The following is a 54,647-nucleotide window of genomic DNA, read 5'->3' as shown; positions in this document are numbered from 1 at the left end:
AGAATGACGATTTATTTTTCAAAGTTGTTGTTGAGGTCAGGAGACCCCCTAAAGAACATAATATCGTTTTATTTTTAAAGTTGTTGAGGTCAGGAGCCCCCCCTGAAGAACAGAATGGCGATTTATTTTTCGAAGTTGTTGAAATATCGCCCCCCTGAAGAACAGAATGACGATTTATTTTTTAAAGTTGTTGTTGAGGTCAGGAGCCCCCTTGAAGAACAGAATGGCGTTTTATTTTTAAAGTTGTTGTTAAGGTCAGGAGCCCCCCCTGAAGAACAGAATGACGCTTTATTTTCAAAGTTGTTGGTTGAAGTTGGGAGCCCGCCCATATAACAGAGGAATACATTTCAGTCTTTAAATTTCAAGTTTTGAAGTTGGGAGCCCGCCCATATAATAGAGGAATACATTTCAGTCTTTAAATTTCAAGTTTTGAAGTTGGGAGCCCGCCCATATAACTGAAGAATACATTTCAATCTTTAAATTTTAAGTTTTAAAGTTGGGAGCCTGCCCATATAATAGAGGAATACATTTCAGTTGTTAAATTTCAAGTTTTGAAGTTGGGAGCCCGCCCATATAACAGAGGAATACAGCCGAAATCCCCAGCAGGAAACAACAAGAATCCCAGCAGAGGAAGGAAGTCCAAGACTCGATGGAAAAATAATGCGAAGCTCCCGAGAAGGACATAAGCAGTTCGAGATCGACAGTCAAGGGAGAATACAAGACAAGTTAGACGTAAAGAAATGCCAGAGGAGTCACCGAGACATCAAAGCAACACGAGACACAAGAGCATGGCTGAAGATCTAGATAAGATTTTGTAATTCATAGACTATAGTTTAGTCTACCTTCTTGTTTTCTTTCAGCATGGTGTAATAAGGTGGTCGGCAAGCAGTAATAACAGCATGCAACAACAGTAACCTTGCAGTCTCATGGTAGTCCCAGCTACCAAAACTTCCCGAACTACATTAACCTGATTCCCTTCTAGCCAGGGATATGTAGGAAACCTTTGAAGCAAAGGTTCGGTTAAATCTTTTTCAAAAAATGCTTCACACGGAGTACTCGGATGGGCAAAAATCGCTCACTTTATCTTTGCATGAAAACTCTTCGTGTTTTCAGACAAAGAGGGGAAGCTTAAAGCACGTGATGTTTGCCCTATGTGAGAATTACTCCCAAAATTCAAAATAAAATAATTTTCTTTTGTGTGCAATTTTGAGAATTTTCGTGGCATTTTTGGATAATTATTTGTATTTGCCCATGCATGTTTATTTATTAAATTAATAAAAAATACAAAAATATGTCGCATTTGCATTTAGGATTTAATTCTACAATTAGGAGCAATTAAGTTTGTTTTACAAGAACAAAAAGTCATAAAAATAATGTACGTTGCATTTTTAGCATTTAATGTCCCAATTGTGTGATTTTATCATAATTGCTATTTAATTGTGTGTTAATTGTTATTAAGAGTTAATTAGCACTTTTATAAATCAATTTAGTTCTATAGGATAATTTAGGATTTTTAGAGTTTAGTTTTTAGTTTAAGAAAAAATAAAAGAAGAAAAAAGAAGCAAGAAAAGAAGAAGAAACTCGGATTGGGCCTTTTCTTCAATTTTAAACCCTAGGCCCAAACCAAATAACCCCTTAACCAAACCCCTACCGGGTCAACCCGACCCGGTCCACCCCATAACCCAAACAAACACTCCCTTCTTTCATTTTTATTTTTTCATTTCCCAACCCCCAAACCCTAAAAAAAGAGTTGCCTGCCCCCTCTCCTCTCCTTCTCCAAACGACCCTTCCACCTTAAACTCCCATGGTTGCTTCCTTCATCTTCGTCGGAACAACCAAGCGACGAACGCCACGGCCGCTGCTTCTTCTTCTTTGTCAGCGTCATCAGCTGCCTGTCGACCACTTTTTAGTCGAGCAGCTGCCCCCTCCTTCTTTTACGTCGAGCAGCAACATCTCCAGCTCCCATGCCCATGGCTGCCCTCCTCCTCATCACTTTGCCTGCGATTTTCTTCTGCTGCGCTGTGAGGGACCTATCGGAGCTTAATTTCCCTTTCTCAAAGTCTTTTAGTCATTGTGGTCATTGGCCACGTTGACTCTGGAAAGTCGACCACCACTGGTCACTTGATCTACAAGCTTGGTGGTATTGACAAATGTGTTATTGAGAGGTGAGAGAAAGAAGCTGCTGAGATGAACAAGAGGTCATTCAAGTATGCCTGGGTGCTTGACAAGCTTAAGGCTGAACGTGAGCGTGGTATCACCATTGATATTGCCTTGTGGAAGTTTGAGACCACCAAATACTACTGCACCGTGATTGATGCCCCCGGACACAGGGACTTTATCAAGAACATGATCACTGGTACTTTCCAGGCTGATCGTGCTGTTCTTATTATTGACTCCACCACTGGTGGTTTTGAAGCTGGTATTTCCAAGGATGGTCAGACCCGTGAGCACGCATTGCTTGCTTTCACTCTTGGTGTCAAGCGACCCATCGACAGAACGTGAGTGTGCTTCCACTATGCTGCCTCACCCATCGTCCTAAACGACCCCTCCATCTCCCAGCCACAGCTGCTCACCCCAACTCCATCCCCAGTCAGTCGCAACACCAACCAGTCCACCAGAAACCACTTGCACACACACAAAAAACAATTTTAAGCTGAGGTTGGTTCGAGGTCATGCTCAGTCATACGTCAAGGCAGTACGTCGAGGTTCCGTTCAAGTCCGGGTTTGTTAGTCAAGCGTCGAAACAGTGTTGTGAACGAAGTTGTGTTTCATCGGAAGTTCAACATTGTTCGACGTCGGATCGTTAGCATAAAGGTCAACTATAGTTCGTTCACGGATTTTTGCTGCTTTTTCTTATGTTTCGTTTTAATATGTGGTTTCATTTTTGAACATTTTCGCATGTTTTCCTACTTCATATTCGTTGAAATTGTGTGTGTGTGCATTTTGGACAACTTGCCTACTGTTTTGAGTTCGATTGATGCTCCAGTTAGTGATTAAAGTCTACTTGTTTGTTTCGTTAAGTTTGTTCGGATATGAATCTGATGTTGTTGTTAATTCATGAACGTTGTCGATTAGGAGTTTGTTTGGCAAGTTTATTATGCAGAATTTGATTGTTAGTTGGAAATTGATTAGATGAATTGGGTATAGCTGATGGGGTAGAATGGTAATTTCAGTATTTTCAGGGGCATTTTCGGGATTTTTAAGTTTTAAAAAAATGATTAATTTGAGTGCTCGGTCCACTAAGTGCTAATATATTAAAATAATACATTGTTTAATACATGGTGGGGGACAAGACATGTGGTAATGGAAAATAATGCATTGTTTTATATAGTGGGGGACAAGACATGTGGTACTGCGAAATAATACACTTGTTTAATATAGTGGTAAATAAGGCATGCAAGTGTGGAGAACAAAACATAATGGTATGAAAAGATGATAAAGTGATTGATTAAAATATGTTGCCCATACCTGTGTTGGGTTATAAATAGAGTCACTTAGAAAAAAGAGATGAGGATTCTGGAAATCTAGAGAGGGGTTGAACATTTTTCTGAAAATCTTAAGAGAGTTCTGGAGAGTTTAAAAAGAGAAAACAAAAACAAAGTAGTCTACGAGTTTAGCTTTGGGGTTTAATACACACGTGGTTGGGTCTGTTTGAGGTGATGTTGTTTGTTGCGGTTTAGTCTTTTATAAGCTTTTAGAGTTTGCTCTATCGAGCTGGTTTGGTTTTCTTCAAATTTCCCGGGCCTCGAATCTGGTTTGAATTGCTGTTGTTGGGTTGCTGTTGTCTTGCCGTGTTATTACTATTGCTGACTGCTCTATCATCTTCTTGTATTGCCATTTCCAGGTACACAGCTGTAACCTTGGTCATTTGTAAGCCGAAAACATAAGCATGAATATACATGAAGATTTGAAGCTTTAAGTTGGATCTAGCTTTTCTACTGATTTGTATATTAGGATATCTCATTCATTAATATCATGCAAATGCCTGCGGAATGCGTAAACTGGACTGTTGAATCTATTTATACAAACATGTGAATAATGTTAGTAAACTAATATTCTCGAATGTTAGTGATTGATGTTAGTCTAATGTCGGGTTTTTAAGCATTGACGCATTTCTTCGAGAAGTCGTAAAAAAAGTAAAAAAAAATGGCTTTGTATTACACATAGTCAATTCCAATAGTTCAAGTCATCTAATAATGTTGGTTTAAATTAATCAAAGAGTGGTTGATTTGTTTTGATATTACCGGGTGTCAATCTCGTGTTTTATTCATAATCTCAACTTTAGTGTTATTAACTAATAGAATAAGGAACGAAATAATCTCCCTTTGTACAAACTCGATTACAATTTCCCATTTGCATTTGTCTTAGACTAATAACTAATAAGTCACATCCCCTTTTTTAAGCATGTAATTAATTTGGAGATTTTCTTTTAGAGATAAACTTAATAAAAAAATGTAGTCACTTTAGGACTGTCCCTTTTAAAATAAAATGAGATGAGCCTCGCCTAGCAAAACGCACAGATTGCGGGGCCCTCACAAATGTACGGATTAATTACTTAGAACTCGGGATCGGCCGCTTAGCGAACTTCGCGGCCTTTTCCCCAAAACAACCGTGCGTTAGTCTCTTTAGGCGCATGCTTTAATAATGTTATTTTCCTAAACTCGGGTGCATATTTATGTGACCCAAATCCAAATCTCAACGGAGTCGAAATGTTTTGCTAATCATTGGTACATTGATTGTGACGTGATTCGAGATGCATGTCTATGACGTTGCAAATTCCTTTAAAAAATAATGAATGAGACGAGCCTCGATAAACAAGAATACACAAATTGCGGGGCCCTCAACGGATAGTTATTTCAAATGCTTAGATTTCGAGACAGGCCGCATAGCGAACTTTACGGCTTTTCTCAAAATAACAACGCGTTAGTCTTTAGGCGCGTGTTTAATAATGTTATTTTCCTAAACTCGGGTGCACATTTATGTGACCCAAATCCAAATCTCAACGAAGTTGGAACGTATCAAAAATTGTGGGTACATTTATGTGGCGCAATTCGAGATGCATTCTCACGACGTTGCAATTCCTTGAACAAGTAATAACAAAGCGGTAGACAGTTCAAATTTGCACGTAGGTTCATAATTGTCACACCTCCTTTTTCCGCACCCGAGAGGGTGCAAGGGAGTTTTTTCCAATTAAAGGACAATCGAAACGGGATTGGTTTATTTATTTCAGAGTCGCCACTTGGGAGATTTAGGGTGTCCCAAGTCACCAATTTTAATCCCAAATCGAGGAAAAGAATGACTCCATATTACAGTCTGCGTACCAGAAATCCGGATAAGGAATTCTGTTAACCCGGGAGAAGGTGTTAGGCATTCCCGAGTTCCGTGGTTCTAGCACGGTCGCTCAACTGTTATATTCGGCTTGATTATCTGATTTTATACAAGTGTGAACTTATGTGCAAAATTTAACTTTTAACCGCTTTTATCATTTACTGTTTTTATCAAGAATTGCAACGTTGTGAAAATGTATCTCGAACCGCGTTACAATCAATGTACCCGTGGTCGTCGACACACTTTGACTCCGTTGAGATTTGGATTTGGGTCACATCAATGTGCACCCGAGTTTAAGGAAATTAAATTATTAAAGGCGCGCCTAAAGCGACTAGCGTATTTATTTTGGGTAGGACCGTGGAATTTTACTAAACGGTCCATCCCGAAGCCTAAACAATTTTTAAAGCAATATTTATTGAGGGCCCCGCAATTTGTATTTTTATTTGGCGAGGCTCACCTCGTTCTTTATTTCTAATGAATTTGCAACGTCATGGACATGCATCTCGAACCACGTCACAGTCAATGTACCCGTGATTAGAGAGGCATTTCGAATCCGTCGAGATTTGGATTTGGGTCACATAAATGTGCACCCGAGTTTAAGAAGGTAAAGTTTATTAAAGCGTATCCTAAAGAGACTAACGTGTTGTCATTTTAGGAAGGTTGTGAGATTTGCTAAACAACCCGTCCGGGAAACTAAATGCTTCAATGATTTACATTTAACAAGGGCCCCGCATCTGCGTGTTTTGTTTATTTTCATCGAGGCTCATCTCGTTCTTATTTTAAAAGGATATCCTATAGCAACTACGTTTCTTGTCGTGTTCGTCTCTATCAATTGAAAACGGTAGACAGTCCTAATTAATTACATTGGATTTGGGTCACATAAATGTGCACCCGAGTTTAAGGAAATTAAATTATTAAAGGCGCGCCTAAAGCGACTAGCGTATTGTTATTTTAGGAAGAGGCCGTGAAGGTTCATTAAATGGCCAAATCCAAGGTTTAATCAATGGTTATGTATTTTATTGAGGGCCCCGGCGGTTTGTGATTTATTTGGCGAGGCTCGTCTCATTTTATTTTAAAAGGATAAACCTATAGCGACTACATTTTCTATTAAGTTCGTCTCTAAAATAAAAGAAAAATCTCCTAATTATTTACATGCTGAAAAAACGCAACTTTATTAGTTATTAAGTTACAGCTATTGTGAACAGAAAATTGCGATCACGTTTGTACAAGGAAAAACTGCTTTCATTCCACATTTTATTATTTGCTAGATCATGAGATAAATACACAATAATATCAAAACAGATTAACTATTCTTCGATTAATGTAAACTAACATTATTAGATGAAGAAGTTATACATATGCGACATCATTGCTCATTAATTAATCGACTACATTTTTATACAAAGAGAGGAAAATTAATATTCAAACACAGATCCAAACAAGAGATTTCAACAAGGAACAGGAGCCTGATTAATATTTCATTTTTCGCTTCAAGCCAAGAGTGTACAAATGTGTACCTGGAAACAGCAGTACAAGAACAAAAGAAGTAGGAGTCAGCAACAGTAATAACGCGGCAACAGCAGGTTCAGCAACACCGCAAAACCAGTAACAACCAGTAGAATAACCCAGTAACAGATTGAAAACTCAGCAGTGCCAAAGTGCAATCACAATCAAAGCAGAGAAGAGAAAAGATACGAGATGCAGTAGCTTCGGATTTTGAATAACACTCGAAGAAAAACAAACAGAATTGTTCGAGTGAAAGTTCAAATTGTCTTTCTCTTTTACTATCACAAACTCTCTCAAGTATCAAAGTATGTCAACTCTCCGAGTCTCTCTTAATAATATTCAAGTTCTAAAAAACTCTCTTCTTTTTTCTCCTCTAAAAATCCTCTCAAGGTTCAAGTTCTAGTCCCTTTTAATGTCAAGAATAGTCCTCTATATATAGCAAGACAAGTCTTCCATTCCCAACCCCAAAATTATTCCCCCAATGGCATGCTTTGGCCCACTATTAAATGTCTTCTTTATTTTAAATTTTGTCCCCCATGCCTACATTAAATAAATACCACATTCCCAACCCATTACAATATGTCCCCCATGCCTACATTAAACAAGTACAAGATTCCTCCCCATTATGTTTTGTCTTGTCCCCCATTATATTAAACAAGTACATCAAAAACCCCACCCCATTATATTTGTCCCCCATGCTTAACATAAAGAATCAAAATAATGTTCAATTACCAAACTACCCCTCCGACCTTATTGCAATTACAAATCTACCCCCGAATGCAATGCAATTTACCAAATTACCCCTCTGCTCTAAACAATCAATTAATCATAACTCAACCAAAATATAGTCAAGATGACCAATTTCTCAACAATCTTCAACAATAATTTACATGAACATGATGAACAACACAAACTCCGAATTAATGGAAATAAATCAACCATATCGGGAACCAATCCTGGTTAATTTAGACCATTAATGGATGAACAAAGAGACAATAATGCAAACAACAATATGCGTGATTCAAATTAAATTAACAAATCACAAACAAACATAAACTCACATTAAATCACTGAATTTACACATGAACTTCAAACCAAGACGAACATGAATTAAATCTATCTTTAAGCAACAAAACATGACAGATTCAATGATTCAAACAACATTACTAATTTCCGGAAAATACATAACAACATGAGACAAATTGAAGAGATAATTAATTAAATTCCAATTTGAATCTAACAAACATTAAACTAACAAATATTCACTTAAACAACAATACAAACATGAAATAAACATGAAAAATAACTAATTAACTTCCATTTGAAATCTGAAAATTAATTCAACAAAAACACATGAACATGAACAAAACAAAAAATCAAATATCTAAACATAGACATGAACAAAACAAACATTTGTCGATTTTAGATTCGAAAAATATCAAAACAAAATATGGACAAAATAAAACTCAAAATCTACTAACCGGAGATGAGCAACATACGTACGGACTGTTTCGTCAAACCTCGAATGGGAATAAATCTGTCCGGATTCAACGACGAACTCAACGACGAATCAAACGACTTTAAGAACTTGACTGAAGCAACGCCGCAATAGTAGCAATGGGGGTTCGACGCAGCATCACTGGAGGAAAAGGAGAAGCAGCAGCGACAAAGTCGACGGGGAGGTCGACGGACAGCTGCTCGATATTGAGGTGATGCAATGGTAGCCATGTCCACGCCGAAGCTGGAGCAAACATCATCCGTTTGGAGCAGTCATGGCTGCTCGTCGCAGCTGGACGCTCATAGTAGCTCGTCGCAGCTCGTCGCAGTCATGGCTGCTCGCCGAATCGTGAAGGTGCAGCAACGGGAGGGGGGGGGAAACTGGACGAGGTCGATGAGGCAGAAGGCAGCGCAGTAGCAGCTGCGTGAGCAACTATGGTCGACGCAACAATGGCGGAGAAGATGACGAAGGTGAGGTCGAGGAAGAAGAAAGAGCAGCATCACCAACTGAAGAAGCCATGGTCGTCGAGTTTGAAGGGAAGTGACGAGGGCATCCATGGATGGGGTCTTTGGGATTTTGGAGAAGAAAGAGCAAAAATGGGTGTGGGGGGCGGATGAGTTTTGGTCTCTTTTAGGGTTTTCCTTTTATTTTTTTGTTTTGTTTTGTGTCTTTGAAATGCAAGATAGGGGTATTGGGTTATGGATTGGGTTAATGGGGCGGACAGGGTCGACCCGTGTGAAGTGGACTGGGTCGTGGACAATTGTTTGGGCCTGGGGTTGAAAATTGAAGAAGTGGCCCAATCCGATTTTTATTTGTATTTTTGTTCTCTTTTCTTCTTTTATTTTTTAAAACTAAATTATAAAAGTACTTAAATTATTATTAAGAACTAAACTAAGTTATAAAAGCGCAAATTAACTCCAATAACAATTAACGCACAATTAAGTAATAATTAAGCATAAAATTGTTCATTTGGACATTAAATGCTAAAAATGCAAAAGATGCCTATTTTTGTAATTTTTAATTTTTTGTAAAAACTAATTTAATTACTAACAATTATAGAATTAAATCCTACATGCAAATGCGACATATTTTTGTATTTTTTATTAATTTAACAAATAAGCAAACACAGACAAATACAAATAATTATCCAAAAATATCACAAAAATACTCAAAATTGCACACCAAGGAAAATCATTTTATTTTGCATTTTTTGGGAGTATTTCTCATATAGGGCAAAAATCACGTGCTTACAATAATTATATAAAATCAGATAATCAAGCCGAATATGACAGTTGAGCGACCGCGCTAGAACCACGAAACTCGGGAATGCCTAACACCTTCTCCCGGGTTAACAGAATTTCTTATCCGGATTTTTGGTACGCAGACTGTTAAACAGAGTCATTATTTTCCTCGATTCGGGATTTAAAACCGGTGACTTAGGACACCATAAATCTCCCGAGTGGCGACTCTGAAATAAATAAATAAATCCTGTTTTGATTGTCCTTTAATTGAAAAAAACTCCCTTCCGCGCCCCTTCTTGCGGGGCGCCGGCGAAAAAGGAGGTGTGACAACACTGTAAAGGGTATAAATACAAGGGAGTTTTTCCAATTAAAGGACAATCGAAACGGGATTTGTTTATTTAAAGATTTAGAGTCGCCACTTGGGATAATTTAGGGTGTCCCAAGTCACCGGTTTAAATCTCGAATCGAGGAGAAGATTGACCTTGTACTACAGTCCGCGAACTAGAAATCCGAGTAAGGAATTCTGTTAACCTGGGAGAAGGTGTTAGGCATTCCCGAGTTCCGTGGTTCTAACACGGTCGCTTTGATCATACTTGGCCTATTACAATTGTTTAATTACAGAGTTCAGATCCTATGTACTTTTATCTTTTAACCGCTTTTAAATCACTTGATTATTCGTAGTTAAAGAATTGAGTTACGCGTACGTATACTCTTTTCCTTTGGCGCGTCAAAAATCATGTCACGCGAACGTGTCCATAATTAATAACGCTTTGTTTATTAAGAATATTTTACCTCTACGAATATTTATTATTTTACCTCTACATTATGAAATTAACACAAGAGCCATTTGTTACTAAGTGTCTAACTATGGATTGCCTCAAATTTCCATTTCAAGACCCTAATTATATAACACTAAAGTACTTGAGAAATACCTTCCAATCAACAAGGCTTCATTGAGCCATTTTATTGACGGAAGGGCCCAAATTAAACAGGCCCAGACTTCTGGGAAAACAAACCCGTCTCAACGTGAGGAAACTCTTCTGACTGAAGTTCCAATAATATTCAGGCCCAAAGGCCCAAATAGTTTGGCAACACTGGCTGCATGCAAGGGCTTCAGGATCGAATCCCTGAAGCCAACATCTAACAATGACCTTACTCATAACCTTTTGACCATTGAGAGGGGGGAGCAATACAAATATGAAGGCCCTTTCCTAGTAAGTTGTCCCATGCTGTCCAACCGGCCCAATTCCTTTAAATAATTCCATAAGGATAGTCATACATGAACGAATACACGTCCAAACTACTGGCTCAAATTTGCGTCTATTTACAAGCCAATACAAACCCACGTTTACCATTTGTTACATGCTAAGTCTGCATCCACAATTTTTAATGCAGAATTCAACTTCTAGTAATGTTGTGCATTGCTATACCCATTTCTGCCACAAAATGCAGCAACTATATTGGACCAAATGGCATAGTGAAAATTTAAGTCCCAAACTATAAATTCTACCACAGTTTACCAGATTTGGTACTCTTCAAACTGTAAACTCATAGTCTGAATCACAGTTCTTCGAGAGCAAACAACTTGCTCGAGTTCTAAAATTGTACCAGAAACTGCGATACAAAACTCAGGCAAGTTAAATGTAAATACCAAATTTCAATCAGATCTAATAGTCCGTGAAATAAACAATCTTGAGTCAACAGTATCTAAACCAGTCCAACTCAAGACAACTGAATAGTAAAATGACTGCATATAAAGAACTTATACTAAGGTAAACATTTAGACTAGGCTACCATGTCTTATGACATTCGGAGATTAAAGGTTGATCCCATCGTTCACAGTTGAGAGGCAGCAAGGGAAATTTCTAGCAAAACAAAGTAGACAAGCATGTTTATTCTTATTTTAAACTTAAATTGAATACAACTCAAAGCTCCATATTCCATTTTTGATTTCCCATATCAAGCTTTACATTCGAATAGAGTGCATAGATGTGTACCTGGGAATGAACAAAGACAAAATAAAAAATCAACAGGAGCAACAACAAGAATCAGCACTGAAGCAACCAGTAGAACCAGTCCCAACCCCAGAAATGATGTACAACAACTCAATACAAAAAAACTCAAACACTCGGCAGCCCAACAAAACTTTAGACCCAACTTTGGTGACCCAGTTCAATCTCTTTCACACTCGGATAAGTAAAAGCAGTTTTAGAAGTTGAAAAGGAATCCACACTCACTGAAATTCAATGAAACAGTAAAATTTCTGGCATTTTTTTTTTGTATTTTTTTTCCTGAGTTTTTCTTCTTTTCAGCTCTTCAGTCTTGCCATGAAAGGCAAGAAAAGCTGCATTTATAGGCAAGCTCTTAGGGCAGACTTAGTTTTGCACTTTGCCCCCTTTTTCATTTTTATTATAGCTTAGATACCCTTATAAAAGAAACAGAAAATCAGAACCAACCCCTTCCCTAGCTTCCTAGAAGCTTCCTAGTCTGTTATAGCAAGATTCCCTTAGGCCAATTCCCTAGTCTACCCTTAAAAGATTCTAAAACTACCCCAGAACCACCCGGGTCAACTGGTCAAGCTAATTGGGTCAAGCTGACCCAATTCGATGGGTCTACTGAAAACCTAGCTCAACTCTCATTGGGCTTTTTAATCTTGTGAACCCAATCAATACTTAAGAAAAATCCCAAAACCCAAACGTTCAAATTGAGATCCTGAAGACTCGAAGTTAGGCCCAAAAGGACAATGCAACTTCAGACTATCCGCACTTGAACACAAGACCCAACTCACAATCACACACATCCTAAATCTAACATGCAGGTACGAAAGATAAAGAAGAATAATAAATATAAAGAAACAGAATAAAAATCAGAAAATGAGAAAGAGTAGAAGAAGGTGAGGATGAGGAAACAAGAATACCAAAGGGAAAAGAAGAATACCTAAGGATCTAGGACAAACAAGAAATAACATTTACATTTCGATATCTCCAATTTCCGGCCCAAACCGAGATTAATCGTATGTTCTTTGTCAAAAACATGCGATTAAAGTCGAACTGAGCCTTAAAATCTTCGACGAAACCTTGATTTGAGACCTGGGGTTCTATGGTTCATCTTCTGATCTAAGATTCGAGGAGCTGAGGCAACATTCGAGGGAAACGGAGTGGGGATTCGGAACAAGGGGTCAAGGTGGTTCGGTGGTGTGATTTTGGTGGCGTTTGGAGGTGGAGCCGCCACCGGAGGCCGGGGATTTGGGGGCGGCTCAGCTAGGGTTTCGGGTGTTTCTTGTGGGGTGTTGAGCAGAAGGGGTTTTGAGGGGGGGAACATGTTTCGGACATTTAAATACTCCCAGGGCTTCAGTTCTGAGTCGTTCGATCAAGGGGAGATCAATGGCTCAGATCAATACTTATTGAAACGACGTCGTTTCATTTGGGGGGTATCCGGACCGGGTCAGGCGTGGGTTGGGCTGGGTATTGGGTAATTTTCATTTGGACTGGAGAATTTTGGCCCAGATTTAGGTCTTCTCATTTCTTTCTTTTTCCTTTTTCCTTTTTCAATTTCATAATTCTTTTCTTTTTTCAAAATTAAAATAAATCCTAAATTAATTAATAATTATTTTAAAACTAAATTAAGCTACCCAATTAGATTAATCACTCATCATGGTATTTACAATAATTAATTAAATCCTAAATTTAAAGAAAAATTATACAATTCAAAATTAAAAAGTAAAAATGCAAAATGAATTATTTTTTGTGATTTACATTTTTTATAAAACAAACTCATTTGCTAATTAATCTAAAAATATAAAATATAAAATTAAATCCTAAGTGCAGATGCAACATATTTTTTGTATTTTTCATGAATTAAATAAATGTGTACAGACAAATGCAAATAATTAACAGAAAATGCCACGAAATCCAACAAAATTGCAAACACTGAAAGAAATTACTTTGTTTTGAATTTATTGGAGTAATTCATATAGGGCAAAAATCATGTGTTCACACTAGGTGTTCCACCGCCCGCTCAGCCAGCTAGAGGAAGGGGTCAGTCAGCTAAAGGTAGAGGTCGAGGTGTTAGAGGTGGAGGTCAGGCCGCTAGAGGTGAAGGTCATCTAGTAGGATGTCGTCCTAAGGATGTAGTTCAGAGTGGTGGGGCCTAGCCCCGATGTTATGCTTTCCTAGCCAGGCCTGAGTTTGAGTCTTCCGACGCAGTTATCATAGGTACGGTTTCAGTTTGCAGTAGAGATGCTTCAGTTCTATTTGATCCAGGGTCTACATACTCCTATGTGTCATCTTATTTTGCTGCGTATTTGGTTGTGCCTCGTGATTATTTGACCGCTCTTGTATATCTGTCCATGCCAGTAGGTGATTCTATTATTGTAGATCGTGTTTATCGTTCGTATATGATTGTTATTGGGGGTTTTAAGACTAGTGTAGATCTCCTACTTCTTGATATAGTGGATTTCGATGTCATTTTATGGATGGATTGGTTGTCACCTTATCATGCCATATTGGATTATCACGCTAAGACCGTGATCTTAGCATTGCTAGGGTTTCCTCAATTGGAGTAGAGAGGGACTCTAGGTTATTCTACCAGCAGGGTTATCTCTTATATGAAGGCTCGGCATATGGTCGATAAGGGGTGTTTGGCTTATTTGGCGTATGTTCGTGATTCTAGTGCTGAGGTTTCTTCTATGGATTCTATACCAGTTGTTCGTGAGTTTCCAGAGGTATTTCCTGCAGACCTACCGGGGATGCCACCCGATAGGGATATTGACTTTTGCATTGATTTGGCTCTGAGCACTCAGCCGATTTCTATTCCGTTGTATCGTATGGCCCCGCCAGGGTTGAAGGAATTGAAAGAACAGTTGCAAGACTTGCTTGATAAGGGATTTATTAGACCTAGTGTCTCACCTTGGGGTGCACCGATGTTATTTATTAAGAAGAAGGATGGATCGATGAGGATGTGTATAGATTATCGGCAGCTGAACAAGGTCACCATCAAGAACAAGTATCCATTGCCGATGATTGATGATTTATTTGATCAGCTTCATGGTTCCAGGGTGTTTTCGAAGATTGATTTGAGGTCTGGATACTATCAGTTGAGGATTAGGGCATCTGATGTCCCTAAGACAGTTTTTCGCACTCGGTATGAGCATTATAGTTTCTAGTGATATCATTTGGGTTGACAAATGCCCCAGCATCATTTATGGATTTTATGAACTGGGTGTTCAAGCCCTATCTAGATTCCTTTGTGATTGTTTTCATTGATGATATCTTGATCTACTCCCACAGCCGGGAGGAGCATGAGCAGCACCTTCGAGTCGTTCTTCAGACTCTGAGAGACAACCAGTTGTATGCTAAATTTTCGAAATGTGAGTTTTAGTTAAGTTTAGTAGCATTCCTGGGTCACGTCGTATCAGCAGAGGGTATTCAGGTAGATCCTAAGAAGATTGAGGCAGTCAAGGACTGGCCTAGACCCACATCAGCTGTAGAGATCTGAAGTTTCTTGGGTTTGGCGGGTTATTACTGTCGGTTTGTGGAGAGGTTTTCATCTATAACAGCTCCGATGACCAGGTTGAACCAGAAGGGCTCCCAGTTCAGGTGGTCGGACGAGTGTGAGGCGAGCTTTCAGAAGCTCAAGACAGCTTTGACTACGGCGCCGGTATTGGTATTGCCTATAGGTTTAGGGCAATATACGGTATATTGTGATGCATCTCATATTGGACTTGGTGCGATGTTGATACAGAATGACAAGGTTATTGCATATGCTTCGCAATAGTTGAAGATCCACAAGAAGAATTATCCAGTTCATGATTTGGAGCTTACAACCATTGTTCATGCGCTGAAGATTTGGAGGCACTATTTATATGGCATGTCATGTGAGGTGTTCACGGACCACAAGAGTTTGCAATACTTGTTCAAGCAAAAGGAGCTAAATTTGAGGCAAAAGAGGTGGTTGGAGCTATTGAAAGACTATGATATCACCATCTTGTATCATCCTGGGAAGGCCAATGTAGTGGTCGATGCTTTGAGTAGGAAGTCAGCCAGTATGGACAACCTTGCGTATATTCCAGTCGGTGAGAGACCACTTGCTTTGGATGTTCAGGCTTTAGCCAACCAGTTCGTGAGGTTGGATATTTCTGAGCCCGGCTATGTTTTAGCTTGCACAGTCGCTCGTTCTTCATTATTTAAGCGTATCAGAGATCGGCGGTATGATGATCCTCATTTGCTTGTCCTTAGAGACATAGAGCGACATGGAGGTGCCAAGCAGGTCACAGTTGGAGATGATGGAGTTTTGAGGATGCAGAGTCGAGTTTGTGTGCCTAATAGATGGACATCGTAAGTTGATTCTAGAGGAGGCCCATAGTTCCCAGTATTCTATTCATCCGGGCGCCGCTAAGATGTATCAATACTTGTGGGAGTATTATTGGTGGAGGAGGATGAAGAAGGATATTGTTGCGTATGTAGCTCAGTGTTTGTATTGTCAGCAGGTAAAGTACGAGCATCAGAGACCGGGTGGTTTGCTTCAGAAGATTGAGATTCCTGAGTGGAAGTGGGAACGTATCACTATGGACTTCGTTTTTGGACTCCCACAAACTCAGAGGAAGTTTGACGCAGTATGGGTTATTGTGGATAGGCTGACTAAGTCAGTGTATTTTATTCATGTGGCTGTTTCCTATTCTTCTGAGCGGTTGGCAGAGATAAATATCTGTGAGATCATTCGTCTCATGGTGTGCCCGTGTCTATCATTTCTGACCGAGGTACGTAATTTACCTCGCATTTCTGGAGGGCAGTATAGCGTGAGTTGGGTACGCGGGTCGCGTTGAGCACAACATTTCATCCTCAGACGGACGGACAGTCCTAGCGCACTATTCAGATTTTGGAGGATATGCTCCAAGCGTATGCTATTGACTTTGGAGGCTCTTGGGATCAATTCTTGCCATTAGCAGAGTTTCCCTATAACAACAATTATCAATCGAGCATCTAGATGGCTCCCTATGAGGCATTATATGGTAGGCGGTGTCGGTCGCTGGTTGGGTGGTTTGAGCTGGGAAAGGCTTGGTTGTTGGGTACAGATTTAGTTCAGGATGCTTTGGAAAAGGTTAAGATTATTCAGGATAGGCTTCGTACAGCTCAGTCCAGGCAGAAGAGTTATGCCGATCGTAAGGTTCGTGATGTGGCATTCATGGTTGGGGAGCGATTATTGCTTCGGGTGTCGCCCATGAAGGGCGTGATGAGATTTGGAAAGAAGGGCAAACTAAGCCCTAAGTTCATCGGGCCTTTTGAGATCCTTGATCAAGTGGGAGAGGTGGCTTACAGACTTGCGTTACCGCTGGGTTTATCAACTGTGCATCCAATGGTTCATGTGGCCATGCTTTGGAAGTATCACAACGATCCATCCCACATGTTAGACTTCAGCACCATTCAGTTGCACGAGGATTTGACCTACGAGGAGGAGCCGGTATCTATTCTAAACCGGCAAGTTTGACAGTTGAGATCGAAGAGTTTTCCGTCAGTTCGCGTGTAGTGGAGAGGTTACCCTGTTGAGGCAGCTACCTGGGAGTCCGAGTCTGATACGCGGAGCCGATATCCCCATCTTTTCACAGACTCAAGTACTTTTTTATGTCTGTTCGAGGATGAACGGTTGTTTTAGAAGTCAAATTTGTGTTTTGAGGCTTAAAAACCTTATTTTCATTCTCCTTAATTTGTGTGCACAGTCCGATCGTATACCCGGAAAGCCCTTATGTGAATTTTTTTAAGAAATAATGAATTTTGGCTTAAAAGATGATTTTTGTTGACTTCGGTCAACATTTGGGTAAATGAACCCGGACCTATGTTCCGACCATTCCGAAGGATCTGTAGTAAAATATGGGACTTGTACGTATGCTCGAAATCGAATTCCGATATCCCTAACCCGAGAAATGAATTTTTGAAGAAAATTGTTTGCTGGAAAATATAAGGAGTTTTAGAAATTGAATAATGTTTGAACTTGATGGTATCGGGCTCGTATTTTAGTTCTGGAGTCTGGTACAGGTCCATTATAATATTTAAACCTTATCTGTAAAATTTGGTGAGAAACGGAAGTAATTTGACGTGATTTGGACCTTTGGTTGAGAAAATATGAAGTTTGAACTATTTTAAATTTTTTATGAGTTTTGGTGTTAAATTCGTTGTTTAAGATGTTATTTTGCCGATTTGATCGCATAAACAAGTTTGTATCATATTTTTAGACTTATGTGCATGTTTGGTTTGGAGCCCCGAGGGCTCAGGTGAGTTTTGGATAGGCCATAGAGTGTTTTGAACCTTAAGGAAAATTGCCGGTATTGCAGGTCTGTAGACTTCGCATTTGCAAAGTCTGGATCGCAAATGTGAGCACCGCAATTGCGAAGGGCCATCGCATTTGAGATGACTGGGGTGGGCAGGGGACCTTCGCATTTGCGAAGTTCATAGTCGCAAATGCGACAAGAACAAAGGCTGCAATTGCGAACATTTGTTCGCATTTACGAAGGCAGCAGGTCAGGCCAAGCTTCGCATTTGCGAAGCATTGGTCGCATTTGCGAGTTCGCAATTGTGAACCTGTGATCACAAATACGATACCTGCAACTGTTCAAAAATAGGTTTTGACGGGATTTTCACTTCACTTCTCAAATTTTCAAACCCTAAGCTCTCATAGGCGATTTTCTAAAGGAGATTTCTTCCCCAAATCATATGTAAACAACTTATAACTCATTTCCTTCAATCTAATTCATCTTTTTACAAGATTTCTTCACAAAATCTAGGGATTTTCATGGTGGAGTTGGGTGTTTTTGGGTAGAATTTAGGAATTTCAAAATTTGGGGATTTAGACCTCAAATTGAGGTCGGATTTCAAAACCAATTGTATATCCGGGCTTGGGGGTGAATGGATAATGGAATTTTGGTTCGAACTTCGAGTTTTGACCAAGCGGGCCCGGGTCGGGTTTTGACTTTTTGGAAAAAATATTGGGAAACCTATAATTAAGTATTGGAGTTGAATTCTTTAGTATTTATTGATGTTGCAAGGTTAATAATGACTAGATACAAGCGGATTGGAGGTGGAATCTAGAGGGAAATCGGTAGTTGAGGCTTGATTTTGGTCGTGGAATCGAGGTAAGTATTTGGTCTAACCTTAGCTTGAGGGAATAAGTGTTGTTGTCTTACTTGCTACGTGTTTAATTGTTGAGTATGACATATAGGTGTAGTGATGAGTATCTATATGTTGTTGTTGGGTCATAGCATGCAACTGAGCCTTATACTTGTAACCGTTGAGTCTCTTATCATGTATTGTTCGTGCTCAAGATGGTTACTCTTCATGTTGAACAAGTTTGGTTATATTTTCTTGTTATTGGGTAATTGTTGAGTGTTGACTCAAGTTGAGACTTACATTGTGAATCTAACTGTTAAAATGAGATTAGTTATCGCTAATTCCCTTGCCGGGATATTATTATTTCTATTGTTTGGGTGAGGAAAGAGTGGTAAAGCACGAAGGGTGATGCCGTGCACATTCATACTTATGCATATGGTGATAAAGAGTGATAAAGCACGAAGGGTGATGCCGTGCACATTTACATTTATATTAATGCATATGGTGAGGAAGAGAGATAAAACACGAAAGGTGATGCCGTGAACATTTCTATTATTCATATGGTGGGGAAGAGTGATAAAGCACGAAGGGTGATGTCGTGCACGTTCCCATAATTGATTGCATGGTGAGGATTGAGAGTAAAAGCACGAAGGGTGATGTCGTGCATTTTCTATTTGCTGTGATTAATTGCAGTTATCGGTTCAAGTGTTCTAAATGTTTAATTTTTGTTACTACTGTGATTCCTTATTCTAGTACCCCCATAGCATGTTGCCCCTTCCCTTAATTTCTGTTTAGCTTCTATTATTGTTATTCTGCTAGTATATTGTTTAACTACACAAGTTTATGTCGTTGGTTGTCGTGTCCTAGCCTCGTCACTACTTCGCCGAGGTTAGGCTCGACACTTACCAGTAGATGGGGTCGGTTGTACTGATACTGTACTTTGCACTTTCTGTGCAGATCTCGGTGCCAGACCTTGTGAGTAGAGTTTGGGCGGCTGCCTTCAGTCTATTGGAGACCCAAGGTAGTCCTGCAGGCGTTCGCAGGCCCTAGAGTCCCCTTCTATCCTATTTCTTTTCTGTTTTATCTACTTTCGAGATAGATGTATATTTCTTTGTTCAGACCATTGTTTGTAGTATTTATAGACTGTCCGTGAGTCGTGACACCAGTTCTGGGTGGAGTTTTATTACAGCTTTGTTATTTGTATTAAGATAATCTATTAAATTTTGTTCTTCTGCATTTATTCCGCTGATTTACTTCTGTTAACTTGTAAATTGTTAAAAGATAAAGGAAAAAGATAAAATATTCTGTAACTTGGTTTGCCTAGCGAATACAATATTAGGCGCCATCACGATCACGACGATGAAAAAATTCGGGTCGTGACAAGTTTATTGTGAATGACCATTGTTTGATTGGACATCTAGTTTACAAGATTTTTAGCACATAGTGTATACTTTTAACTTTTAAATATGTTATGATATTTTTACAAAATATAAAAGCATGTCATTGAAAATAATATGAGACGCTTAAAGTTAAACACTTCAATTATAAAAATATACTATCATTTTTTTAAAACAAACAAAAATATAAGAGCGACGTATATGTATATATATACTTGAGGAGATGAAGCATATATGTGTTAAATAACTTACCAGTGATCTCTGTTTATTCTATGGCTGGGGGGCAGCCAACTTTGACACCTAGTTTACTGTTCATTTCATTTCTGGCGTAGAGACTAAAGTTAATCTCTCATACTTGACTAGTGGAAAAAAAAAAAAAGACTTTGTCATGTGAAATACATTGAAATTTTTTTGGAATCTTAATCTCAAGGTTCTTAATTAATTGAATTCCAAACATTTTGTCGGATTCAACTCCATAATTTCGATGCAATTTGAATTTTCCTTATCTAGAAAATGAAGTTATACAATTTCAACTTTTGTTGTTTTGGAAATGTTCAAACAATCTAGTTTTCCTAACATCTTCTAGTTACAATCATCTATTTTCTTGATTTAGTATAATAATTTTGGACATGAAATAGGATGAAATTAATTAATTCGAAAGAAACAGATGATTGTCTATTACGTGCAGACTAATTAAGAAGATTTTGGACTTCCCATTTTCAAAAAAACATGAATTATTTTGTTCAAATATGTTAGAATTAAATACATATTGGACCTATCTGTTTATATCTAGTTCTATCAGTTTCTGCTAATAGAAAATACTAAGATAATATCCTTTCCTCCAATAATGTCGTGGAATACACATGGAGACCCGCGTGTTGGACACCTAAGTTTGTGAGCTGTGCGCGCGTATTTTCTTAATGCACTTTAATAGCTAATTCTAATTCAATATTGGAAGGATAGACTTGGTGTAACTGGTAAAGTTGTTGTCATGTGACCAAGTGGTCACGAGTTCGAGCCGTGAAAACAACCTCTTACAGAAATACAGGTTACCGGGCTGGCCTTTTTAATCCAATATTCAAGATTGAGGTGGCAAACGGGTAGGTCAGATCGGATATGAGCATATTGAAAACGGATAAATTATTCGATCTGATTCATATTTAATACATATAAAAAATGAGTTAACCAACAAGAATATGACTTCTTGAAAATGGAAAATTCCTAATCTCCCAAATTTGAGGAATCCTAATTTTTCATTCTGAACGAAAACACTGTTCAAAATTCGAGTATATTATACTGGATATAAATTATATCGTTCCAACATAATATACTGGAGCACTGGTGCTCCAATCTCCGGTATATTCTCCAGTACATTATACTGGAAGTTCATACACAGGTGTTGGAGTTCCAGCATAATAAGCTGGAAGTTCATATACAGGTGCACCGATCTCCAGTATATTATACTGGAACTTTCCGTATTGCAGCAAAATAGTGGCTGTTTTTCAATGACTTTGCAAACGCTGGCTATTTTTGAATGACCAGTCCGAAAACTGGCTAGCCCGTGCTATTTTTACTCCTAATTTGAGTCCTTGCAAATATAAAAAGTTAAATCCATTAGTTAAGTGAATAATATGAATCTTATCCATATTTGACTTTTTTTTTAAAAAAAAATTCAACCTATTTTTAATAAATAATATAGATGAATAACTATTTTTTTAAAATCCATTTTACCATCACTATTCAACATTTCTGCTTTTCAGAATTCAGCACAGGTGAAATAATAAAAGATAGAGATAACGTGGAAAATGTTTGTAAATACGTAGTAACTTAATATCAAACAAATAATGCACTTTCCTATGGTGCTGACATACCAAATGATATAACACGAGCAAGTAGGTTGGCAAATTGGTCAAAACAAGACTCAATATTCAACCTGTATTATATGCTATATATCCAAAATCTAGCACCCTTTTTAATTTTTCTTTTCTTTTATCCATATATACATGTTTCTTTCTAGTTTCCCTAGGGTTGGCTTGACCTTGACTAGTGTAAAGAAAGTCAAAATATGATGGGCCGACATAAGGCAATTTAACTTACTTTATTGAATATACATGTCCTACTGAACCAACCACTTGTGTTACTAGTACCAATTTAACAACTATAAGTAAGCTGTTTAGAAAAAGAAAGAATGAAAAAATCCTATATTTTCTCCTCACCTTCCTACAACTTGGTCAATTCTTAGTATTGTATTTAAGCCTCTATTTTCATTGTGCTTTCATCAGATTTGAGAATAAGTGTTAAATTAATTACACCTGAAGAAGGATTTTAAGCTTTTTGGATTTGTTGGAATTTTATTAAGAAGAAATTAAAGCAATGGAATTCACAAGTTTGGTTGATACTTCCTTGGATTTGAGTTTTAGACCTCTTCCAGTTCTTGATAAAGTGCTGGTATGTGGAGATTTTTGGATTCTATGGCTCAGCTCAAATGAATATATGCTTTTGTGGTTGTATTTTGCTTAATATAGATGTTCTTTTTTTGCTTTCAGAAACAAGAAGTTCAGAGTAATTTCACTGGATTGAGCAGAGACAATACGCTGGTGAAAGATGAGGTTTGTAACTTTTATTCTTGTTCACTAGATTATATTGGAGAAGGGTAGCCTTGGCATAACTGATAAAGTTCACGGATTCGAGCCATGAAAACAGGCAAAATACGGGATAGGATAAGGCTGCATATAACATACCCTTGTGGTCCGACCCTTCCCGGAACCTGCACATAGCTGGAGTTTAGTGTACTAGGCTCGATTATATTGGAATAATTGTGAAGATTGGCTGTTTATAAGTTTCTTAATTTGTTTTATTTTGTCTTGTGTTCATTCAGGCAGGTGATTTGTTGGAGGAACTGAACAGAGTGAGCAGTGAAAACAAGAAACTAACAGAGATGCTCACAGTGGTGTGTGAAAATTACAATGCATTAAGAAACCAACTAATGGAGTATATGAACAACCAGAATAATGGTGTAGTAGATGATAGTGCTGGATCAAGGAAAAGAAAAGCTGAAAATATCTCCAATCCCAACAACAACAACAACAAAAACAACAACTTGGATATTGTTTGTGGACGTTTATCAGAAAGCAGTTCAAGTGATGAAGAGTCTTGTTGCAAGAAACCTAGAGAAGAGCACATAAAAACTAAGGTTTCTGTCGTTTCTATGAGGACAGAAGCATCTGATACCTCTCTTGTAAGTCCATCATATACTCTTCATACAATATTTTATGTGACAAGTGAAAATATTTAGAATTCGTAATCTTGAAATGTGTAATCATCTCACCTAAAAGCTTAAACGAACCTAATTATATCTTCAGCACGCAACTTCTAATGAGGTAAAGCTAACATATTTGCAGATTGTAAAGGATGGTTATCAATGGAGGAAATATGGTCAGAAAGTAACTAGAGACAATCCTTCTCCAAGAGCTTACTTCAGGTGCTCTTTTGCTCCTGGCTGCCCCGTCAAGAAAAAGGTAATATACTCCATAGATCAAGTTGGGTCTGGGAGGGTAGTGCATACGCAGCCTTATCCCTAAGGTAGAGAGGTTGTTTTCTTTGACCCTCGGCTTAGGCCTGAGGAGAACATGAATGTACTTAATTAGGACGCATAATATGTTTTCGGAGTCCAGCAACCGAAAAGAGTCAATTAGGAGTATTGTAACATGTAAAACAATGAAGCAAAAATGAGCTCACTATATAGTTTTAGTATGCAACCCTGATTTCATTATTCCTCACAGCTAAAGATAGTATAATTACACTGTTTGGTTATCATATAATCGTCCATGAAAAATGAGATTAGTTACATTGATAATAAGACAGGTTTCTTGCTACAACAGACTAGAAACACAAATAGTGTCGAAGTTCTTTACATGGTCAGTGTAGATAAGTTAAATCCTACTACTATTTCACAATTCTACTACTATTGTGGCTAGATATGTTAAGCTGTGCGGCATTTTTCAGGTGCAAAGAAGCATAGAAGATCAGTCAGTTGTGGTGGCAACATATGAAGGAGAGCATAACCATCCAGTAAACCCTTCAAAACCAGAGGCTGCTGCTGGTACTGCTACTTCCACCGGCAGCCGTTTAAATGTGAGAACTATTGGGGGTACTACAGCTTCAGTCCCTTGCTCTACCACTCTCAATTCATCAGGACCAACCATTACTCTCGATCTTACTGAACCTACAACAGTAGCAAAAGGCGATATCATGAAGATGAGTAGCAGTATTAGTCCTACAGGTGGCAGTAGCCAAAGAACAACAGAAGGTGATCACTATAGTAGGCCAGAGTTTCAACAGTTCTTGATAGAGCAAATGGCTTCTTCATTGACTAAAGATCCAAGTTTCAAAGCAGCACTTGCTGCCGCCATTTCAGGAAAAATTCTCCAACATAATAATCAAACAAGTAGATGGTAAACAAAAGTCCTGCACACCAGTCAATTTCTATTTATGGATAGGCTAGACAATTGTTCAATGTTTTCCAACTTAAGACTCATTTGAAAAGTTCTAGACAAAAAGAAACAAGTTGTTCATTGTTCAATGTAAATACAGAAAAACTGTAGCTTTCAAGACGCAAAGTTGGACTTGAAAGTGCACGTGAGAATGGGATCTTGCCATGGGCTAATTTTCAACAGCAGCCATATTGGGTCCTGCCTATGGACCAAATTTGCTCTGAGTTTTTGCTAGATTGAGACTGCATGGTCCTTAACATTTAAGTTGTTGAATTTGACAACGTTGGACAATACTGAAATGAGATTAAGAAATATTCAATTTGATTTGCTTCTGGATGCTCAGCTAATTGTCTATGAGTTCAAGTTAATGTACAGTGACATAGTACAATTCTATTACAATATCAAATTAAGTTACATATAATAATTTGGGATAACAAGCATGATCTAGTAATCTGAAAACTATGGTATGTAACCTGTTAGGGGTCGTTTGGTTGGAATATGATTTATACCGGTATAAGTTATCCGGTATAAGTTATATTGGGATAAGTTATGCTGTGATTAGTTATACTGGGATTGTTGTTTATTCATTGTTTGGTATGTTGTATATAGAATGACAATTGCATAATTTCTAAGAAGAATGTATAAGTTATACCGGTGCTAATTACCCCACTTTCTATAAGGTATAAGTTATCCTAGTGTTAAAATTAACACCGGGATAACTTATACCTGATTTGCTAACCAAACAAAGTATTAAGGTGATATTAAACTTTTAGCCACCCTTATACCTTCTTATACCTCATACCAAACGACCCCTTATAGTATACTATTATGATTCTGAAGTAACCAATGAGATAGTCGTCTCTGATTCAAGCCACTTGCATGAAAAAGTACATCTCAGTTGGTTCAACTCCCTAACAAGGTCTGGTCTTATTCTTTTAGTTTTTGATGTCTTAGTTGGCGCCAGTTGGTATCCAAACTAACTATAGGCTTGGCAATCCGATGCATTATGCTCCCGCTATGTGCGGGGTTCGAGAAAAAGTCGGATCATAAGAGTCCATTGTACGCAATGTTACCCTGTATTTCTGCAAGAGGCTGTTTCCACCGTTCGAACCCTTTTATCTCCTGGTCATATGACAACAACTTTACCAGTCACGCCAAAACACCACTACAAAGTACAAACTATCTATAGGCTTGTGGTTCACAAAATCCCGCATGTATATGTCAAAGGACCTGTCTTCGTTGATTATGTGCACCATAGGGAGGAGAACAAGGCAATGAAATCAAAGTCATGCTCAAGTCCACCAGCTACTTAAAGAGTTCTTGATTTTTTTCTTTCATTTTTCTCTATTCTTCCAGTAAACGCAGACTTTTACAACTCAAGCAATTGGCTGTTCAAAATATCCGTCTTTGATACCTTATATTCCATTATCAATCATAATCACATCATATCTGCAGTTTCTCACCTCTACTCATTGTATCCGAAGGCTCCTACTTCGAAAATTTTTGCACTATTTACTGACAAATCATTCGGTTTGCTCCATCCAGAGAGGACATACAGTGTTCTCAAGATCCATTCACGGGGAAAAAATAAGAAGGAACAACAACAACAACCCAGTAAAATCTCACTAAAAATAAGAAGGAAATTGCTCTTTATTGCCAAGAAATTGTTTTAATCCTAAAAGACATAGCTTATGGCTAAAATTATGTTGGCTGATTCAAAATTTCAAACAAAAAGAAAATGAAACTTAAACAATCGTTCAAAATATAGATAAGTCTGATTTAAAAAAGCAATCAAGAACTACCCTTAATACTAGAACTTTATCAAACAGACTCTTCCTCAGGAATGCAAAAGCAAGCAGCATCAGTTCCTTGATGTTTGGAGCTGCTGCATCTTCTATACACTCAAGAGAGTGGCTTTGCACGAGTAGCTGGATCTTCCTTGGATTCTACTTGTATCATAAATACATAGCCGAGGACCCATAAGAAAATATACAAGAAAGGAACCCAAGAGAGGCAAGCTAGCAGACTCAAAATGCTGCCCACGTACTGAGGATCTCTTATTACTCCAAAAGGAAACTCTGTTACCCAAGGGATATTCTTTCCAAAGCGTACACCATAATAAGTGCCTGATTCTCCCAACAGTTGGTATACCCTGCAGTTTTGTAAATTATTACACCCATGAAACCAGAAAGTGTAAAGAACGTGATTTATATAAGGAGGCGTGATTCTTATAATCCTTTTCTACTTTGATAAATGATTCCCATTATCTTTTATTTGACTACTATAAGCCTTTCACACTCTATTTCAGTGGACTTTAGTCTTTAGATCAATGCTTGTACAAAGGTACTTAAATGTATGATCAAAAGAAACCTATACTTAACAATTACGTTTTAGGTTAGGTAGTTTACATCATACACATTACTCTTCTATGACCCAAAATAATCTACATAATATTAAATAAGATTGGTCGGAAATCAAGCCAGAGCTAAATATCCAAAATTTAATCTGTATCCCATCCCAAGTGGACTTCATCAAATTATCCTTGATTTATATAGTCTTCCGGAACAAACTCCCGTTCATATTATTAACTGCCAACTAATATTTTTTAAATTTTTAATATCACTGAGGATTACTGAGGACATGGCCCTTGACAGGGAATTATGGAGGTCGAGCATTAAGGTTGTAGGTTAGGGGAAAGTTGTGAATATTTCTACAGCACAATAGAGTGAGACTAGCTAGTTAGGAGTTAGACTAAAAATGTCATTGGTCGTCTATTGATGCAGGGCTTATATTATTCCACTGAATAGGAGAAACCATGTCATAAATGCTTCCCCTCAGTGAAGAATGATTAAACCGGCTCCCAGTGAATTGAAGACAGTGGGGGAGGAGAGGCAATCCCTTTCCTCCACGCATTAAAAATTTCTAACAATTGACAAAATCCTAGCTATCTCATTTGTCAATCAACGCATCGGAAAAACTACCTGTAAATTTCAAACTAGTTGGTGTCGGCTATATCAAGTCTTTGATATTTAGCTCTAAAAATCTATGGATAATGGGCCAACTCCTCTACCATTTCTCCACTTACATACTTGGTTCACTAGCTTGTATTCGAATCGAACTCGTGTGATCTGCTACACATTCCACACTATACTTTTTTGTCATTGAATCAAAGCCCTGGAGACAATCAATCCTTTGTTTCTATTCAGCTTGTTTAGGCCAATTACATTCAAATCCTAGATATGTCATTTTTATTTTAGTAAATTCAAGAATTTAATTTCTAGCAAACAGCACTAGACCAAAGAATATGCTAAACAAAATTAACACGATCTTCATTAAAAGAATATCGGTACAATGTTGTCCAATGACAATAAACATAGAAAGAAAGAAGATGAATTACGTATATAAAGAAAAGGGTCAAGGGATTTGAAGCTCGAGGAAACTGACCTGAAATTAAGGAACTGGCCAAAAATGAAAAGGGGCCAAAAATAAAGTGGAGGCGGCCATGAAAATGTGGAAACGGATAAAAGGGAGATGAACTGTATCAACTTTATAACGTGAGAGACCATAGCCATTCTTTTGCAAGGGTCACGTCCTCTTCCGCACAGATCGACCCATGTTTGAGGGTTTGTCCAGAGAAAGTAGTAGAATGGAAATGGTGATATCACTCCCATGCATGCCCATAACCCCATTTCTTTTTGCTTCTGTTTTTGTTCCTATTGCCTCGTTCCCTTTTTGGAATCTCTACTCCCAAACAAAGCTGGCTCCGACCTCCAGTGCCATGTCCTATGGTTGCACAATAGGTTTTGGGCCGATTTGTGTAAGGATCCCAAACTTGATATTGGCTACTATTGGGCCCAATTGTGGATAATGTCCACCATCTTAAAATAATAAGAGTTGTTTGGTTTAGAGATAGGTTTTCCAGAGATTAGTAATGCAAAAATTATAATAAAAGGACTCAAAATATATGAATTGTAATATAATGATTAGCTACGCAAGGATTGTGAATTAATACATTAATTTTAATGTGAGGATTAAAATATATTTTTATTTACTTATTATTAAATAAGTTGTATACATGAGGGGTTTTACCCCGGAACATTTTAGTTGTTCCAAATTGGAACTACCAATCCATGTAATACTAATCTTAATGTTGTTATTCCACCTTCTATCCCCCATATAATAATACATAGATTCCGACTAGAGGAGTATTTTTGGAATTTGAGGTATCGCGTGTAATGTAATAAGGATGAAGTCTCATTCATATAGTAATGTCCCGAGATTTTATGCAAGTATCAAAGCAAATAACCAAACACTGAATTAATGCTAGATTTTTACATTTCTCGATCGTCACTCTCAATAAATCACTAATTCGGATTACAGTAATACATGACAAAGTTTAATCTTATAGAGATGTGGTTTAGAGCAAAGAGATTTCAAGGACTTGTCACTTCTTTAAAAGACAACCTTCTTTTTAGTGGAAATATACAAGTAATTTAAATACAAAGAACATATCTCTGAAGGAAATGCTGGATCAACAAATCTGGAATATTAAGTAACTTGTTCCTCCACCACCCAAGTTTTATGTTTTAACTCTCCACCGGTCCACCCGCCATTATCTTCTCTGGCAATCTTCTGTTCAGCTACGCCATGCGGAGGACGCTTCTAAATCAACATCTTCTTCCCACCAAGTTGCAGTCTGCAGCAAGACAGTTAACCAGCATTCAAACAGATTCTCAAATCCATCGCGTAATTTACTAAGCATCTTAGGATAAGCAACGAGAAGTTTATTTGGGTAATGGGAGAAAACACAAATAAACACAAAAACTATGAAAGGATGAAGTTACTATAAAGAGACCTTGTAGCCTCTTCTGAGAAATTCAAGTGAGCTTCCTTTCTCCTCTTGCAGTCCGAGGACTCTCAATAGTTCTTCCTTGGTCTGCCATAACACGTAATGAGCAACTTATTTACCTTAAAAGTTAATTAAGAAGCACAAGAATCAGATTTATAGTTACTTCGCCAAGAGTGAAGCGAGTTGCGCTCTCTGCCACACAAACAAAAGAACCATCTGTCTGTTTCAGCATCACCTGCCAAGGCCCTGCAAAATTTGAAACAAAGTTAAAGGTTGTTGGTATTTCCATATTGGTGCAGAGACACCACAAACACAATCTTACAAGTTAGCTGCAGGTGCTGTTCTTTTGTCTTTTGTTTATTTGTTTAGTTTGCAAGGTGGGGTTAATATTGCTATTTGACATATTCTCTGTTTACCAACTAAAAGATGGAGCAAGTCAATGCCCTGAAATCTGAATGATGAGTGATTAGCAGATATATTACCTGTACCTCAGACTGAATATCAGAGAACAACATTGATGATTATAATATGAAACAAAAAGTGCTGGAAATCTTTTACTCTGACCAGATGCTAATTTTCTCATTTCAAATACTTTAACTTCATTTACAGCATTTAATTTTCTATAAAAGGAAACCAGTCTTGATTTTGTAGAGTTCCACAAATAACTATAACAGGCAAAGCGTTTACATTTGACAGAATGTCGTCCTAATGTTCACAAACAAAGACAAGAATTTGAATAAGGGGTTTCATTTTCTTCTCTCATCTCACTTTCAAGTGAGAAAACAGCTCCTAGGATCAGATTTAATTTTACACTCATAATATGACCTGGACTACAGTAACCTTGTTCCGCTGGAGTAAACACCAGTGGTTGGAAATATTTACAAGTATCCTCTTATATCTTATTGTTCCACTGGAGTAAACACCAAGAAAATAATATGCACTCATGTTTAGTATCAGAGAGAAGGATATATAATTGACAAACAAGTAGAGAAGTCGATAAAAAATAGGGAAATGATGAAATAGAAGTAACAGAATCCCTAAATTAGTGTATAACCAGATGAACGAAATCTTACCAGGATATTGACGGAAGAGAGCTCCACTATAGTTCACAATATAAGGTGCCACTGCAACTGTCTTCCATTAGAAAAAGAAAAAAAAATTATTCTTACGGAATTACAAGGTGGACAAAAGACAGATGAACATAAAACCAAGATTGCAAACTTGTCACCTTTGAGTACTCTCTTGTTCGAATATAAAAAACTGGGGTGAATTGAGAAAGAAATTGGTAATGCAATTCCTTTGGTGGAAAGCCAAAAATACCCAGGTCAGCACTGCCATTGTAAATAAACTTATTGGTTAATCAGAATACCATCGAGGAAAAAAAAACTAATAAGAAATATCAATCAGAAAAATATCCATCAAAGGCAGGGATCACTATTTAATACCGCAAGGTGTCAAGTTCTAGATTGAAAAGGAGGCTAGGGGTTGACATAGCAATTTTTTCCTGCACGTTGCCAATGCAATAGATGTCAATATCATCAACCCTTAAATAAATGCATAAAAGAAATATTTATTTGAATATATAATAAAATAGATAACAACAATAACAACATACCCAGTATTATCCCACAATAAAATAGATAAATAAAGTAAAAGGTAAATACTAAGGTCACGATAATAATAAGCTAAAAGTAATAAGCTATAGTACGTGGAAGAGCAAATATCCCATGTACGAGACAGTTCATGGTATTTCTAGAAAAAAATTAAACTAACGAAAATCAAAGGGACAGGACTCCCAGAAAAAGCTTCATGCAAGGCACTTCTAAATGACAGTTGTGTCTTTTTCACCATCTCGAAGTTGCTTCTTCATTTACTTTCTTTTCTTTATCTTTTTCCTATCCAGGGGAAGTGGTGAAATAAATGTAGTCAACACTATCCAAGAGAAGCTTGGCTGATGACACAAACGTTTGATAGACTTTCTCCCAAAGAACAAGTGACACTTGTAAGTAAGGATGACCACACATTGATACACTAGTGAGCTTGATTTACTGGAGATGTCTTGCAAATATGGAAGTGAAAAATAAGATGACTTTGACTTTCTAATACCAACAGATCTTACCACATACTTCTCAATGTACGCAAGGTCACGAGTGCTGCAGTTGATAAATATATAAAGTGTAGGAGGCTTGTCAGACTTCCAACGACCTGAGCCAATAAAGATGCATGAAGCTTTAAAGAACAGTACACATCGTATAAGCAAGAAATTGATGATCATTGCAAGAACCCGGAACCAAGCTGTTCCTTTGAGTAACTAGGCCCTTGTAAATCCTGGAGGTTTAGGTGTTAGTAAAACAAGAGTTAAAAGGAACCATCAATTTCCTTCAAAAGTTTCAAGAAAATCAAAATCAACATAATAAAAAGACAGCTAGACCCATTAAACCTAAGGGTGTAAATGCTATCAATGACAAAAACAAACTGTATGATGAAATATCGCTAAAGGAGAAAAAACTCCAGCTGATTTTTGAGGCAGGATAGGATAGCATCAGCACAAGACGCATGTATGTACTCATGTTGTTGATGTTCTTGAGTTCCTTTCGTGTTAAATGCACCATGGGAACCTAACATTTGCAGGATTTCTAATTTATATCATAAAGACTTAAAAGCCTTAAACACCAAACAAGATTCAAAAGACTATTTCCTATCAGCTTTTCTTTGAAGGGCAAAACAGGATTTCATCACCCTTCCCCTCTCCCGTCTTCCCTCTTCCCTCTCCCCTCCCAGAAAAGAACAAGAAAGAAAGCTTATGTGGATACCGTAATGGATTTATTGAGAACTGGTTATTGAACAACAGTGGCTAAGTTGATGAAAGAGTTGGAATCATAAGAACAGTTAAATATGTGCAATTAACCTTCATTATCATCGTCAAAATCGAAGTCCAGTGTATTCCTTACAGATCTGAAGAATGAGGTCACAGCGCCACCAGGAATATCATCCAAGGACCCAATGGTAATACCATCTATCTGAAAGAGTTAAAGAAGGTATGATCAGATTTCAATGATATTTTTGAGACACTACAGTATGAACTGCAACTCCAAAGTGCAAAAAGAAGAAGATGAATTGACTCCATCTCATAAACAGCTAAAAAGGTTTTTCAATATTTAATCATTAACCTCTAGTTCAAGAAGGGGTTTAGATGACGCAAAACCTACTACACTGATGAAAGCAGCCGACTTACACATGAAGGCGTTCCTTACTAGAACTAAGTGCTATATTTCACAGTATCAGAAATGAAAATTGAAATCGAGAACGAGTTATTCAGTACCGAGTCAAGAGCTGCTTTGAAAAGCTCAGAGGCCCTTCGCATTTCAGGTTTGTCAGGAAACACCTACAAATAGAGAGATCTTGTCATATCTGCTTCTGTGCATTCAAGTGAATTATAACTTCTACACAAATAGAATGACAAAGTTTCTTCTCACCACACAAGCTCTAGTTTCCTTCTTTTCCTGAAGCTTCTGAACTACAGCTAGTACAAGTTGGATATTGGCATCACTGAACTCATCCGAAGATCCCTTTAAATTTTCAGGAATTTAAGAGTTGAGTCATTGCATGGTTGCATAGCAAATCATATGCAAACTATGAGAGATCATAATTTTCCAGAAAAATAGAATGACTCCTGACAACAATACGTCATTAGCACAGAACTAATGTAAGACAGTTAACATGATACCTTGTAAGAAGAAATGCTGGTGGGCAAGGGCCTGAAGATGTAAACCAATGGAGAGTTGAACAAACAGGAAAAGTTGTCAGGAAAGAAGCAACGACAAAATTAGTATTGAAAGAATAAGCATGTACCCAAAAAGGGTATATTCCAATTGAACTTCATGAACATATTTAAAATTCAAAGGCAAAGGTAATGTACTGCTGACACCATCTTAAAAAGTCCTTGAAGTGTTCTGATTTGGAAAATGACCTGACTTGAAGTTTGGTAATAAAAAAAAAATGTTCATTTTATATGATGAAGATATTCAGTAATACTAAGCGGATTCGTCCAGATGCAGGACATAACAAATTTTCCAATACAATGAATGCAGCTGAAAATTGTTGGAGAAAAAAATATTTAACTTTAAAACACTAAGTCATCACTCTAAGATCTGATGGGATCAAGATCTGTTACTAATTTTAAAATCGAGACATATTAGACTAAGGTACATATCCATCAATTTTAGTTTTCAACACCTAAACTTTTAGCACAAATTTCAGCTTTGAAAAAATTACTCCATGTATAAATACTTCACTTCCTTTTACCTTTTGTCATTTTTTATGACAGGAACCATACTCATCAGCTGGAAAAAAGTTATTTAAGTAAACAACAATCAGGAGTTGCAACAGAATCTAGGTAACCTATTCATATGCACAAAATGTGTTAAATACCTAATCCATAAGTAGAGACTTCTAGACGAATGTCCTTATATTGGAACACATCCCTGGGGGCGGAACGGTGCGATTTTGGGTCTTTTGTTCCACATAAAAAGCAGGCAATTAGGTCCAACTCACCACTTATGTTGGTATATAAAGGTAAAATAGCTGATTTTCTACTGCTCTGACAGTGATTTCGATTTAAAAGATTTCAACTTTGTTCCATTCGTGTGATTTAGACTCAGAATAATTTCAATTACCTATACAAACTTCTTTCACAAGGTTGCTACATAACTACTAGTAGTAAAAAACCACTCCCATTGCTTAACAAAAACACGGAAACTGTGCACAGCAGTAAATATGCAGCTCAAGCAACTACATACTATTACTGCGCCTCAATCCCAAACTAGTTAGAGTCAGCTATATGAACCCCCAATATCCATTCCATTCCGTTCTAATACTCATTAATTTGTCTTTTATTACAAATTATGGAAGGTTCTAGAAAGTAACAAGAAGAAAATTATCAAACAGCTATAGCACAAAGTAAAGAGACAGTTAACTAGAGGGAAGAATTACGGGAAGTCAATTTCGAGTCGGGTCTTCCCATCATTAAGTGCAAAAGCGAGAGAATTGGCGGCATCAGAAACAAGGACTTGGTATGATTTAGGCTTGTAAACACTGACGCCGAGCTTCGGATCAGCTTCTTTCTTGACGCATTGAATTCCCCCCTTGAAGCTGGGGAATACTGAACTTATGGGAGAGTGGAGAAGTGGGCGAATGGGGAAATGGGAAAAGCAAAAAGAGATAAAGGGATGAGATGGGTGAGAGCGAAGAAGAGCGGGGGAAGAAGGGAGGGTCTGTAAGGCCGTGGTTACGGCCATGGCAATGGCAATGGTTGGTTAGCTGGTGTTAGTGGAGGGAAATATAACGAACCATTGGATTTGGTGATAAGGTGTTTTATTGGAATAACTTTATTCAACTCAAAAATAAACTTTAGAAATGGTGTACTATTTAATAAATTCCCCCCAAAAAAGTTTGTTTATCCCATAAATTAGACAATAATTGAATTTACATGCGGTTTAAAGTATTTGTGGTTTAATTTAATACAAATGATCAAATGACAGCAAATAGTTGAGTTAAAATGAGACCAAAGTGACGCAGTAATTAAGCCTTGTGTTTAGCCTAAATACCGACGGTTGGTCTCGATTGAGCCCTCAAAATAGAGCTTGGATACGAATAAGCGAATGAACAATTTAAGAACACTTGGAGCAATTGTTGAGAGCCAAAGTAAATTTTTTTGCCTTGATATGCTTGACAAAAAGTAAAGGGGTCCTCCTTTTATATAGTAGAGTAGTTTTAACCCTAATACAAGTCTAAATAAGGTAATGTCTTCGCTTTTTCCCACTAAAATATGATCTGTAGCCAATATTTCGGGAGCTTGATTCTTTCCGGGTTTGGCTTCGTCCGTCCCTGGTTTCGATTTGTGGGTACCTTCGGTCTCACTTGAGCCAGTAACGAGTAACGTCGTCTCTCTTTCCACGACGAAAAATCGAGGGTAACTCTATCCCCGATTTTAACCGTATACAAAGTTATTTAAGAACTTTTAGATGGAGGATGACCAAAAAATAAATCATAGAAGAGACTAGAGAGCAATTCTCATTTAGTAAAACTGAGTCTCGAGTCTGCATATACGAACCAAGGTGATATTTATGCGGTTTTACAACTTGAAATAGTAAAATCTGAAGAAATATTTTGACGCAATAATTCTAAAAGCAAAAAGAATAAACTTACGTGTGAAGGCCTGATATGGTGTTCAGTAAGGGTTCATTTGACTCCTTGCTCTGTCGCATTTAAACTGTTATGTGAACACCTATTTTTCATTCCATTTTTCTTTTTGGGATGCGTGTTCTATAGAGAATATTAGGAAATAATATCACACAATTCTGATATTGAATATGGCGCTCTACCAGTAGAATATAGAACTAGTACGAGAAAGGTATATTTTGTTCTGAGAAAAAGGTAATGGGTAAAACATGCTAATCCATACGATTCATTTTATTTGGGAAACCAAATACTTCAATTGTGTATTTTTATTTCCTCTTCGTATTTAACTTGCACTTTACAGACACTGAAACAGTTGAGATGCAAGATCAAAGTCACTCGCCATTGTGCTGACCTTGAATTTTTGACAAGAATGAGCCATTCTTCATTCTTTTGAACTCCAAAAATACAATATAATGAGTAATGTACTACTACAACTTTGAAGCTACCATTAGGCTACAAGAGCTAGTAGTAAGAAAATCACATGATTCAGTACATCTATCAGTTCTGGCAGATAGCATCGACAGATACTGGCCTTTACTGAAGCGCTTGTATTTATTCCACAACTAGGATCCACTCTCAAATGCCTTCCAATATTACCAGCATGCTGTCCTCTTTACTTGCACTGTAGTAGTCTCAATTGCCTGTGCTCTCGAGCATCTATAGTGGCATCAATCTTCGATATTTGAAGAACCATAAAAATGCAAAGAATATAACAGCTCCAGTCACACCTGTAATTATTAGGACCCATTTAAATGCATCCGGTTGATTAAACATTGGAATTTCAAAATTCATCCCAAAAATTCCTGCCACAACCCCGAAGATGGCAACCACAAAAGTTGCAGTGGTAAGTAGCAACTCAAATTGTATAAGCTGATTCCGGACATTATCCTGCAAATAAAATATATTCAAATCAAGTTCATCTGATATGCACACAGTTACTGTAACAAGAATTGCCTATGATACCAGAAAACCAATCACTCAACTTATACCAAACTGCGTGTTATAACTAATCCAGTCTTACAACTTTCATGTTTAACAAGTCATGATTGTTGTAATGAGAAGTAAATCCATTTAAAACCAACGTGGATATATAATGCATACCAGCTGAATGTTAATGAAATCTTCTGTATCATCAATATACTCCTTCAACTGCAACAGAAAAAACAAATGCTTGATTAAGAAAACGTATACAAGATGCAAGGACAAAAAATGAGACTCTAGAAGATAGTAAGATACCGATGTCAACTTGTTGAGAGTGCTGTCAATGACGACAAAGTAAGCCTCCAAGAGCATCTCCAGCTCTTCTATACTCTGAGTTTCAGCGCCACTTTCCGAACTTCGCATGCTCTCATGCCTGCTTCTTGCTATACTCAAGCTTTTTTCAAGCCTCCTGCTCTCCGGAGGTGAAGAAACAGGAGAAACTGGAGCAGACACAGATAACGCACCATCTGTTGACCTGTAGCCAAGCAAAGATTGATCTCCATAGCAAGACAATTCCATCCGCCTTTTCTTCTCAGTAAGATACATCTCAGCCATGTCCCCATCATCATCCATAAGTTGCTCTATCTCATCTCTAACCTAGATAATAGATGGTGAGAAGTTAAGATGATATATAAGCAGTAACTTGTGCCTGAAAATAGTCAAATACTAAAAATGTTAAATTGCTAAGAGACCTTCTGAACTCTACGAGTCAAAGCAACAAGCCTGCTTTTCAGTCTACGAACTCGTTCCAAATTCAAGGTACTGATTTTAGATGTAAGTTCATCCAACAATGGATATGCTTCAATCTCTAGTTCTGCTGCCTGATCAATTGAAAAGAAAACAAAATCAAAATAACTGGGTGGACACTTACATATAATACAGAACTACCAAGAAAACTATTTGTCCCTAAAGAAGAAGGATCTGAAAGTGAGCCTTAAATGTGTCTACCTTGTGAATATCCTGTTGGACAATAATAAGCAATTGTTTGTTTTAACTTGTTCTAGATCACGGCCATATATATTCAACGTTAAAGACACACTTAGTTCACAGTTTGTCATTTTAGTGGTTCTGTTGGCGCTCAAGTTGGTACCTGTATTTGCATTTTGTTAAGAGTATTCAAGAAACTGAGACATTATTCTGAAAGCAGCACTAATTCCGTTTTGTTTGCAAGTTCCTTCTCTCTTCAAGCTACTAAGACCAAGTTCTTTCTTGCAAGATTTACATGAAACTAGGAAATTTCCGCAAAGCTTGCCGCTGTTATTTATTGGAACTCAGTCAACTATTGTTTTTTGGCCATCAAAGGCAAGATCTTTCATATGGGCTATCGAGAAGTTTACTTTGTCAACTAAGGATACTTGGATCATGCATATCTCATCGCATGGATGGTGTAGTAGTTCAAGGATAACGTCAACCAACAAAAATTCTCTTATCAAGTCAGGATATGTAGGTCCAGTCAGTACTACAGAGAAGCTCCACATAAGAATATGACCAAAGAAATTTGTTGAAGTTTGGCAAATTTGTCCCACATCGGTGGGCTCTTGAATTTTGGGGGGATTTTCCCCCTATAAAAGAAGGCCTAATGTTTAGGATTTAAACACACATCTCATTTGCCTTCTCATCTGTTTAAGGCATTTGTATCTTCTCTCTTTAGTATTATTTCACTTGTATTTTTGGAGTGGAATAAAATATTTGGTTGTCTCCGAGGAGTAGGCAAAATTAGCCGAACCTCGTAAATTCTGGTGTTCCCTTTATTGTTGCTTTATTGTCTTATTTATTATTTGGTGGCTGTCATAATTTTTGGTATAGTAGTTGTGACTTATTCACACTATATACATTTGGCTTCCGCAACAATTGGTATCAGAGCCAAGGTACTGTCTAAGTATGCTCTGTGGTTGCAGCATAGTCTGATCTTCCACATCAGAAAAGATTTATCTTGGTAACTGAGTCAAGGTTCTGTCTGAGTATGCTCTGTAGTTGCAGCTTAGTCTGATCTTCTACATCAGAAAGGAAATAATCTTGATTTGTGTCGTCAGCTATTAAATAATATTTGTGTCAAATATGGGAGACAATAAACAAGAAGAATCTACATCAAGTGTCAACAACACGTCATCATTGGCATCTTCGCTTATGACAAGAATTGTGTCAAATGCGAAATTTGCGGTCGAAATATTTGACGGGTCCGGACATTTTGGGATGTGGCAAGGCGAGGTTCTAGATGTCCTTTTTCAACAAGGGCTAGATCTGGCCATTGAAGAAAAGAAACCAGATGTTATTGGAGAAGAAGATTGGAGAATTATCAACCGTGTTGCTTGCGGTACTATTGGAGGATAAATTTTTGAAGAAAAACAGTCAAAATAAATTGTACATGAAGAAGAGACTGTTTCACTTCACCTATGTTCCTGGTACCACGATGAATGAACATATCACCAGTTTCAATAAGTTGGTCACAGATTTGCAAAATATGGATACAACTTATGATGATGGTGACTTGGCCTTAATGTTGTTGGCGTCACTTCCTGATGAGTACGAGCACCTTGAAACTACTCTACTCCATGGAAATGACGAAGTTTCTCTCAGAGAAGTTTGTTCGGCTTTGTACAGCTATGAACAAAGAAAGCGAGAAAAACAGAAGGGCGGAGAAGGAGAAGCACTGTTTGTGAGGGGTCGTCCTCAAAATCAAACGAGGACAAAGAAGGGAAGATCCAAGTCAAGATCCAGACCCAGCAAAGATGAATGTGCCTTTTGTCGAGAAAAAGGGCACTGGAAGAAAGACTGTCCGAAGTTGAAGAATAAGGCCAAACATAACAATGGAAAGGCTATTATGGATTCAAATGTAGCTGATTGTGATGATTCAGACTTCTCATTAGTTACAACAGAGTCATCAACATCATCAGACATATGGTTGATGGACTCGGCTTGTAGCTATCATATGTGTCCCAACAGGGACTGGTTCGTGGAATTTCAAGAAGGAGAATATGGAGTCGTCCACACAGCGGATAACAGCCCTCTTACCTCATATGGCATTGGTTCAATACGATTAAGGAACCATGATGGAATGATCAGAACATTGACAGATGTTCGATATGTACCGGATTTGAAGAAGAATCTCATCTCTGTGGGAGCCCTAGAATCAAAAGGGTTCAAAATCATTGCAGAAAATGGAGTGATGAGAGTATGCTCCGGTGCACTAGTGGTAATGAAGGCTAATCGGAAGAATAATAATATGTACCGCTATCGTGGCAGTACAGTTATTGGGACAGCGACAGTGACATCCAGTGATGACAAAGAAGCAGAAGCAACCAAGCTATGGCACATGCGCTTGGGACATGCTGGAGGAAAATCCTTGAAAACTCTATCAGATCAAGGATTGTTAAAAGGAGTAAAGGCTTGCAACTTGGAGTTTTGTGAGCATTGTGTCAAAGGGAAACAGACAAGGGTTAAATTTGGTACAGCGATCCATAATACTAAAGGCATTTTGGATTATGTACACTCTGATGTTTGGGGTCCTTCCAAAACACCTTCATTGGGTGGGAAGCACTATTTTGTAACCTTTGTTGATGATTTTTCCCGAAGAGTATGGGTGTATACAATGAAGAGCAAAGATGAAGTGTTGGGAATTTTTCTCAAATGGAAGACGATGGTGGAGAATCAAACAGGCAAGAGGATCAAGTGTATTCGCACAGACAATGGAGGTGAATACAAAAGTGATCATTTCAATAAGGTCTGTGAAAATGATGGCATCGTCCGACACTTCACTGTTAGACATACACCACAACAGAATGGAGTGGCAGAACGTATGAACCGAACCTTGCTGGAGAAGGTACGGTGTATGTTGTCCAATGCTGGCTTGGGCAAAGAATTTTGGGCTGAGACAGTTACATATGCATGCCACCTCATTAATCGCTTACCATCTGCTGCTATTGATGGCAAGACACCATTTGAAAAATGGTATGGAAAACCTGCCATAGATTATAACTCTTTGCACGTGTTTGGCTCAACTGCATATTATCATGTGACGGAGTCAAAATTGGATCCAAGGGCAAAGAAGGCTATTTTTATGGGAATTACTTCTGGAGTCAAAGGATATCGCTTATGGTGTCCTATGACAAAGAAAGTAATATTCAGCAGGGATGTTACCTTTGATGAATCTGCTATGGTAAATAAGGTAACAGAAGATACCAAACAAAATGAAGGTGCTTCTAAGCAGGTGGAGCTTGAGGGAAAATTTATTTTTCCTACACAAGAAGCAGAGGAGGAAACAAATGAAGATTACCCTCTGGAAGGAGAGCCAGTAGAGGAGATTCCAACTCAGGAACCTCAACAACAACTTGAATCAATAGCAACCAGCAGGCCAAAAAGAACAATAACGAAACCTGTTCGTCTCATAGAGACGGTTGCTTGTGCAACCTCAATTGTAGCTGATGATGTTCCTACCACTTATAAAGATGTTGTCCAAAGTTCAGAAGAAGATAAGTGGAGGATTGCCATGAATGATGAAATACAGTCCCTTCATCAGAATCATACATGGAGATTGGCCAATCTCCCGAAGGGAAAGAAAGCAATTGGGTGCAAATGGGTATTTGCAAAGAAAGAAGGATTTCCTAACCAAGTAGATGTTCGCTACAAAGCAAGATTGGTGGCCAAAGGATATGCTCAAAAGGAGGGAATTGATTAGAATGAAGTGTTTTCTCCAGTTGTAAAACATTCCTCCATTAGAATTATGTTGGCTTTGGTAGCACAATTGGATTTGGAACTAGTTCAGATGGATGTAAAAACTGCGTTTTTACATGGAAACTTGGAGGAGGAAATCTACATGACTCAGCCAGAAGGATTCAAAGTTGCTGGAAAAGAAAATATGGTGTGCAAACTTGAAAAATCGTTGTACGGATTGAAACAATCTTCTAGACAATGGTACAAGCGATTTGACGAGTTTATGTTGCGGCAAGGGTACAAGAGAAGCAAATACGATCATTGTGTGTATTTGCACAAGCTTAAAGATGGTTCCTTTGTATATCTTCTCCTATATGTTGATGATATGTTGATAGCTTCCAAGAATTTGGAAGAAATTGATAAGTTGAAGATTCAACTGAAGAAGGAGTTCGAGATGAAGGATTTGGGTGAGGCAAAGAAAATTCTTGGCATGGAGATAATTAGAGATAGACGTTCAAAGAAACTCTGTTTATCTCAAAAGGAATATTTGAAGAGAGTACTTCAACGTTTTGGCATAGATGACAAGACTAAGCCAGTTAGTACTCCACTTGCTTCCCATTTTAAGCTAAGTACTACTATGTCGCCAATGGATGAAGCTGAACGAAAGTATATGTCAAAGGTACCATACGCAAATGCTGTTGGTAGCTTGATGTATGCAATGGTTTGCACAAGGCCTGACATTTCACAAGCTGTTGGAGTTATTAGCAGATATATGCACAATCCAGGGAAGGAGCATTGGCAAGCTGTGAAGTGGATTCTACGGTATATTCATAATACTGTAGATGTCGGGTTAGTTTTTGAGCAGGAAGACAATCAGTCTGTCGTTGGATATTGTGACTCAGATTTTGCGGGTGATCTGGACAAACGAAGATCAACTACTGGTTATGTGTTTACTTTTGCAAAGGCACCAGTTAGTTGGAAGTCTACTTTGCAGTCAACAGTTGCTTTGTCTACAACAGAGGCAGAGTACATGGCTATTACAGAGGCTGTGAAAGAGGCAATTTGGCTTCAAGGATTGCTAAAGGAGCTTGGTGTTGAACAAAAAGGTATCACAATTTTTTGTGATAGTCAAAGTGCTATTCAATTAGCGAAGAACCAAGTGTATCATGCAAGGACGAAGCACATTGATGTTCGGTATCATTTCGTACGAGAAATCATAGAAGAAGGTGGAGTCACGGTGAAGAAAATTCATACTACAGAGAATCCTGCTGATATGCTGACAAAGGTGGTGACTGCGGTCAAGTTTCAACATTGTTTGGATTTGATCAACATTGTTGAAAACTGAAGATTAAAGATGAAGACACAATCAAAATTTGTTATTGAGAGAAAATTGAAGATGTGGAATTTTGCCAAGGTGGAGATTTGTTGAAGTTTGGCAAATTTGTCCCACATCGGTGGGAAAACAAAAGTTGGGGGGATTTTCCCCCTATAAAAGAAGGCTTAATGTTTAGGATTTAAACACACCTCTCATTTGCCTTCTCATCTGTTTAAGGCATTTGTATCTTCTCTCTTTAGTATTATTTCACTTGTATTTTTGGAGTGGAATAAAATATTTGGTTGTCTCCGAGGAGTAGGCAAAATTAGCCGAACCTCGTAAATTCTGGTGTTCCCTTTATTGTTGCTTTATTGTCTTATTTATTATTTGGTGGTTGTCATAATTTTTGGTATAGTAGTTGTGACTTATTCACACTATATACATTTGGCTTCCGCAACAATTGGTATCAGAGCCAAGGTACTGTCTAAGTATGCTCTGTGGTTGCAGCATAGTCTGATCTTCCACATCAGAAAAGATTTATCTTGGTAACTGAGTCAAGGTTCTGTCTGAGTATGCTCTGTGGTTGCAGCTTAGTCTGATCTTCCACACCAGAAAGGAAATAATCTTAACAGAACTAACACAAGTTGCAAATCAAGATAAAAAGCTGCAAAAAAGAGACATCAATAGCATGAAAGACAGAAGTTTATGATGCTGCTTTCCTATAAGGATAGTATATTTTTTAAATGTTCTGGATAACTAAGTACACAGCTTGCCAGCAAAGGCAATCCATCTTTGACTGGATCCTGAGCTGTCAATATCACTCTTTACCAAATTATTCCTACCATCCTATTTTATGTTAACTGACATAACTTTGGTCTCTTAGCAAGGGATGTTAGTATCCAGTGCTGCTATCTTATACGAAACAACAAAAAGTGGACCATATTCAATAGCACAAGCTTCAAGATCGCCCACCATCTTTTCAAACATGTAACATGTTAATTCACCAGACTATCTCTCGCCTACTAGTGTTCCATTTTATTTCACCTCGTCTATTTACTTGAGGCTACTCAGACATAAGTTCTCACTAGATTTTTATTGCAAAACTTGTACCATATACTCATACTATATGTAGATGAAAACAAAGTCTGCAAAGATGGTGTTTTCTGCTACATACCTGAGAATCAAGAAAAGTACAAGCTGCCTCCAGCGCAACTTCAAGAGCACGGAATTCAAAGGGCAAATAATCTGGCGATGGAGTACCAAACATATTCTCAAGATTCCTGCTTCCTCTTCTTCTGCTCAAGTCACCTTCTGGCTGCCAAACATCACCAGCTCCTGCAGCTTGCAATCGCCGCTGCAATTCCACTACATACTGCAGGACATAGCTGTCAAGAGAATTTAATAGGAGAACCTCATCAGCTGTAATGATGCATCGAATCTGCTCAAGATTTACAACAATTGCCTTCTCCCTGCCAAGGATTGTTGATGGATAAACAAACAATGGATCTAATAAACGTAGATCACGAGCTGGAAGGTCACAACGACGCATCATAGTGAACTTGTCAACCTCAATGACCTGGGAGTTGCCAGATGTATCAACCCGAATCCATGATCGAAGTCCTTGGCCTCGCTTCTTAAGGCCCAAGACATCTATACCTTGAAAAGGTTGACGACCAGAGGCAGGGGGCCTAAAAGCTACTTCTCTAAGATTTGCTGCTGATGCAGGTTTTGGTGGAAGCAGTCGTTCTTTGAGATCAGCCATCAATGAAGACTTTTAGATGCTGGAAAAAATGAAAAAAATTAATGAGCTCCAAGAAGAAAAAATCGGAAAAACCAAACAAAAAACAGAAGAAACCTCCATTCCCAGCCATTATGCTCTATAAGCCCCTCATTAACTTTAACCAGGTCTGTTGGACCATGTAGGAATTCAGATAAGTTGGTCCATTAAACCAGGCACAACTTACGTGAAGCTTCAATGGCTGAAGTTACCTACTGGACCTAAACACTAACTGTATACACATCATCCAATGATTTCAAAAAAGACAGTTAAATCTACATTCAGCATCAGCACTAAAATATCAATGTATCATTTTGCTTCAGCCTATTAGACTAGCCCAGTCTCTAATAAGCAACAATCTTTACTAGTTTCAACCAAACCTCAGAAATTGATGTCAACATTTAATATTCCAATATGTCAATAAAACACTATTCTCATACCATGTCCTATACCTGTACAATTACTGCATGTCAGCTACTTTAATACCCAAAATTATTTGCTACGGAAAACATTTGAGTTAAAATTGAAAATATTTTATCATCGGATAAAAGGAAAGTAGAAAGAGTGAACCTTCAACTGTAGATCGATGGCAACCGAGGAAGAGCGGTGATCATTCAATTAACCGGGCCGTCATTTGAAATTGGCGGGCCTAAATCGGTCCAAGGTCCGGCCCGAGATGAGTTTAGTTAGGGTTTCGGTTGGAACTGCCGTTATAGCTCCACCGCCACGTGGGACACCGGAAAATCACCGACCGAGAAAGATGCAAAAGTCACCTGACCTTAGCTGAGACTAGACAGCAAATGAGAGTGTAAGTATTTCTTCTCAGCCCTAAGAGAGTACAGAAACTGTAATTTACGAAATTTATTTGTAGAAAAAGAAAATAAATTCTGTTCTTAATGGACAAAATTTTATTTCTTACTCCTTTATTTATTTGTGGCTGAAGAATATTTCTTACTTCTAACTGTCACAGATTTGTATTTATTTGTTTAGTATGGATTCATTTTCTACTGTTTTTCTTTTTCCTTTTCACATAACTAACAGTAAATCTGAGAATGTCAATTTGATAGTCTAGAATTGAAATTATGACACTATAATTACAATTTCAATTGTGACAGATAATCACCGTAGTGTCCTTATATTTCTTTATACCATATGATATAAAAGATATTTTTCCTTTTCTTAAACAATGATGATATTGAAATTACGTTTTGTGTATCTCAATTATTTTATATGATAGTATAAGTATCAAGTAATTTGTCACCAAAGTTTAAACAAGTTTGAGAAATTACTGTGAAAATAGCAAGAGCTAGCTAGTTTTCGAATTACTAATTGAAAAATAGACGGCGTTTGCAAAGTCATTAAAAAATAGCCACTATTTTGCTGCAAATACGAAAGTTCCAGCATAATATATTGGAGGCCGGTGCACCTGTGTATGAACTTCCAGTATATTATGTTGGAACTCCAGCACACAAGCATAATATATTGGAGATTGGAGCACATATGTATAAACTTTCAACATATTATGCTGACTCCAGTATATTATGCTGGAAGTTCACATGTAAAAAATTCGAACTCCAGTATATTATGGTGGAATATTTTTCAGATTTTAAATAATATTTTCGTTCAGATTTATTTTTACATGCAAAGTGACTAAATTTCAACTACTTTTGAAACTATGGCTATTTTTCAATCACCACTTGTAAATATGTCAATTTTTGAATTTCACCCGAAATTACCTAATCGTATACCTTTATTTCCATCTTTTACTTATCGGTAGGTCAACAATAGTGTTTGTAGTCCAACGGTTAGGATAATTGCCTTGCAAGTAATAGACTTGGGTTCAACTCCCGGCAAATACATTTGCTAAAATTTTCAGACCTCACTCGTAAAATTATATTGAGTATATTGTTGTTGCACTTCTCGGTTGGTCATAATTTTTAGTACTTTTTCTTTTGTGGGATACATTTTGCAAAATGTAAAATGAAGAAATGTCATAAAACGAATATGCAATTAAATTTGTTTGCATTCTCCATAATTTTCATCCGTTGATTTATCAACAATCAATTGAGTATCATTTTGTTTTTTAAAAACCCACCTCTTCGAAGTTCTTCTACATTTTTTTTTTCAAAGAGAGAATAATTGAAAAAAAAAATATAGAGGAAAAATGTCCAACGTAGCCTAGCTATTCATCACATGCTTCAGCCGGGGATGTAAGTTCAGTGCTGAGCCGGGGGAAGTCGGCGTGGATGTGAGGCTTGAATCATAGGTCATCCCTAGTAGAGGCAGCTTCAAGTACCTTGGGTCGGTTATCTAGGGGGGAGGGGAGATCGACGATGATGCCACACACCGTATTGGGGTAGGATGGATGAAGTGGAGATTAGTATCTGGTGTCACGACCCAAAATCCACCAAGGGTCGTGATGGCGCCCAACACCATTCTCAGGCAAGCCAACGCAGAAATATTAGTAAATTCTTATTTTACTTACCCGAATCGGTTACAATACTTCTTAATTTGCAACTAAAACAGGTGATGATAAGCAATATGTAATAATAATTATACAACCCAAAAGAACTGTCTACTAAAGTAAAGACCTGGTGTCACAAGTAGTGGGCATCTAGTAGAATGTACAAAAGAATAATACTATCCTACTGTCCGGGATAGAATAGACAGCAAAAGTAAAGAAAGACTCCATCAAGCTGCTGAACGGCACAGGAAGGGAGCAGCTCACCGTGGAAGTCTCGGTCTATGAATCAGGGGCGCGCACCAGTCTGCTAGCCAGATATACCTGCCTCAGATCCTGTACAATTAAGTACAGAAGTGTAATATGAGTACATACACAATATGTACCTCGTAAGTATCCCGTCTAATCTCGAAGAAGTAGAGACGAGAGGTCGACTTGATACTCACTAAGGTCAAATAATACAATGAAGTGTTACACTAAGCACGGAAGTCACAAATAATCAACAGTTTGTAGCAAGAGGTAATATGTCATGTTCTTGACAATTTTACAATTAGCCATTTACATTTCAAATATTTAGCCGGTCAGGTCATGGATAGGATTTCATATAGATATCATGCGCACACTATGCCGAAGTTGACGGCCCGATCCAACAGAAAATAAATGGTGCACTGCCAGAGGGTCGAATGACGCGAACCATAGATGCATCTATTTCTACCGAGGAGATCGGTCTGATCCACAAATATCAATTAATATCAAGAAAATACATGAATGCGCATTCAATTCCAAGTAAATTCATATAAGTGTCCAACAAGTGTATACATTTGCTTATATTCCTTTCCAAGTCTCTAGCATGCCCTAAGTGGTCACATTAGCAAGAAAATATAGAGACGTTCACAAATATAACAAGATACGAGTCCTAGACTACCCGGACAATTAACATAATAGTAGCTACGCACCGACTCTTGTCACCTAGTGCGTACGTAGCCCCCGCATTTTGCAACAAATTACTCAATTATTGCATCTATGGGGACAATTCCCTCTTACAAGGTTAGAAAGGAGACTCACCTCACTCCAAATTGCACTTCCAATCCCAAGAACGAGTCCAAGCCCTCAATTCGGAGTCGAACGATCCCAAACTAATTAAATGAGGTAGGAACTAGTCAATATAGACTCACTAGATCGAATTCTAGCTATTTAAGCAATTTCCCATTATTTAACACAAGTTTCCTAAAATCCAATCTCGGGCCCACGTGCCTGGATTCCGAAATTTTTTGAAGGAAATTGTTCTCTATAACCTAAGGATCAAAAATATATGATTTCTAATTCATTCCATAACAAATTTCGTGGTTAAATCTAACTTTTATTAAAACCCTAGGTTTTGCTCTAACTCCTTGATTTTGCCCAAATTCTTATGTTTAATCTACCTAATACACAAGTATTAAACTAAGAATAGGTGGGATAAACTTACCTCAAGATGCTAAGTGGAAGTCTTCTCTCAAAATCTCCCAAATTCGCCAATGGAAGAGTGAAAAGTGGTAAAAATTGACTTAGAACCCGCATTAAATGAAGCTCACTGCTTCAGCGATTTCCACATCTGCGGTCAGGGGACCGCATCTGCGAGAAAGGACCGCATCTACGAAAGGGGATAAAAGGGCTGAGACTGCTTCTGCGGTTTGGCCTGGCCTTCCTTGGGCTGCATCTGCGATAGATGGACCACATCTGCAGTCTCGCACATGCGGTCCACCAACCGCAGGTGCGGTTATGACAAAAGCAGCAGCTTCGGCACTTCTCAAAAATTTCAACTTCACTCGAGCCTCGTCTGATTGACGCTCGGGGCTCCCGAGCCCCGCCTGAACATACCGACAAGTCTAAAATCACGAAACGGAGCTAATCGAATCTTCGGAACGCCCGAAACAATGTTAAATCTAAGAATCACCCCTAAAACCAATTGAATCAAACTTATGAACTTCAAGTTCTTAATTTTCCTCTAACGGGCCAAACCCCCCTTAAACTACTCGGATTGACACTAAATTTTACGGGCAAGACTTAAATGATATATCGGACTTGTACCGGGCTTCGAAACCAACATACGAGCCCGATACCCGTGAAATCAATTATTAATTAGTTTCTTTAAATCCTTAAAACTTCAGATTAACAATTTTTAATAAAAATTCATTACTCGGGCTAGGGATCTCGGAATTTGATTCCGGGCATACGCCCAGGTCCCATATTTCCCACGGACCCTCCGGGACCGTGAAATCACAAATCCGGGTCCATTTGCTCAAACTATTGACTAAAGTCAAACTTAGTTTTTTAAGAAAATCCTAAGAAATCAAATGGTCATATTTCACTCAAAACTCTTCCAAATTCCGAACCAACCGTCCTCGCAAGTTGTAAATTAGCTAAAGCAAGCGTGAAAAGTTTTATTTAAGGGAACAAGGTTCTAAAAGGAAAAACGACCAGTCGGGTCATTACATCTGGAGTCTTGTGTGACACGAGAGTTCCACCGATACTCAAAGGTAAGTTCTATAAAGCGGTGGTTAGACCGGCCATAATGTATGGGGCTGAGTGTTGGTCTGTTAAGAACTCACATATCCAGAAGATGAAAGTAGCAGAAATGAGGATGTTGAGTGGATGTGCGGGCACACTAGGATGGATAAGATTAGGAATGATGTTATTCGAGAGCAGGTGCCCGTAGCTCCCATTGATGCCAAGATGCGGGAAGCGAGGCTAATATGGTTCAGGCATGTTAAAAGGAGAAGATCATATGCTCCGGTAAGGAGGTGTAAGCAGCTGGTTATGGAGGGAATGAGAAGAAGTAGAGGGCGGCCTAAAAAATAATGGGGAGAGGTGATCAGGAAGGAGATGACGAGGCTTTAGATTTTCGAGGACATGACACTTGATAGAAAGATGTGGAGGTCGAGTATTAGGGTTGTAGGTTAGGAGGTAGTTGAGTCTTGCCTTACTTCGTACCTTTGTAATACTAGTCTGGAAGGATTTTTGGTCTAAGATAGTTAGTGGCAATGTTGTGTCTTACTATTTCTCTTTTCAATGCAAGACCTTTTTATTAGCTTTCCCTTTTGCTTTGCATCTTTCTTCTAGATTTCATATTGTTCATGTTTTTCCTAAGATTTTTGTGGTGATACTAATATTATCTCCTTTTTGTCTTTTTGTTTTCTTGAGCCGAGGGTCTTCTAGAAACAGCCTCTCTGCTCCTTCGGGGTAGGGGTGAGATCTGCGTACACACTACCCTCTCCATACCCCACTAATGGAATTTTACTATGTTGGTGTTGTTGCTGCTACTTCTGGTTTGTGCACCCACGGTGCTTCTATCACATTCTTTTTCTTATATCATTTTCCCCCTTGATAAAGAGCCAGCCAAATTAACATTGCTCCCTTTGAAATTCAGAAATGTACGAGGACGTTTTCTTATTTTAATTTTTTTTTAATCTAAATAAATCAAACAATTATGGTGGAAAAAAAGAGAAGAAAATAAATTAGCTTAAGGGGAAAAATCGAAGAAAAAATCTGTCATAAAAAAGTTATACCCAGCTACAAGCTAGACTTTAGTTTATAACAAAAACGAGAAAATAAAAAGGAAATAATAGAAGAGAAAGGAAACAAGAAAGAGAAACTGCCTTTTAATCTAAGATCTCAATAGAAGAGGATGACAAATCTTCAAAGAAACAATTCCAGAAAATCCACCAAGTATATCAATTGGGTCATCAATTAGTGAAACTTATTTTCGACTCGGGGGTTATCTATTTTTTTAGCTATAATATGGGTTGATCCATAATTGACCCGTTTTTAGTAGATCGAGTATTCAACTTAATTTTTAGCAAATAATATAAATGGATACTTTATGTTTGACTCAAAAGATATCGGAACCTTTTTGAATAAATCAATCAAAGGAAATGAAGGGGTAAATCTTAGCTAAGTATAATAATCTCTAGAACAAAAGATAGACCAAGAGAATATAGAGGATAAGGTTTTGTTATCCCGTTAAGACAAAACCTTAAACAATAATCGTATCAATTGTTTATGTAAGCAAATTCTATAGCAAGTGTTATCAGTTAGGAAAATGCCTAGCCTCTTACAAGGTTGTTTTATGCTCTACATATAAGGGACAAACCCCTTCTAAGCCCTAAAAGATAAGTCATAGGGAATATTCGAAAGAATATTCCTAATGCCCCCTAAATGGGCCTGCACTGCTGCAAAAGTCGTACAGTCTCTTGTTCGCATGTAGGTCGTCCCCTGCAGGATGTCTAGCTTCGAGGATCTCGTCATTCGTCGTACTCATCAACAGTTGTGGTTGTTCAAACTTGGACTCGTACAGTTAGTCCCTCCACTTGTCGAGGTTGCAACTTGGTGCGTCCTCGATGAGCGGACCCCATGCGTTCTTACGGAGAAGTTTGAACCTACGAGGCGTTACGGCCTGACCAATGGTGAGTGGTCAGCGTGCATAGCAAGACACTAGGTAATGCATTTTACCGGGAAATGATGTCATCTTCACGTGCATCATCATAACGTGTGTTTTCAAGGAAGGGGTTGATGGCTTATTGCTTCGATTTTGGTGTCACTTTGTGACCTTCCGCTTCGATTCTGGCGCCACCCAATCCTATAAATAGGTGGAGGGTTTGTTTTTTCGAAAATTCTTGGCCATTTCATTTCTGATTACCCCTCCTGATTTCTCTGAGTTTTTCTTGACCGCCTTCTACTTCTTCTTCTCACACTCTTTGTTCACAACTTCTTCTTCTTCTCTTTTTTTTGGTTGTGTCATTACCTCTTTTAACGAAAGCATGCCAAGATCACATTGATCTCGTGAAGGTATTTCTGAGGTCGCTCCATTGTCCATGGCGCCCCCTTCAGGCGGTGAGGATATGGTGGTAGAAAAATGTGATAGCCTTCCTACGGTAGAGGAGTTACTGCCGAGACACCCCATGTCTCAAAGAGACTTTCTCAAAGATCCCTCTTCTACTCCTACCCCCATACTCTCTGAGACGGAGCAAGTTCACATTGACGCTCTTCGTGCAAAGTATGGCATTCCCGCTCATGTTGAAATGGTTCCAGCAGGAAGGGATTTTGTAGAGGTCCACAGACCTGGGTAGTGCGCTTTCTACGAGTACCCTTTCGTGATTGGCTATTATTTTCCTCTTCTTCCATTAGCGGAAGAGTTCTGTAGGTTCTACCAAGTTTGCCCGGCACAACTTTCACCATATACACTCAAGATACTTCTGTTGTTGATCAAGTATGCGGAGTTGGCGGAATGCGATATTTCTATCCACCGTCTTTTGCACATGTTCTCGCCTAGCTTTCCCAGGGGTAATATGGTGCATTTGAGGCACCGTGGCACAAAAGGGCTGGTGGTTGGGACTGACGACCGAGAAAGTCGCAAGTTTTGGCATAAGTATTTCTTCGTCAAAACTGAACATATTGTTTCTGACTCCGCTAGGTTGAGCGGTGGAACGAGACTCGTAAGTGTCGCCACTCATTTTACTCTTCCTTCATCTATATTCATTATAGTGTTTGTTTGCTTCTTGTTTGCAACTATGGGACGTCCACCCCGCCATATTGCTGGCATAAGGGATTAGGTAGCCCCTCTGTTGCCCCATGCAGTGAAAACCTGATATTGGCCCACCTTCATAAAACGTTATGACCCGAGAGTTCCATTCGGTAAATGTTTCCCCTTATCACTTTGTTGGTTATTTGTCATCGTCTATTGATATGACTCTTCATGATAATAGGTCGAGGAGCTTCCAGGTGGAGGGCGCCAGTCCCTGCATTCCGACAGGCCGTCGATGCCGTGGGAATGCAGTTTACTTTGAATGAGTCTATTTGAGAGGGTCATCCTCAACCGATTCAAGTAGAAGGTCCCTCTCAAGTCATGATTGTGAGGGAGGGGGCTTTTTCAATATCGACCCGCACTTCTTGGACGAATCCTCTAACGAGGACGAGTCATTGTCGAGAAAAAGGAGGAGAATGGAGCTTGGGAAGGATGTGGCTGTGGACGCTGGTAGAAGTAGGGCGTCACAGACGACACTTGTACCCATATTTATGGCCGACACCATTTTAGCGGGGGAGATCTCCCCAAGCAGAAGGAATTTACCCAGGGGCCAGCTCCGTCTGCTCCGCTGAGGGCGGTGCGTTGTCCAATGTTGGAGGAGGCCGTCGTGTTGAGGGCGAAGGCTCAGGTTCGGATGTCGACCCAGAGGACGTTTGTGAGTTCATAAGTCTCCATACTCACGTGGAGGTCAGAGCAGAAGGATCTGATCGTCACATAGTTATCCCAGGGGACTATAACTTGTTGTTGAGCTGCGATCAAGTGGCGTCCATTTTAGCCCCTCTATGTGCTGCTCCTGAAAGCGAGGTGCTTAGGGCGATGTGCGACATGGAGTTGTCCCAGAATGTTGCCGGTATAGCCTTACGGGTAGGTGCCTTTCTTTTTCTTTTTGTCGTTGGACTTGCGTTATGATTGTCGAACTGTGTTTTTGTTTTAAACTTCTTTTTTTTGTGCAAGACCCTTATCATGGAGACCGAGCGTGAGCGCCGGGAAAGGAAGATGATGGCCATCTACGGGAAGATGTCTTCCAAGTATCAACAGTATCACGCTAAGCATCGTGCAATGGCCGATATTTATAATCAAGACCCTGATTTTTAGTTGTTCCGTGAAGGACTCAAACAGAGGGAGCCAACTGATGCACAAGGTCGAGGAGCTGAGGGAGCGAGATGAGGAGCTTATGAAGGCTGTCGCCTATAATAGTGAACTTGAGGACTCCCTTAAGGTGAAGGCGGATGATCTTGAGTTAAGCAGGGGGGTGATGCCCGAGAATGTCGACTTACAAGCAAAGGTGTCTAGTTTGACCGCTGAATTAGGTACGAAGACGGTGGAGATTAAGGGGCTTAAGGGCAAACTGAGTGTCGGTGTTGATAAGCTGGCGACGACTATTTCTGAATCAGCGGCCTTGGAGAATACCCTTTGTATTTGTAGGTTGGAGCTGGCCGAGGAGAATGAGGCCTCTAAGCTTAAGGTCGCGGGGCTTGATGGGCGTGTTAAGGAGTTAGAGGCAGAGCTATCTGTGTTGAATGGACAAGTGGACTCACTAAGACTGGAGGATGCAAGTCGACGCTCACAACCTTCTATGTCTTATGCTTCGGTCGATCCGGTCATGCCTCGTCGCTTATATGAACTGTGGGTCCATGCTGAGGCCCGGCTTGACGTGTACAAGGCTCTTCACGCCAAGGGGAGGGCAACTGAAGCGAAACTTCAGGTCGTGCATACCGAAGCTCGTGAAGCTCGTGAGGCATGCATATACAACCCTCTTACACCTGATGGGGATGATATTAACTCTGATGATACAAACCGTCTTTCTTCAGAGTCTCGATACGAAGATGCATACCCAATCGGGGATGACGTGTAATCTTTTGTTTGTACTTACTTTTTGTTTTGGGACTTTTGTAGGGGGCATGATTTGAGCCCGTTGTAAAATAGGTGTAAGTAACATTTTGATGCAATGTAGAATTTGTTTTGTCAATTAGGTGGTGATCTTTGCATAGCTATAGTATCTGAGATACCTGTCAAACTGTTAATTCGATTTAGCTTTTGGATGAGGTAGATTCCTTTTTTCTTTTGGCAGTGGCTTTAGCCTTTGGGGTGCTACTTTTGAACGATCGTCGAAGTGGGATCCCATCGTAGTTCGAGTGAGGTTGAACTCACATTTCCGTCGATGGCCTTGGCTATTGGGATGTTGCTTCGAACTATCGTCGAAGTAAGATCCCGTCGTAGTTCGAACGAGGTCGGACTCACAAATTTGTC

At 38.5% G+C, this 54,647-nt stretch overlaps 5 protein-coding genes and 1 non-coding gene across 6 annotated transcripts; 3 read left to right on the top strand and 3 right to left on the bottom strand.

Annotated features, from left to right (window-relative positions):
- The first annotated feature begins 2,187 nt into the window (after positions 1-2,187).
- On the top strand, positions 2,188-2,502 carry LOC104247523 (elongation factor 1-alpha-like). The gene has a single exon (XM_070149864.1). It carries the CDS (start codon positions 2,188-2,190, stop codon positions 2,500-2,502), a length of 315 nt encoding a protein of 104 aa, XP_070005965.1.
- A 19,757-nt stretch (positions 2,503-22,259) lies between these two features.
- LOC104216460 (probable WRKY transcription factor 40) lies at positions 22,260-24,885 on the top strand. The gene is made up of 5 exons (XM_009766499.2): positions 22,260-22,516; positions 22,615-22,677; positions 22,947-23,306; positions 23,470-23,586; positions 24,074-24,885. The coding sequence occupies exons 1-5, from the start codon at positions 22,442-22,444 to the stop codon at positions 24,524-24,526; spliced, it is 1,068 nt and encodes a 355-aa protein (XP_009764801.1). The 5' UTR covers positions 22,260-22,441; the 3' UTR covers positions 24,527-24,885.
- Positions 24,886-26,364: 1,479 nt separating this feature from the next.
- Positions 26,365-28,350, bottom strand: LOC104216461 (phosphatidyl-N-methylethanolamine N-methyltransferase). The gene is made up of 2 exons (XM_009766500.2): positions 28,006-28,350; positions 26,365-26,713 (listed from the first exon to the last, which is right to left on the bottom strand). Exons 1-2 carry the CDS (start codon positions 28,248-28,250, stop codon positions 26,464-26,466), a joined length of 495 nt encoding a protein of 164 aa, XP_009764802.1. The 5' UTR covers positions 28,251-28,350; the 3' UTR covers positions 26,365-26,463.
- A 524-nt stretch (positions 28,351-28,874) lies between these two features.
- Positions 28,875-34,775, bottom strand: LOC104216462 (protein LPA3). Its single transcript, XM_009766501.2, has 12 exons — positions 34,403-34,775; positions 33,138-33,168; positions 32,887-32,979; positions 32,733-32,795; positions 32,319-32,430; positions 31,530-31,615; positions 30,856-30,914; positions 30,639-30,741; positions 30,484-30,544; positions 29,574-29,656; positions 29,417-29,497; positions 28,875-29,257 (listed from the first exon to the last, which is right to left on the bottom strand). Exons 1-12 carry the CDS (start codon positions 34,705-34,707, stop codon positions 29,198-29,200), a joined length of 1,137 nt encoding a protein of 378 aa, XP_009764803.1. The 5' UTR covers positions 34,708-34,775; the 3' UTR covers positions 28,875-29,197.
- A 1,123-nt stretch (positions 34,776-35,898) lies between these two features.
- Positions 35,899-45,240, bottom strand: LOC104216463 (magnesium transporter MRS2-1). Its single transcript, XM_070147807.1, has 6 exons — positions 44,944-45,240; positions 43,771-44,377; positions 37,324-37,452; positions 36,887-37,228; positions 36,752-36,799; positions 35,899-36,538 (listed from the first exon to the last, which is right to left on the bottom strand). Exons 2-6 carry the CDS (start codon positions 44,356-44,358, stop codon positions 36,308-36,310), a joined length of 1,338 nt encoding a protein of 445 aa, XP_070003908.1. The 5' UTR covers positions 44,359-44,377; positions 44,944-45,240; the 3' UTR covers positions 35,899-36,307.
- A 920-nt stretch (positions 45,241-46,160) lies between these two features.
- Positions 46,161-46,232, top strand: TRNAA-UGC (transfer RNA alanine (anticodon UGC)). Its single transcript has one exon. It is a non-coding gene; the product is annotated as a tRNA-Ala (tRNA).
- Positions 46,233-54,647: the final 8,415 nt, after the last annotated feature.

Source organism: Nicotiana sylvestris, chromosome 6 (assembly GCF_000393655.2).
Source record: "Nicotiana sylvestris chromosome 6, ASM39365v2, whole genome shotgun sequence".
Classification (NCBI taxonomy): domain Eukaryota; kingdom Viridiplantae; phylum Streptophyta; class Magnoliopsida; order Solanales; family Solanaceae; genus Nicotiana; species Nicotiana sylvestris.
Note: the sequence above shows the minus strand (reverse complement) of the source record. Positions and strands in the feature narration are given on the sequence as shown.

Coding starts and splice junctions, on each gene's coding strand:
- LOC104247523 (XM_070149864.1), top strand. CDS start 2,188: ATGAACAAGAGGTCATTCAAGTATGCCTGGGTGCTTGACAAGCTTAAG.
- LOC104216463 (XM_070147807.1), bottom strand. CDS start 44,358: ATGGCTGATCTCAAAGAACGACTGCTTCCACCAAAACCTGCATCAGCA. Junction 37,453..43,770: donor GTACTTTTCTTGATTCTCAG/GTATGTAGCAGA, acceptor TCAATTGATCAG/GCAGCAGAACTAGAGATTGA. Junction 36,800..36,886: donor CTCTCAACAAGTTGACATCG/GTATCTTACTAT, acceptor TTTCTGTTGCAG/TTGAAGGAGTATATTGATGA.
- LOC104216461 (XM_009766500.2), bottom strand. CDS start 28,250: ATGGGGTTATGGGCATGCATGGGAGTGATATCACCATTTCCATTCTAC. Junction 26,714..28,005: donor GGCCAGTTCCTTAATTTCAG/GTCAGTTTCCTC, acceptor ACAAAACTGCAG/GGTATACCAACTGTTGGGAG.
- LOC104216460 (XM_009766499.2), top strand. CDS start 22,442: ATGGAATTCACAAGTTTGGTTGATACTTCCTTGGATTTGAGTTTTAGA. Junction 22,678..22,946: donor ATACGCTGGTGAAAGATGAG/GTTTGTAACTTT, acceptor GTGTTCATTCAG/GCAGGTGATTTGTTGGAGGA. Junction 23,307..23,469: donor AAGCATCTGATACCTCTCTT/GTAAGTCCATCA, acceptor ACATATTTGCAG/ATTGTAAAGGATGGTTATCA.
- LOC104216462 (XM_009766501.2), bottom strand. CDS start 34,707: ATGGCCGTAACCACGGCCTTACAGACCCTCCCTTCTTCCCCCGCTCTT. Junction 32,431..32,732: donor TCAAAGCAGCTCTTGACTCG/GTACTGAATAAC, acceptor TAACTCTTTCAG/ATAGATGGTATTACCATTGG. Junction 30,915..31,529: donor CGTACATTGAGAAGTATGTG/GTAAGATCTGTT, acceptor GGCAACGTGCAG/GAAAAAATTGCTATGTCAAC.